The following is a 72,089-nucleotide window of genomic DNA, read 5'->3' as shown; positions in this document are numbered from 1 at the left end:
CTACTTTGTACACTAAAGTGTACTTTACACGCTGCAACATCGCTAGCGATTGCTAGCGATGTCTAGCGCGATTGCACCCGCCCCCGTCGTACATGCGACATTTGGTGCTCACTGCCGTAGCGAACATTATCGCTATGGCAGCGTCACATGCACATACCTTGTCAGTGACGTCGCTGTGACCGCCGAACAATCTCTCCCTCAAGGGAGAGGTGCGTTCGGCGTCATAGCGACATCACTTGCGACGTCACTAAGAGGCCGGCCAATAGAAGCGGAGGGGCGGAGATGAGCGGGACGTAACATCCCGCCCACCTCCTTCCTTCCGCATTGCCAGTGGACGCAGGTAAGGAGATGTTCGTCGCTCCTGAGGTGTCACACATAGCGATGTGTGATGCCGCAGGAACGACAAACAACATCGTACCTGTGGCAGCAGCGATATTAAGAAAATGAGCGATGTGTCAACGATCACCGTTTTTGAACGATTTTGCGATCGTTGCTCATTGGTGTCACACGCTGCGGTGTCGCTACCGGCGCTGAATGTGCGTCACTAACGACGTGACCCCGACGATATATCGGTAGCAATGTCGCAGCGTGTAAAGTACCCTTTAGTTTGTAGTTGACACTCAGTATCATGAGTGTTGGTGGTCCACTCAAAGTATATGGGACTGAAATAGTCACTTTTTTTCTAGCCTCGGTCTAGAGTCAAGAGCTGTCTATGGAAAAAATAGCTGAAATATTTTTAAACAAATGCATTTATTTATAGCCTGTTCACGTTCACATCGTCATATTACAACTCTATAGGGGCAGAGTTATATTCTGACAAATTTGCCAAAAACTTTAAGAATTTTTTTCTGTATTTTGAAATCAGGATCCAACTCTGTTCCCTCGCTGGCCTAGCCTTAGCCTATTTTAGAAATATGCAATTGATTAATTCTTTGAGGTTTTTGCTAGTTGTTGCTTTTCAGTACGCAAAGTACAAAGTATTAGATTTATCATTTTTGTACACAATGAGTAATCTACTAAAGATAGATAACTCTTCTACAATGTACGATGTTCAATCTAGTCCTCCTTGGTAGGCAGCATTCACTTCTGTGCCCAGCATCCTCCATTCTCAGCCCGAGAACATGGGCACCTCTGGCATTCATGATGTTATGACTAGGATCAAGGATGCCGGGAGCAAAAGTGAAGACTGACCTCCATGGAGGATCAGACTGGACACCGGACCAGGGCAAAGTAAATCAAAATGCTCATCTCTCTAATCTAGATGTCATATCTATAGAGTTACACTGCCTATGACCTATCTATACTTTATTTCCTCATGTTATGTAGAAATTAAAATGGTATGCATTGTAAATGGACTAAGAAAATATTGCTAAGATCTGTATCCCAATCCACATTTTCAAGTATTGCCTTTCTTAATAAAATTTTCATATGCAATTGTGAAACACAAAAACAGCACCCTGAATCAAAGCCAATAGCCCAATCTGTTTGCATAAAAATGTAACTCATACCTAGTATCCCACCAAAGAGTCTGAAATATTCTCATTACAAATATTCTCACATTACATTAAAGGCAAATATAGTAATATATATAAATAAAAATGGTGATATGAGTTGTATTGAGTACTAAGTTGTTTAGAAACTAAGTATTATATTTTTTGCAGATGTTGCCATAACTCTGGACCTTTTTTTTGTAATGAATGTTGATGAATAAAAATGACATTTTTAATATTTAAATGGAAAAAAATATGATTTATTTATATTTCACTTTATTTTACCTGTATTGTCAATGTTTGAATGTGCACCTTTGAATTCTATTTGAAATTGTGCATCAATTCTTCTATATTTTATTTTTTATTATTATTTTTTTTGTATTTGATTGCATAAAATAAAACCATACCTGGAATGTGACAAGTGTCATACCTGCATTCCCAGTTGTGATTTTAAAAGTGTTTTGCTTAATTCCAATAAGTTCTAAAAATTGAAAGCATTTTGATAGATGTGAAAGAGCATTTGTATGCTTTTATGGACTCGAACTTTCCTCAAGTCACCTTCCAAGTTTGGTGCGTGGACTGAAAAATTGTAAATAAATTAATGTTTCCCATAATGTAAAAAAAAAAAAAAAAAAGAAAAAAAGGAGAAAAAAAAGATGAAATGGAATAAAATTATTAATGCATTTATTGTAATGGTTGTGGATGTTTTTAATAAAGCAAGAGAAATCACATATAAGCCGGTAACCTAGCCTACCTGAAGAAGATAACATGGGACAACATGTGACAATGATTAATATACGCGTTACACAAAATGAGACAATATAAAGAACACATCACACGTGGATCAAACTCAATCTGAAGATTACCTTAGTCACTCATATATGCACAGGTATTCAGTATGCAACTACAAATGTCCCAATAGTCCATCTCCATCTTGACTTCTTTGTCCTCCCATCAGCTGGATGACAAAACCACTTTGGCTATGTTCACACTTCTATAGAGGGCTCAAAAATATCAAGACAAATGAACGTCTCCTGCCGAGTTCAGACTAAAACATTACCGTTCGATTGTCATGATTGCTCTACGAGCCAAGCAGGACCTTTTTCTTCCGTGCCTAGGACTAACAATAGCCAACTCTAATGAGCTGGTGGGTCTCTTGCTTTGTGTATGTAAAAAATATAAATATGATACCTGATAGGACATTATTCGTGTAAGAATCAAGTGACATATACTGCATGATGCTTTTGCGCTGCTGTGGAAAAACCTAAGGTCCAGTCCGTGAAGTGGATGAAAAGGTGCTTTATTAAAGCGTTTTGGATTCATTGCCTATTCTGAAGGAGGAGTAGGGTTTCACTCCGAAATGCATGAATAAAGCACAGACTGGACCTTGGGTTTATCCACAGCAGCACAGATTGATCCACGCTTCTACAAGTTCCTATCTGTTACTTCCAACCTTAGGTCTTGTGGACCTTATGGAAGCTGTTATCACTTGTATACTGGTTATGTGAAGGTGAGTGACCTGCTCTCTATTTCATTTTCCTTTTATTGGGTAAGACTCTATTGCGCTGTTTTCTCCACAGTATTGTGCATGACGCTTTTGAAACATGAGGCAAAAATAGCATCACATGTTCCAATAGAGAGCCACTGACTGTCCGAGACGGATTTTGTAACTACACTGACCCAAACCAGAAAATGCTGTCCTACCATCACTTTTTGGTACTTTAGGATGACAGTACCCATTGTTGCAACTCCATCCTTACTAATTTCACACTAATGTCCTTATTTTAACACATCTGTGATAGACAGGTTCTCTTTATTGTGCAGTTGGGAATATCCCTTTTATTGTGAAATACAACATAAGGAAATAATAACTGCACACTACACAGAGGCCTGAATAGCACATTGCAACCATCTACTCTCTCACTTGGCCTTGGATAAGGGGTACTGTGAAGGAAGTATCTGTGCTATAGAGATGCACTAAATCAGTGAACAGATGGAAGTAACATGAAAGCTCCTTAAAAGGTTATCCAACTTTTTAAAAATCAGCAGCAAATTTTAGAAAACCAAAAAATAAACAGTACTCACGTCAACCTTTCCTCGTAGGAGTGGTCCTCATAGATTACATACGACCAAAGGCCCCTCAGTCACGCCATACTTTACATCAGTGGTCAGTGCATTAGCACTGGATTGACAGGGGCAATAATAGATTAGTAGTGATTATTTTTGATGTTACATTAGTTTTACCTATGGAAGGCAGAAAATAATATCTTACGAGTCCCTTCTTTGCCTCTATTTGTAAGAAAGGGTATAAAGCTATCAGGTAAGTAAAATTTAAAAACATGATCCTATACATTCCACGTGTCATGTACTAATTGGGCACTTAACTGGACCAAGACTTTTGCTGCCACTTAAATGCATTTCATAAAGTTAGTATGTCTCTGCAAGTGATTTTGAAATCCATCGAATGTAAAAAATATTAATTTAAAGTGGATAATATGCAAATGTTTTACTTTATGTACAAGGACAAGATGTGACAATATCAAATTCACATAAAAATTAAATATTTTTCTGACAAAATTCCAAAATATATATCTGTTATACTGTAATATATATGCAATCTGTCCCTATCATGCAAACATTAAAGTACCACTCTGGCGGGAAGAATGGGGGGTGGGGGGTTCATCACTCTTGTGGTGCTTTAAATCAAAATCCCCCGCCTCCAGTCTTATACTCAGCCTCCAGCCTGTTCATTCTTTTTTAGCATCACTCCGGGCACGGTGCCATCTTGTGCCTGTAATTTCTGACTGTCCGGAAGTCAGAAGTTATGTTACAAATGCGCAATAAAAGTCTATGAGAGCCAGAACCATGCTCTCATAGAGTTGCATTGAAGAGTGACTTCCGGGGCGCTCCATGAAACACTAGAGTTACAGACTGCCGGAGACCGACCGGAGCGAAGCTGAACACAGATGAAGACGCCAGAGGGAGAGTTTAAGAATACGGGCAGGAGACTAAGGGGTACTTTGCACGCTGCGACATCGCTAGCCAATTGTAGCAATGCCGAGCGCGATAGTCCCCGCCTCCGTCGCAGATGCGATATCTTGTGATAGCTGCCGTAGCGAACATTATCACTGCAGCAGCTTCACATGCACTTAACTGCCCTGTGACGTCGCTCTGGCCGGCGATCCGCCTCCTTCCTAAGGGGGCGGGTCGTGCGGCGTCACAGCGACCTCACACGGCAGGCGGCCAATAGAAGTGGAGGGGCGGAGATGAGCGGGACGTAAACTTCCCGCCCGCCTCCTTCCTTCCTCATTGCAGGTGGTACGCAGGTAAGAAGATGTTCCTCGCTCCTGCGGCTTCATACAAAGCGATGTGTGCTGCCGCAGAAACGAGGAACAACATCATACCTGTCGCTGCAGTGAAATTATGGAAATGACCGACACTACACAGATCACCAATTTTCGACGCTTTTGCAATCGTTTATCGGTGCTTCTAGGCTTTACACGTTGCAACGTCGTTACCGGCGCCGGATGTGCGTCACTTTCGATTTGACCCCGACGATATCGCAGTAGCGATGTCGCAACATGCAAAGTACCCCTTGGATTTACAGCAGTATTCCAGCAGTGAAATGAAAAACAAAAACAAAAACCGCTAGAGTGGTGTTTTAAGTATTGTAACGATTTTAACAGGTCAGATATTTTTGGTTGAAGTTGATGAAACGTTATTTTAGTATTAGATTATATGGTGTATATACTAACACGTATGAAGGGGAAGATTTGGCAGTTTTACTCCTCTCCAAGTGAATACAGCGCTATGATTATCCACTGATTATTTTGTTAACTGCCTTCCAAGTGCATTTTGTAGAATGATAAAATAAAATATTTCAATTAGTTCAATTAGGAATCATTCATCATTGGCAAACTAATTTAATGTGGTTATATTTAGCTATGCAAGAGTAAAGGAACATCTTACAATAAGACGTAGTACCTCAACTCCCACAATTTTAACATCTTAAAAGTATTACCGCATTCTGTACAAAATCATTTCTCCTGCTCTTGTTGTGGAAAGCCGCACTAAGTACACAAAACCATTATTTTACACTTACATTGTTATTTTTCAGCACCTCCTGCCATGCTAATATTAAAAGGATTGTCCAGGACTTCAATAGATGACATAACCTTAATCTAGGTCATCAATATCAAATTATGGGTGTCCATTTGCCGTCACCCGCACATATCGGCTATTAGTAGTAGAGATCAATGAATAAATTCCAGCGGAATTGAATTTTACAAAAATCCACATTCGCAAAAAATGTAACTTTTTGTTCTTCACTTTAACATGGATTCAACAAAATAGCGGCCACTGGCTGACATTTTTCTTAACCATAAAATTCCATCAAAAACCCCACATTTAATATTTAGGATTGCCTTAGATTTTCCATATAAATGTTTGATTTTGTACAAAATCAGACGTTAGGAAATTTTTTTCAATTCCAATTTCATATTTATTAACAAATATATTCTCTCCCATCCAAAAGTATCCGGTCTGTGACAAGAGTAAGATTTCAGGTGTCAATTTGAATTTATTACATCAATTCCCACTACAGTTTGTCCAAAATACAGGACATATGTGACATGGCCACAGTAGGGACAATCATGGGCACAACAGGAAAGTCTCTGCAATTGTCCTATACATAGCACAGACAATGTATTCTAGTGAGTAGAATAAAGTGGTATAGTACCCAGGCAAGTGCCAATAGTGGACCTCAATCTGTTTTATCACAGCCTCAGACCATCCCAGTAAAACACCATGCAGTACTGAGAAAGATATGGGTATGGCAGGTTACTGATATCGCCAATAATTAGGATGTTGGATATCTCCTTAACTAACAAATATACCCTCATAGCTGTTGCAGCATTAGCTGCGACATGTGATTAAGAGAGGTAAGCACAAAAATATGGAAAAAGAAACCGCAAAACTTCAGAATCTTGTACCTGTAGAATGCTTGCAGCGTTGGTTACACAAAAATGGTGTACGACAGAGCACAAGGTCACTATGTCTGCACCATTATAGTCAATGGCCCCGTTGGTGCATGCGTCCGAAACCCGTTTATTCTGTGCCCCGCTGTATAGCGTGCTGTGTTGTATACTGTGCCGCACTGTATACCGTGCTCCTCAGTATACTGCGCTCCGCTGTATTCCGTGCTCCTCAGTATACTGTGCTCTGCTGTAATATGTGCTCCGCTGTATACCGCACCCCACTGTATTCCGTGCTCCGCTGTATACCGCGCTCCTCAGTATACTGTGTTCTGCTGTATTCCGTGCTCTTCAGTATACCGTGCTCTGCTGTATACTGCGCCCCACTATATACTGCACTCTTCAGTATACTGTGCCCCACTGAGCTGCTAGGAGCAGAGGCCCGTGGTGAGCACACTAGAGTAGGGGGGGACGGGGAGTGGCGGCAGCAGGAAGAGCAGCGGCAAGGGGGAGTGGCAACGGCAAGGAAAGTTGCAAGGGCAGAGGGGGGAGTGTTTGCAGCGGGAAGAGTGGCGGCGGGGTCAGAGAGGGTAGTGGCGGTGGGAGGTGCGAGGGGAAAGGGGTAACGACGGTGGCCTGGCGCCAGTACATTCCGAGCGGGTGACAGGGGGAAAGTGCAGCACACAGCATACGCTGTGAGCTCCACAAAGATGGCAATGATCTCCTCCCTCTGCTGTGAGCTGGACAACCCAGGGGGCATGTCCAGATCACTGCAGACGCTGTCTCTGTATTAAGTATACAGTCGCAGCCCGATAACTGTCTCTTATGCACAGGGGCTGCCGTATTTGAGGTGAGTAACTGTCATTACACACAGCAAAACCAAAATGGCAGCCCCCAGTGTTTCAGTAAAACTAGAATTAAATGAAAACTAGATAAACCGTGAATTTAATTTTGTATTAAAAATACTTGATTTCATAATCACTATTATTAATACAAAAATAAAAAAAGCAACACCTTACCTTTAAATAATTATAAAATATGAACACAAAGGGAATGATTTGCCCAAGTGTTTCCGTCAGTTTTGTGGCTTAAAACATTTCGAAAAGCTGAATCATTTTTGTGTAGCATTAAGTTGTGCAAAAATTTGGTGACTCTTAGGCTATGTGCGCACGTTGCGTAATTACATGCAGTTACGCTGCGCTTTGTAGCACAGCGTAACTGCATTCGTCCTGCGTCCTCAGCATAATCTATGGAGATTATGCAGGAGCCGTGCACACGTGGCATCTTAGAGCGCAGCACTTCGGCTGCTGCCCGAAGCACGCGTTCTAAGAAGTGACATGTCACTTCTTCCGTGCGCTTTGCCTGCATCCCCCGCTCTGTCTATGGGAGGAGCTGCGGGCAGAGCGCATGGAATCGGCTTTTTTTTTTCACTACGGACATTTTCTGCAGCGATTTGAAGCGCACGTGTGCTCTTCAGATCGCTGCAGAAATTTCTGCAGTGACTGTACGCAATGTGCGCACATAGCCTTAATGTTTTCACACCAGTCAAGGCCAGCTCCACCAACATGGGCGGTGCATGGGCAGGACGGGGCATGACATAGCCCGGCCTTCTAATTCATGTTCAGTTGTCGCATACTTTATGCTTGAAATCTTACTCTTCTCACAGGCTGGACTAAGATTTCTGGTTAGGAGCATGCAGGCTGCAAAATGTGCCTGATTCAGTATATGGCCTGTACCTCTTAATGAATCAGGTGCCCTTTACGCTACCATGCCCCTTCATTAAGACTGATGTGTACAATAGCAGTCTTAGGTCTTATTCACACACGAGTATTTCACCAGTATTTGCCAAAACCAGGAGTGTCTCCGAAACAGAACAGGTGTCAATCTCTCAATTATAGTTTCTCTATAAATAGGCCTAAATATGAAAGCACTACAATTAATGGACATGGCTATGAATTAGGTAAGTTCATTTTCATTGGACTGGGGGTGCCCATTTTCTTTCATAGATCAATATCAGATGCTGTAAAATTCATATTAAAACCCTCAACTGGTGAGGTCGGATTTTTGTCACGCAACTGGTGACGTGGGGCTTCCTATAACCCAGTGTTTAGAAATCTCTAATTTTTACAGAAAATGCAAAGATCACGTTGGTTTTAATCGTTTTCTTATTGCAGATTGATTATACATGAGTATACCAAATGTTTGACACCCAAAGGTATCGAAAAATGTAATACATTGATGATTCATACCAGCATTTGCCAATGAATGCCAGCTGAACAAAATTTCCCTGGGGTGTTGCAAACCCCACCTCACCAGTTGAGGGTTACATGTTCAACACCAATGTCCAGACTACCAGTATCATTAAAACAATTGCTCTCTATGTTCCCTACTTATATGTAGGTCACAAAGATTCATCCTGTACAGGTAACCTGGAAAGCAAATACTTCTATTACACTCAAACACCCCATACATAAGGCGAAGCCAGCTCAGCACTCGTTTCATGAGTGCTCATAGTTTAACTGCAGCCGGGCAGCCCATGTTTATGATGTTTGAGCTGAGCATGAGCCAAATGGAAACATATTCATTCCAAAAGCCAAGAAGTGGCTGAAGAAAAGCAGAGTGGTCAGCCCGGGACAATTTTACAGACATGTAGAAACTTCTTTCTAGGGAAGAACCAGGCACTGTTGACGTGAAGACTACTGAGGTAATTGGGTAATTTATCCCAAGAGGTTTTGAAGAACACGGAAGATTAATCGCATGCCAAAATCCTGCTGCTACTGCAGCTACCAGCTGTGAAAGAATGGATGCCAAAGAGTGAGCACATTAATGAATGCCTAAGAAAGACTGGATGTTTATGACTGAGCGTGCCTACAAGGGAATGCCAAAAGTCTCCAGTGGAGGAATAGCAATATCTAGGAAATCTACAAAAAGACCATTTACAAAAATATACACCTTTACTACTAGGGGTCTTAAATTACAGAAAGAAGGGAATTTTGTTACTTACCGTAAATTCCTTTTCTTCTAGCTCTTATTGGGAGACCCAGACGATTGGGTGTATAGCACTGCCTCCGGAGGCCACACAAAGCAATTACACTAAAAAGTGTAAGGCCCCTCCCCTTCTGGCTATACACCCCCAGTGGGATCACTGGCTCACCAGTTTTAGTGCAAAAGCAAGAAGGAGGAAAGCCAATAACTGTTTTAAACAAATTCACTCCGAGTAACATCGGAGAACTGAAAACCGTTCAACATGAACAACATGTGTACCCGCAAACAAACCAAAAATCCCGAAGGACAACAGGGCGGGTGCTGGGTCTCCCAATAAGAGCTAGAAGAAAAGGAATTTACGGTAAGTAACAAAATTCCCTTCTTCTTCGGCGCTCTATTGGGAGACCCAGACGATTGGGACGTCCAAAAGCTGTCCCTGGGTGGGTAAAGAAATACCTCATGTTAGAGCTGCAAGACAGCCCTCCCCTACGGGGAGGCAACTGCCGCCTGCAGGACTCTTCTACCTAGCCTGGCGTCCACCGAAGCATAGGTATGCACCTGATAATGTTTGGTGAAAGTGTGCAGACTCGACCAGGTAGCTGCCTGGCACACCTGTTGAGCCGTAGCCTGGTGTCGCAATGCCCAGGACGCACCCACGGCTCTGGTAGAATGGGCCTTCAGCCCTGATGGAACCGGAAGCCCAGCAGAACGGTAGGCTTCAAGAATTGGTTCTTTGATCCATCGAGCCAGGGTGGCCTTAGAAGCCTGCGACCCTTTGCGCTTACCAGCGACAAGGACAAAGAGTGCATCCGAACGGCGCAGGGGCGCCGTGCGGGAAATGTAGATTCTGAGTGCTCTCACCAGATCTAACAAATGTAAATCCTTCTCATACCGATGAACTGCATGAGGACAAAACGAAGGCAAAGAGATATCCTGATTAAGATGAAAAGAGGATACCACCTTCGGGAGAAACTCCTGAATGGGGCGCAGCACTACCTTGTCCTGGTGGAAGACCAGGAAGGGAGCCTTGGACGACAGCGCTGCTAGCTCAGACACTTTCCGAAGAGATGTGATCGCTACTAGAAAAGCCACTTTCTGTGATAGTCTAGAGAGTGAAACCTCCCTCAGAGGCTCGAAGGGCGGCTTCTGGAGGGCAACTAGTACCCTGTTCAGATCCCATGGATCTAACGGCCGCTTGTACGGGGGTACGATATGGCAAACCCCCTGTAGGAACGTGCGCACCTTAGGAAGGCGTGCCAAACGCCTCTGAAAAAAGACGGATAGCGCCGAGACCTGACCTTTAAGGGAGCCGAGCGACAAACCCTTTTCTAACCCAGATTGCAGGAAAGAAAGAAAGGTAGGCAATGCAAATGGCCAGGGAGACACTCCCTGAGCAGAGCACCAGGATAAAAATATCCTCCACGTTCTGTGGTAGATCTTAGCGGACGTGGGCTTCCTAGCCTGTCTCATGGTGGCAACGACCCCTTGGGACAATCCTGAAGACGTTAGGATCCAGGACTCAATGGCCACACAGTCAGGTTCAGGGCCGCAGAATTCCGATGGAAAAACGGCCCTTGGGACAGTAAGTCTGGTCGGTCTGGGAGTGCCCACGGTTGGCCGACCGTGAGCTGCCACAGATCCGGATACCACGCCCTCCTCGGCCAGTCTGGGGCGACAAGTATGACGCGGCTGCAATCGGATCTGATCTTGCGTAGCACTCTGGGCAAGAGTGCCAGAGGTGGAAACACATAAGGGAGCCGGAACTGCGACCAATCTTGCACTAGGGCGTCTGCCGCCAGCGCTCTTTGATCGCGAGACCGTGCCATGAAGGTTGGGACCTTGTTGTTGTGCCGTGACGCCATTAGGTCGACGTCCGGCACCCCCCAGCGGCGACAGATTTCCTGAAACACGTCTGGGTGAAGGGACCATTCCCCTGCGTCCATGCCCTGGCGACTGAGGAAGTCTGCTTCCCAGTTTTCTACGCCGGGGATGTGAACCGCGGATATGGTGGAGGCTGTGGCTTCCACCCACATCAGAATCCGCCGGACTTCCTGGAAGGCTTGCCGACTGCGTGTCCCCCCTTGGTGGTTGATGTATGCCACCGCTGTGGAGTTGTCCGACTGAATTCGGATCTGCCTTCCTTCCAGCCACTGCTGGAAGGCTAGTAGGGCAAGATACACTGCTCTGATTTCCAGAACATTGATCTGAAGGGTGGACTCCTGCTGAGACCACGTACCCTGAGCCCTGTGGTGGAGAAAGACTGCTCCCCACCCTGACAGACTCGCGTCTGTCGTGACCACCGCCCAAGACGGTGGCAGGAAGGATCTTCCCTGTGATAATGAGGTGGGAAGAAGCCACCACTGCAGAGAGTCTTTGGCCGTCTGGGAAAGGGAGACTTTCCTGTCCAGGGATGTTGACTTCCCGTCCCATTGGCGGAGAATGTCCCATTGAAGTGGACGCAGATGAAACTGCGCAAACGGAACCGCCTCTATTGCCGCCACCATCTTCCCGAGGAAGTGCATGAGGCGTCTTAAGGAGTGCGGCTGACTTTGAAGGAGAGCCTGCACCCCAGTCTGTAGAGACCGCTGCTTGTCCAGCGGAAGCTTCACTATCGCTGAGAGAGTATGAAACTCCATGCCAAGATACGTTAGTGATTGGGTCGGTGACAGATTTGACTTTGGGAAGTTGATGATCCACCCGAACGCCTGGAGAGTCTCCAGTGCAACATTCAGGCTGAGTTGGCATGCCTCTTGAGAGGGTGCCTTGACCAGTAGATCGTCCAAGTAAGGGATCACAGAGTGTCCGTGAGAGTGCAAGACTGCTACCACTGCCGCCATGATCTTGGTGAACACCCGAGGGGCTGTCGCCAGACCAAATGGCAGAGCTACGAACTGAAGATGGTCGTCTCCTATCACGAAGCGTAGAAAGCATTGGTGCTCTGTAGCAATCGGCACGTGGAGATAAGCATCTTTGATGTCTATTGATGCTAGGAAATCTCCTTGAGACATTGAGGCAATGACTGAGCGGAGGGATTCCATCCGGAACCGCCTGGCGTTCACATGCTTGTTGAGCAGTTTTAGGTCCAGAACAGGACGGAAGGAGCCGTCCTTTTTTGGAACCACAAAGAGATTGGAGTAAAATCCTCGCCCCCGTTCCTGAGGGGGGACAGGGATCACGACTCCTTCTGCTCTTAGAGAGTCCACCGCCTGCAGCAGGGCATCTGCTCGGTTGGGGTGTGGGGAGGTTCTGAAGAACCGAAGTGGAGGCCGAGAATTGAACTCGATTCTGTACCCGCGAGACAGAATGTCTGTTACCCACCGGTCTTTGACCTGTGACAGCCAAATGTCGCAAAAGCGGGAGAGCCTGCCACCGACCGAGGATGCGGAGGGAGGAGGCCGAAAGTCATGAGGTAGCCGCTTTGGAAGCGGTTCCTCCATTTGCTTTCCTGGGGCGGGAGTGAGCCCGCCAGGAATCTGAGCTCCCTTGTTCTTTCTGAGTCCTTTTGGACGAGGAGAATTGGGCCTTGCCCGAGCCTCGAAAGGACCGAAACCTCGACTGCCACTTTTTCTGTTGAGGTTTACTTGCTCTGGGCTGTGGTAAGGAAGAGTCCTTACCCTTGGACTGTTTTATGATTTCAGCCAATGGCTCACCAAACAGTCTGTCTCTAGATAATGGCAAGCTGGTTAAGCATTTTTTGGAACCAGCATCTGCTTTCCAGTCCTTTAACCATAAGGCTCTGCGCAAAACCACAGAATTGGCGGCCGCCATAGAGGTACGGCTCGTAGATTCTAGGACAGCATTGATAGCATAGGTCGCAAACGCAGACATTTGCGAAGTTAGGGACGCCACCTGCGGTACTGCTGGATGCATGATAGCATCCACCTGTGCCAGACCAGCTGAAATAGCTTGGAGTGCCCACACGGCCGCGAATGCTGGAGCAAACGACGCGCCGATAGCTTCATAGACAGATTTCAACCAAAGGTCCATCTGTCTGTCGTTGGCATCTTTAAGTGAAGCGCCATCCTCTACTGCGACTATGGATCTAGCCGCAAGCTTGGAAATTGGGGGATCCACCTTTGGACACTGGGTCCAGCGTTTGGCCACTTCAGAGGGAAAAGGATAACGGGTATCCTTAGAACGTTTAGAGAAACGCTTGTCTGGATGAGCGTCGTGCTTCTGGATTGATTCTCTGAAGTCAGAGTGGTCCAAAAAAGCACTTAATTTACGCTTGGGATACAGGAAATGGAACTTCTCCTGCTGTGCAGCTGCCCCCTCTGCTGAAGGAGCTGGGGGAGAAATATCCAACAGTCTATTAATCGCCGATATAAGGCCATTAACCATGGCGTCACCATCAGGGGCATCCAGATTGAGAGGGGCCTCAGGATTAGAATCCTGATCACCGTCCTCAGTCTCATCACAGAGAGACTCTTCTCGCTGAGACCCTGAGCAGTGTGATGACGTCGAGGGTCTTTCCCAGCGAGCTCGCTTAGGCTGCCTGGGACTGTCATCTGAGTCAGAGACCTCAGCTTGTGATGCTTGAGACCCCCTTGAAGTACGGATTAGTTCCAACTGAGGGGGACCGGAGAGCATAGACACAGCAGTGTCCATGGTCTGAGGAACTGGCCTGGCCTGCAAGGTCTCCAGGATTTTTGTCATAGTCACAGACATTTTATCAGCAAACACTGCAAAGTCTGTCCCCGTCACCGGGGCAGGGTTCACAGGCGTCTCTGCCTGGGCTACCACCACAATAGGCTCTGGCTGACGAAGTGCCACTGGGACTGAACATTGCACACAATGTGAGTCATTGGAGCCTGCCGGTAGATCAGCCCCACATGCAGTACAAACAGTGTACACAGCCCGTGCCTTGGCAGCCTTGCGTTTTGCGGATGACATGTTGCTGCCTCCTCAGAGCAGTACAGGGTGTCCAGCCAAGAAGCGACCTTACAGTGCACTATATAAATAAATATATATATATATATATGGTACCAGGACAAAAGTACACTAATATATCACTGAGGCACTAGAGGGGCCAGCCTACTGTGCTGCTTACCGCCCGCTTAGGAGCGGTGTGTGGTCGCTAGAAATCCCTCTAGTCTGGGTCTCCCAGAGCCTGCTGCCTTTCCCCAGCCAGACCGCATGTGTAATGGCTGCCGGCGTCCTTGTGGAGAGGGGGGGCGGGCCCTGGGCGTACACCGACGAAGAGCGGGAAGTCTGCTTCCCTCTGTGCCTAGTGAGAGGGCTGGAGCATGTAAATAAAGCTCCAGCCCTCGGCGCTGCCAATTGAGCAGCGTCTCTCCCCTACCCTGATTGACAGGGTGGGGGCGGGAGCGAAGCGGCGCTAGGCCGCAGAAGCCGGGGGCTAAAGTTAGAAGCGCCGCCGCCGTAAAAGCGCGGTCGGCGCAAAGTCCCCGGCGCACTACAAGTCGCAGGTGCGCCGCCGCTCCAGGAGCGGTCGGCGCAGTAGTTCCCAACATGTAACGTCACTCAGCAAAGCTGCAGTGACCTAACCCCAGCGCACAGCGCTACTGTCCCCGGCGCACTATAACGCTCAGCAAGCCTTGAGAGTGTCCGTGCCTGCCGGGGACACAGAGTACCTGAAAGTTGCAGGGCCTTGTCCCTGAACGGCACTCCCGCTCCAAATCCAGCAGGTTCTCTGGGTCTGTGGATGGAGCCCGGCCCCAGGGCTTGGGGGCCGGCAAGATCCCACTTCCACAGAGCCCTCCAGGGGATGTGGAAGGAAAACAGCATGTGGGCTCCAGCCTCTGTACCAGCAATAGGTACCTCAACCTTACAAGCACCACCACGGGTGAGAAGGGAGCATGCTGGGGGCCCCATATGGGCCCTCTTTTCTTCCATCCGATATAGCCAGCAGCTACTGCTGACTACAAACAGTGGAGCTATGCGTGGATGTCTGACCTCCTTCGCACAAAGCAGAAAACTGGTGAGCCAGTGATCCCACTGGGGGTGTATAGCCAGAAGGGGAGGGGCCTTACACTTTTTAGTGTAATTGCTTTGTGTGGCCTCCGGAGGCAGTGCTATACACCCAATCGTCTGGGTCTCCCAATAGAGCGCCGAAGAAAACTCAATATTGCTAATTTTCATGTCAAACGTTTTTTAGCACACATATTTAGGGAATCCTTTAACAAGTGTTAGAATAATATTTGTGTTTTATTTATCACATTAATGTATAAGCATTCAGGAATGTACTAAAAAAATCAAACAAATTTCTGGCGTTATCCAGTAAACTGGGAAAAAATATTCAGCCAATTCGTAGGTATATATGTCTACAAGAGCGCTATCAATCGATCTGGAGACTTTGACAAGTGATTGTCACACAACTTTGTTTCAGATCCCTCATTGGCAAATCTGCCTGGTTATACAAATATATGATGGCTCTTATCATTCAGGGGTCTGGGCAAACTGCAGGAAATATTACTAACAGCAAAACGGAATATTCTCAACTCCACCGGACAATTCAAGGACAAATATTTCTAGGGTGTTTTTTGTAACTTTAAAGGGAACCTGTCATGTTGTTTTGTGATATTACACCGCCCCCCAATGTGTTTTACATAATGCAATGTGTATCACCAACATGGTTTTCTAAGAAAAAAAAAATCCACATATTTATCTTAAAAAAAAAAAAAAGACTTTATATTATTATTTATTATTATTATTTATTATTATTATAGCGCCATCAATTCCATTGCGCTTTACATGTGAAAGGGGTGTACATAATAGGGACAAGTACAATAATCATAAACAATACAAGACACAAACAGGTACAGGAGGGGAGAGGTCCCTGCCCGCGAGGGCTCACAGTCTACAAGAGATAGGTGAGGATACAGTAGGTGAGGTATATATGCTTATATGGATACAGTACAGACCTCAGGGTTCAGTCATAGGGGCGGTCTTTTTGCTTGGTTCAGCCACTGTCAGTCATGATCTTTTTTGCACTTAGTCATGCCCCCAGCTTTGTAATTGATTACACCATAGGTCCTTCACCACCACCTCTTCTGCAATGCTGAGCTCCGCCCATTACAGTCACATGGTTGTGACATCATCGCAGATCCTTCACCATCACTTCTCCAATGATGAGCTTCACCCATTATGGTCACATTGTCACTGCAGCAGGGTGTTACATGTCTTCTTGTGAGCGTTGTGACCACGTGACCATAATGGGCGCAGATCAGCATTGTAGAAGTGGTAGTTGGGATGTATCTGTGGGTGATGTCACAACCATGTGACTGTAATGGGCGGAGCTCAGCATTGCAGAAGTGGTGGTTGTGAAGGATCTGTGGTGTCATCAATTACAATGCAGGGGAGGGGGTGACCAAGTTAAAAAAAACATAGTAACTGACAGTGGCTGAAACAAGCAAAAAGACCACCCCTATGACTGAACCACTAATACCTGTACTGTATTCATCTAAGCATATAAAGTATTTTTTTAAGATAAATATGTTAAATGATTTTTTAGAAAACCATGTTGGTGATGCACATTGCATCATTTAAAACACACTGGGGGTGGCTTTAATATCACAAAACAACATGACAGGTTCCCTTTAAAGGGAAATGCACGTTAACATCTCACTTTATCTCTGTAATGACAATTGAAATAGTTGTCATCTGTATTTTGTCTACCAGCGTTTCCTTCCCATTCCACCATAAATAGGCGCACTCAGGATGGTACGTGTACGTCACTACGGAATGAGCCCACGTTATTGTAGCATAGTCATTTGGAAACACCTTCTTCACAATAAATCAATCATTGGGTGAAACACGTGACAGCTGCTTATGCAATAAACAGTCTAGATGGTCAAAATCAGATTTCTATTAAATGTGTACTTTATAATGAACTTACATTTAGTTTCTTTGTATTTTTCCTATTCAAAAGCAAAATAACCAAAAGGTTCTGTGTGTAGAATAGATGTTTATAAAATTGTTAAAATGCAAAACTATGGTGTGTTTTTGTCCAGTTGTTAATTTGTTTGCTAAAGCTAAGGTAAGCCCTAAATTATAATTGTCTGTGAGTGTCGCGGGCGGGGAAGGACACCGCTGCGCTGCGCTCGCTAACGCTCGGGTCCGGCGCTGCTGCGACAGCTGCTCGGTGGCTCGAGCGGTGGGCCAGATCTGGGGACTCGAGCGGCGCTCCTCGCCTGTGAGTGAAAGGGGGTAGTTTGGTTTGGGGATTTGGTCCGTGACGCCACCCACGGGTTGTGGTGCGGTTGGGCTCCACCGCTGCTGGTGACGGGGATCCCGGGAGCGATGGCAGGGAGCAGCTGGGATGTTGTTTTCCCCCTCCGCGGGTAGGGGTTGGTGGTCCCGGGCCCGGTGAGATGACGGGGAGGCAGGGTCGGGAAGGTGCAGGGTCGCTTGGACTGTGCAGCGCGGTGCCGGACGGCACGGTAGTACTCACTCAGCCACAAATGTACGCAAAGTCTCTCGTAAACCAAACAGCTGGATGGACGGGTCCCGCAGCCGGCTGCTGTGGCTTCTCCTGGACGGTTAGTGGTGGCTGCCTTTCCCTGCACCTTTGTGTATGTTCGGTCCAGATGGATTCCCACTGGTAACCCGCTCCCCAGCGTGTATATGTGCCGGAGGAGCCCTTTTGCCCGCAGGCTCTGGCCCTTGGAACTCTAGCTGTGGCGGTAGCTGTATTTCCTTTTGCTGGTCGGACGGTTGCCTTCAATCGGGTCTTGGCTGTTAGGAAATCCCTGGGGTTCCGGTCACTGATGGATTTGACCTCTAATGGCGACTCCAAGCCTGGTCGGGGTCCGCAGGCCCTGCCTGAGTGTGCTGGCCTCACTTCGCTCCCCGGTTCGGTACCGGCGGGCCACCGCCCATCCTCGGTCCTACGGTTCCGCGTTGATCTGCCTCTCCTGCAGACGGCCACCACCGTCTGCCAACCTTGCTCTTGGTGCCCGGGCCACACACCCAGACACGGTCAGTCTGCTCCTCTACTCCTACTTCACTCCTTCACTTCCCTAACTGAACTCTTACTGACTTCCTTTTCCCACCTCCAGGACTGTGAACTCCTCAGTGGGTGGGGTCAACTGCCTGGCTCCACCCCACCTGGTGTGGACATCAGCCCCTGGAGGGAGGCAACAAGGATTTTGTGTCTGGCTGATGTGCCTGTCTCAGGGTGGGGGTGTATGTTGTAGTACCTGTGACGACCTGGCTAGTCCAGGGAGCCACATGAGTATTAATAATAATTTTATTTCTACAGCCCCAACATATGGCACAACACTTTACAAATCTTTCCTTCCCCACACCATAAAATTGTAAAAGCAATTGTCAGACATAACTCCAATCCAGGCTAGTTAATCCCTTAAGTGCCACGGTCAATAGCAACCACTGCATCTAAAGGGTGTCACACATAGCGACGCAGCAGCGATCATGACCAGCGATCTGACCTTATCAGGATCGCTGCTGCGTCATTACATGGTCGCTGGTAAGCTGTCACACAGGCAGATCTCACCAGCGACCAGGGACCAGCCCCCAGCCAGCAGCGACGCGTGGTAGCGTAACTAAGGTAAATATCGGGTAACCAAGGAAAGCACTTCTCTTGGTTACCCGATATTTACCTTAGTTACTAGCGTCTGCAACTCTCACGCTGAGTGCTGGCTCCCTGTTCCCTGCACTCCTAGCCAGAGTACACATCGGGTTAATTACCCGATGTGTACTCCAGCTACGTGTGCAGGGAGCAGGGAGCCAGCACTGGCAGCATGAGAGTGGCGGACGCTAGTAACTGAGGTAAATATCGGGTAACCAAGGAAAGGGCTTCTTGGTTACCCGATGTTTACCGTGGTTACAGCTTACCGCAGGCTGCCAGACGCCGGCTCCCTGCTCGCTTTAGTTCATCGCTCTCTCGCTGTCACACACAGCGATGTGTGCTTCACAGCGGGAGAGCAACGTCCAAAAAATGAAGCAGGACATTCAGCAACGACCGGCGACCTCACAGCAGGGGCTAGGTCGTTGCTGGATGTCACACACAGCGACAGCGATGGGACGTCGCTGCTACGTCACAGAAAATGGTGACTTAGCAGCGACGTCGTTGTTGTCGTCGCAATGTGTGACACCACCTTAAGACGTTTAGCAGAGGGAGGTCCTGTCCTCATTACCTTCAGCACTGCAGCAATACACACAGGGTGACAATAATTCTCTTAGTAACCCTAACAAATGTATTATTCCAATTAGACTTGGCCACAGGTGTAGTAAAATACCTAAGAATAGTAATATAGTACTGTATAGTAGTAGTATAGTAATGCACAACACTATGAATGTGCACTATAACACAAAAACGTATGAATATATACTCATATAACAAACAACTCCCCAATTGATTACAATCATTGTTGCCAATAATGTACAGATGCCTTTTACTTTCTTAAAAATGTAGGTCTATTAACCTTTTGGATTAACTGACAGCATTGTAGTTGTTCAATAAAAAAATGAATCATCAAATATACAAATTGCCTAATAATTGTGCTCACAGTATATACATTCTGTCACCCCAAACCATAATTCTTGGAGTTGGACAGGTATGACATTCATTCATGAAGACCTCTACATACTTAGTTATGCCCACATGATCTCCAGGAAAATATCTAGCTATCATTGCAACCAAGACAGGATTCATCGCTGAACAGGATAGACCCTCCATTCCAGCCTTCATTGCGTCTTGATCTGCATCATGTGAGGCTTTGCGAGTGGTGGCATGAGGTTAAATGAACACCTGTAGCTGGATGTCTGACTCGTAGCCCAATGCCTTTTAATGGTTTCTGTAGACATGTTTGGACACTTTAGGTTTGGAATGTGAGGTCCAATTTCAGTATTTAAGTACAGAATAGATCAATTGTGGAACCAGTGATACAGCCATTTGTTCAGGAGTTGTTAAACACCGCAGCACAAGCCACATTTAACTTGTGCTACTGTGAGCACTCTACACAGCCTAAAAGTGATACTATGGCAAGCTTTCTATCTCTTCATGTTATCCCGTACAGACTTGATGATGATGATGATGAGATCTTGGCACTGTTGGGGCCATATCATCATTTCCAGGACTCCTTAATCTTCTTTATGAGGAGCATGGTTCCTACTGACATTGGCTATATGTTCAGTGCTTGTCATTCTGCTGCAGAATAAATTTAAAGCCGATCATATGCCTCTGTATACTATTGCATGATGCAGAAGTATCTGTCTATATTTCTTAGTAATGAGGCCAACATTAATCTTGACCAAATCCATTTGCTGAAATTAAGATTCAGACTTGTAAAAAACTTCCACCATGCTTCACTGTTGCCTGCAGACACTCATTATTACACCACTTTCCAGCCCTTTATCGATCAAACTGCCTTTGGTTCTAACCAACTATTTTACACTTTGGCTCATCACTCCAGAGCACCTGTTGCCATTTTTCTGCACCCTAGTTCCCTATGTTTTTGTACATAATTGACTGGCTTGACCTTGTTTCCATGTCAAAGGTATGATTTTTTTTTTTATCAGCACTTTTTCCATGAAAGACAGTTTTGGTCTAGATGTAGTGTAGATGATTATAGCTGAGTCCCACTGGTTGCTGCCAGGTCTAAGCTGATGGCACTGCTGGATATCTGCTGATTTTGAAGGAACGTATTATACACGATGAGACTTACATCTAATGCATTACGTTTTCTTGACTGACCACTGCATCTACAGTCCTCAATGTTGTTGGTGTATACAATCTGGAGAAATACAGACACTTATCCATCATGCAATACCATCAGGGAGGCATCTGACTGGCTCCAAATTTATTTTGCATCAGACTAACCCAATAATCACGAATGCTCAGTTATTGGAGCTGAAATGAATTGGGCGTTTGCCCTTCAATAATGTGGTCATCTTTACATACCTTGGGAATCCATGATCCCTTCAAGGAGCATTGCCGCAAGAAACATAGTCCATCCTCCTTTATTTATTCATGTTCAGAGTGGAGATCGAGTTGAACGATTTTGCTTCTCGCACCTAACTGGCTTGAAGTTCCTTGATTTCACACCCCTGGTACAATGCCTGTAGCTTTCTGAACAACGTTACAAGGTGAGAGACATACCTCACTATATGTTTGATGTTTCTTTATTCGCTCTCTTTTCACGTTGTGCTTTGGTGCACATCTCCAACTTATCCCTCCTGATCCATTAATTAAGGGTTGATAGGAATAGTCGGAGCTCACGAATATTGAGGACTATGTAGCAGGAGCTCATCTCTAGAAGGACTAGCAGAGCTGCAGCAGATAAAATAGAAATAAGGCCAGTTTCGTTTTCTCTCTACACTTGCATGCACAGACAGATTTCTGCACATATTGTTCTTTTAATGCTAATATTCCCACATACCCAGTTTACAGAGTATCAAATACATCTGTACTGTCAATACTAAGAATCTGAAGAATGTGCAAGGAGCAGACATAAAAGTCTCTAGAGAATCAACATCTGAACAGACGAGAATGCATTGCATTGTTGTTGTATTCTTTTTCTCAAAGAATTTGCTAAAATACAAAGGCTGCCATGAGTTGTAGATGTAGAATGACGTACAAATTTGCTGCAGCACATGTGAAAAATATACATATAAAACAAAAAAATCAACAAGCCATGGTTGCTTCTATTTTGGGAGTAACTCAAGTGTTGATGTATCAAATTTGACACAAAGGAAAAATATTTGTCCTTGATAACCAGTTAACTAACTTAATTTTCCTCTGAAAAAGGAGTGATAGAAAATGATTTGTCCCCATTGGCAGTTTCCCTTTGCCCCGTTATGTGTCCATCATGGAACATTGCGGCAGAGTATAACAACGATCAGGACGTGGCCATAGCAGCAAGAATTTCATTGCACAGAAGTCAATGGCGATCCCACATGCTAAACGAACCTTTTCACAAGTAACTTTTTATCGTCATCATTTTAAAATGGTATTTTAGATCCTAATTTTATGGCCCATGCCAAGTAGCAGGGATATGACCATGATGGGTCCTTAGGAACGCAATGATTCCAGCAAAATATCCGTCTCTACATTGAAGTACTTTAGGGGCGGCAGTGCTGACAATTAGCTTACAGAGGCTTTCTTCAAGTCCTACCATCTCTTAACTCCATACCGAGGTCGAGCTACGCCGAAACAGCAGCAGCTTCTACCAGCACAATCCTAGGGGTTGTGTACTCAAAACAAGTAATCCAATCCAGGTGAGCAACACTGAGATGTGGGGGGTGGGACATCATCCTCACCTCCTTACAGATGTATGTACCAACATAGCCCTAGGAGCTCTTTCTGGTTGTTTTTTTTACTTCCCACAAAACTACAACAGTCAAAATTGATTTAAAAGTGTGGAAGAGAATAAGGTAAAGCCCTAAACTGATACTCACGTTCTCATCATTTTGGGAAAACTTAAATGCTAGCTACAGAGTAAAATATGCCAAGAGTAATTTAAGAAGTCATTCCCAACTTCATTATGAATAAATGACATCTTGCTGTTCAGTCCCCATCAATGCTAAGAACAGGGCTTGGAGCACCGGTCAAACTAAGTATTGAATGCGCATGATCATTCTGTTAATTGTCTGCGATTTCCAGGGTAGTCCAAAACAGCACATAGTTATCGCCATAAACAGGGAATAGAGTGGTGCCATGCGTTCACAGTCATTGCTGTTTTACTCAGAGCATTTCGGGGACCTATTCTAAAAATCGGTATAAGGGATCCCCACCAGTGGTACCACAACAAGCAGCAAATTATCTTCAAAGAACCATTCTCAAGATCGGTGTGTGGTGGATTGAGCAAATTATCACTTACCCCTTGGTATAAATTAACCTTTATGGACCAATTTTTCCTTTGTTCCTTACGGTGCCCATAAACATTACCCTAACTTAAGGCCCCGTCACACTAAGCAACATCGCTAGCAACATCGCTGCTAACGAACAACTTTTGTGACGTTGCTAGTGATGTTGCTGTGTGTGACATCCAGCAACAACCTGGCCCCTGCTGTGAGGTCGATGGTTGTTGCTGAATGTCCTGGGCCATTTTTTAGTTGTTGCTGTCCTGCTGTGAAGCACAGATCGCTGTGTGTGACAGCGAGACAGCAACAACTAATGTGCAGGCAGCAGGAGCCGGCTTCTGCGGAGGCTGGTAACCAATGTAAACATCGGGTAACCAAGAAGCCCTGTCCTTGGTTACCCGATATTTACCTTTGTTACCAGCCTCCGCAGCTCTCACTGTCAGTGCCGGCTCCTGCTCTGTGCACATGTAGCTGCAGGACACATCGGGTTAATTAACCCGATGTGTCCTGCAGCTAGGAGAGCAAGGAGCCAGCGCTAAGCATTGTGCGCTGCTCCCTGCTCTGTGCACATTTAGCTGCAGCACACATCAGGTAATTAACCCGATGTGTGCTGTAACTAGGAGAGCAGGGAGCCAGCGCTCAGTGTGCGCTGCTCCCTGCTCTCTGCACATGTAGCTGCGTGCGCTGGTAACCAAGGTAAATATCGGGTTGGTTACCCGATATTTACCTTAGTTACCAAGCGCAGCATCTTCCACGCGGCGCTGGGGGCTGGTCACTGGTTGCTGGTGAGCTCACCAGCAACTCGTGTAGCGACGCTCCAGCGATCCCTGCCAGGTCAGGTTGCTGGTGGGATCGCTGGAGCGTCGCAGTGTGACATCTCACCAGCAACATCCTAGCAACTTACCAGCGATCCCTATCGTTGTTGGGATCGCTGGTAAGTTGCTTAGTGTGACTGGACCTTTAGGCCCAATCTGCCCAACAGTATAATGTGTAAGGGAAAGATCAGACTACTGATCTCTGTGAGAGGAATGGGAAAATTAGCTGCTGTCCAAATCATTGTTCAGCTGATACACATCTATTTTATATAGGGGCCCTTAAAGGGAATCTACCACCAGGTTTTTGCTACTCCATCTGAGAGCAGCATAATGTAGAGACAGAGACCCTGATTCCAGTGATGTGTTAATTACTGAGCTGTTTGCTTCATTTTGATTAAATCAATTGTTTCTCTGCTGCAGATCTAGCAGTTATACAGAGCTCATGAATATGCTGGACTACCTGCAACATGCCAAATAGTCCACTAATGATAAAATTACTGTTTAATCAGCAGATTATCATCAAAACTGCACTAAGCAGCTCATTAAGTAAGTGAAATTGCAGGAATCATGGTCTCTACCCCTACATTATGGTGCTCTCAGATTATGTGCAAGATTCCCTTTAATTACACAGATCTACAAAAAAAATGTTTTTTGTAATCATCGCCGGTGACTTTGTACTTTTCTGAATCATTTTTTGTCCTGATTTAAAAAATGTATATAGTTTTTCTGTAGCACGTATAGTTTCCATGGAGCAGCATCATTATTATAAGGTATAGGAAATATATTGGTGACATTAAGAAAACAGTAATCTACATATCAGAAAAAAATGCTTCACCTTATAAAACAGTTTTTATTGAACCAAAATAATTTCACATGCAAAATAGAAACCAAAATATGAGCAGAAATTCAAAGCGTTTGACATTAGACTGTCGTTGATATGATTTTTCAGTGATGTCCCTATATAATATTCAACAGTAATCTGCCATCATTGAGTCATTCCAAAAACCTTGGTAGCGGTGTTCCATTACTTTAACCCCTTCAGCCCCCGGGCGCTTTCCGTTTTTGTTTTTTTGCTTCCCTTCATCCGAGAGACGTAACTTTTTTATTTTTCCGTCAATCTTGCCATATGAGGGCTTGTTTTTTGCGGGACAAGTTGTACTTTTAAATGAAACCATAGGTTTTACCATATGGTGTACTGGAAAACAGCAAAAAAATTCCAAGTGTGGAAAAACTGCAAAGAAAAGTGTGATGTTTTTGGGATGCTGAGCTGTCACTGTGGTTACCCGCGGCCACCGCTGCATCCACCGCTGGATCCAGTGACAGCGGGTAACCTCAGTGACAGCTCAGCTGATCGCGCGGCTGTCTTCATTTGCTGTGTGGAGGTGACAGGAGCGGCTATGTCTGCTGCAGCTCCGGTCATCTCCATGCAGCAGCGCTGGATGCGACGCTGGACCATCCTGGAGTACGCCGGACATGGAGGGCTTTTTGGGGCTGATTAAAGTGGTTAACCAGGGTATATGTTTGTGTTTTTTATTTCTAATAAAGGATTTTTTCGGGCGTGTGTGTTTATTTACTGTAATTTACAGATTAATCATGGAGGGTATCTCGGGGAGACGCCTGACATGATTAATCTAGGACTTATTGGCAGCTATGGGCTGCCAATAACTCCTTATTACCCCGATTTGCCAACGCACCAGGGCAAATCGGGAAGAGCCGGGTACAGTCCCAGAACTGTCGCATCTAATGTATGCGGCAATAATGGGCGGCTGCTGGCTGATATTGTTAGGCTGGGGGGCTCCCCATAACGTGGAGCTCCCCATCCTGAGAATACCAGCCTGCAGCCGTATGGCTTTATTTGGCTGGTTTTAAAATTGGGGGGGACCGCACGCCGTTTTTTTTAATTATTTATTTATTTCACTGCACAGTATAGACACGCCCACCGGCTGCTGTGATTGGGTGCAGTGTGACACCTGTCACTCAGCGTGGGGGCGTGTCTCACTGTAACCAATCATAGGCGCCGGTGGGCGGGGAAAGCAGGGAATACGAGATTGTTTAATGGGCGGCCGGCTTTTTCAAAACAGTAAAAGCCGCCGGAGCAGTGTGTATGCCGTGCAGCGCCAGGGATCGGGGATCGGTGAGTATGAGAGAGGGGGTAAGAGGGATAGACTGACATGGACAGAGAGAGAGGGACAGAGATTAGTGAATGACAGACATTGTGAGGCGCTTCAGAACGCAGCTTTTCAGCTGCGCTCTGAAGCAGACCTTTTTTAAGCTGCGGTGCAGAGCGCACACCTGCGCACATAGCCTCAGACATCAAAATCGTATGAGGGATGTCACACGTTACAATTGACTAGGTTCATACAACAAAACGTCCAATGTATGAGGAATAAACAACGTGTATGCGATCACCGTATTTTCGTTCAGTCTTGATCGCACGTAGGTGTCACACGCAAATACGTCACGAATGATGCCGGATGTGCGTCACTTACAACTTGACCCTGACGACGGATTGAAAGATTTATTGAAGCGTGTAAAGCAGGCGTTACAAATACCCCTTCCTTCAGATTTGCTGGTGAAATGCTGGAGAATTTCTGTAAAATGTACTGGAACCCTTGTGAATTTGTCTTTGCCATGGCTTTCACAAAGTTTTTAATCAATCCCAACTTTATATGTAGTGGAGGAAGAGAGATTTTTGCTAGAGCAACTAAAGGATTATGCTGAACATTGTCTCTACCTGGAGCATAGATGTTTCTCTGTCCCCAATCACGATGAACATAATGCTTTACTGTATTTCTACTGTCCCATAAACACAAGCAACAATATTTTGTGAAACCTCATTGCAGTCCCATTAGCAGACCAATCACTTTCAAATTTCCACAGATATTCCATTGACGATGCTTATATTGTATAGCATCCAAAACAACTGACAGATTTTCATAACTTTCCTTTAGATGACATGAGTGAGCAATAGGGATTGAAGGTTTCATATTTCTATTGTGAAGCAACACTGCTTTCAAACTTCTCTGGCATGAGTCAATAAACAATCTTCAATCTGCAACAAAATACTCTTGATTCAGTTCTTCAAAGAGGCCATTCACATTGTTACAGTACACCATTGGTCCATCAACTGTGAAAAATTGTGCTAAAGTGTTACTTCTGTTTCAGTAATGACACACTTTGACATCATCATGAAAAATATTCTTCTGTTTCAGCCTAGATGCAGGAAGTTCAGCTTTATCATTATTTGACAATGAAACATCTCTGATAAGATCATTTAATTCATGTTGAGTAAAGCGTTTTGGCTGCTCGGCTGCTCCATGAGGTACATACTCATCTTGACTTGATGTCTCCATGTCTTTGCCAGTAGCTTCAGCTCCATATTCTTCATATTCTACTCCATTTTTATCCAATCCAGATAACGGTGGTACAGGAACTGGCAAGGTACCATCATGTGGGACTGGCCTAATCGCAGATTCAAGATCAGGGTAATTAATCTTATGTTTCTTCTTAGTAGAAAAGCCCCTCAGTTTGACAAAACAAAAGCAGCAGTCATCACTATGATTTTTAGGTTTTCTCCAAATCATGGGAACAGTAAATGGCATAGCCATTTTCCGAATATTCAACCAGTCATGAAGACCATGGAACAACTTGAGCATATCACGAGGGGCCCAGCATACATTGAAAATGCAGAAATAACATAATAACAAAAACACTTCTATCTCAGAAACTGTATGTGATAGAGCAAAACTAAGCATATTTTTGGAATCAGCACATCAAACTCCATAAAACATACATATTTGCAGATTTTTTTGTGTTGACCAGTGTTATCGGTCATTCATCCTTGAAGAGTAAAAACAACAAACAGAAGCAGCTACTGGGTTGTAAAAATTTCCTCACCCTCTTAGAAGATCTCTAGGTATGTAAAGGTATCAGAAGTAATAATAAAATCACAGTAGTATATGTTATATATGCTATAGGAGTCTGGGAAGGCTGGTAAAATCCAATCTTATAGCATTAAATGTTGGCTTCTGAGCATAGATGTTTTATGGAACATGCCGATTTGGGACTTTATAATCAGTCATTTTACTTACAAAAGTACATGATGACAAATTTGAAAAACTGGAACATCGATGTAAATTGGGAAGAAATGCCTAATATAATTCCATAATGTTGTACGGGATATTATGGGATGGTCTGATAAAAGCCATAAGCATAGGGAAGAAGCCACTTAATTTTTATGGTATAAAAGGATTCAAGCTTTAGAGCACATGGATTATTTAGCAGAAGGGGCGACAGTTTTCTGGCAATATATCTGTAATATGATCCACTGAATAGACATATGGCTTCTTGAAAGAAAAAAAAAAATAAGGAGTCCAATGACAGCAGAAAGAGCCAAAGGAACTCTTGACGTTTTGTCTGGATAAAATGATATATAGGCACCAAATAACACTTTCTCAAACTAGGATGCTAGCGTTTCACACATCATATGACCTATAGAAGATATGCAGAAGGAAACCACTTTGGGTTACTTGAAGGCTGTAACCAGTTACGGGGCGTCACCTGTAAATCACTTTCTTGAATTTATGAAAGGCTCAGTTCTGACATCCAAGTTTTGGTAAGTCCTTGTGAGGCAGTGCTATGTTCATGGCCCATGGATAAGCGACTTAGGGCGCTTTCACACATCCGGATTTTCACCGGTTCCGGCGCATACACAGTGTATTCAGTACAGTGGCAGCGCGACAAGCTCCGGTCACATGCTGTCATGTGACCGGAGCATGTGACCTGGAAGTTACAGCGCTGCCACTGTACTGTATACACTGTACTGAAATGCGCCGGAACCGGCGAAAAGCTGGATGTGTGAAAGCACCCTTAGAGGGTTAATCTTCACGATAAGTGTAAAATGCTATAATCCTTAAAATGTCAATATAATTCAAGTGGGGAGAAATAGTGCAGAAACGTTCTACTGATCACATTGTTAATAAAAGGTATTCACCATAGCAAACATCTGGCATTTTTACAGTCGGAATATATATTTACACATAGCAGATTTGTTACAGAAATATGTTTAAATGTCTTATTCACCAGAATGGAGTGTGCAGAAATGTATCCACACGCTGCAGATATAAAGCCTATCCAGCTTCAAGAAACGGATTTACAGTTGTAGACATTTATGCAACAAATCTGATAAATGAGCTAAGGACACTAACAGAAGATTTTAAAGGGAATCGGTCACAAGGTTTTTGCTACCTCATTTAAGAGCAGCATTCAGTAGAGACAGTGACCCTGATTCCAGTGATGTGTCACTTACAGAGCTGCTTGCTATCATTTTGATAAAATTAATGTTTTCTCTGCTGCAGATCTAGCAGTTATACAGAGCTGATGAATGTGCTGGACTACCTTGCAGCACACCATGTAGTCCACTAATGATAACACTACTGTGTAATTAGCAGATTATCAGAACTACACTAAGCAGCCCAATAAGTGACACACCACTGAAATCAGGGTATCTGCCCCTACGTTCTGCTGCTCTCAGATTAAGTGTCAAAAACCTGGTGACAAATTCCCTTTAAGGCCCTGTGCGCACTTGCCGTTTTTTGCCGCAGATTTCCTGCGGTTTTGCTGCATGTTATGTTCATAACATCTCTGCAGTGATTCCCCAGCAAATCCTATGGGGGAAAAAAATGCTGTGCGCACTATGCGGATTTTGACAGCTGCATGTTAAAAACAATTGCATGTCACTTCTTTTCCACACGTCGCTGCGGGATTTCACTCCAATGACTGCAATGTAACCAGGAAATAACGCAGGTAGCAAATTCTGTGCGGTTCATTGCGTTTTCCTGCGTGATTCCCTGCGGTATTTCACGTTTTCGGGACATAATGTTCATCACTGCCCTGTGTCTTGCAAGGAAGTGATGTCATTATGACAGGAAGAGGAAGCGGAGCAGAAAGTAAACACACACATCACACACACACAGACACACACATATCAGACACACACACAGATCGCACTCACACAGACATATAGAATACACATAGAAATGAAACGGACATATAAAAATAAAAAAATGTGGGCTCCGCCGTATTTTTACCGTCCAGCCAAGGTACACACTCAGCGGCGGCCCGGTATTCACAGGTTGGGGAGGGCGAGGGCCAGGGTTAATGTCCCCCCTCCCGCAGCCAAGAATATCAGCCCGCAGATGCCCCGGGACTGTCGCATGCATTATGCGGCAGTCCCGGAGTGTCCCCGGCTCTAACCCGATTGCCGTGATACGGTGGCAATCAGGGTAATAATGAGTTAATGGCAGCACATCGCCGCCACTAAGTCCAGGCTTTAATCATAGCAGCGTCTATGAGACAGCTTTCATGATTAACCTGTAAGTGAATAAACACACACCATGAAAAATCCTTTATTTTAAATAAAACACAAAAAAGGCCCTCTTTCACCATTTTATTAAAAAAAAACCACAGTTCCGACATAATCCACAGAGGTCCCACGTCGCTTGCATCCAGCTGCGACTGGCACACTATACTGAATGCAGTGTCGCAACGAGCCTGCAGAGGTAACCACAGGTCATTTCCCACGACCGGTAATGTGAACACACTACCGCTCGGGAGAACTGCAGTGTGTCAATTGATCTGTCCTCTATCTATTCTTCTGTCTATTTATCTCAGAAGTAAATTACTTTTTTTTTTCTTTTCAATGTGCTTTATTGCATTGAATGCATTAAAACACATGTACTAACCCGCGGTAAAAATACCGCGGCAATACAGCGGTAAAACCGCGGCAAACCGAATGCGGTTTTCGGGTGCGGTAATCTTTCAGACCCTGCGGAATTTTCTTAAGAAAACTCCGTTTTCCAGTGCGCACAGGGCCTAAGGCCGGAGTCACCCCTGCAAGTGACTCACATCGTATCACCCGACACAGCTGCACACTCTCCTGACAGAAGCAGGGCAGCAGCATGTATTTCTATGCAGCTGAGATGCTCGTGTCCGGTGTGTGTGTGTGTGTGTGTGTGTGTGTGTGTGTGTGTGTGTGTGTGTGTGTGTGTGTGTGTGTGTGTTACGATGTGAGTCACTCAAGTGTGGCTCCTGGCTTAAGGTTGGATTTTTTTGTTTTCTTTTGCATTAAAAAAAAACCCTACCAGCTTTAGAATTGCATTTTTCTGATTGTACAGTGCCTAGTTTGTAGTGGTTTCTTTACAGATCCACTTCAAAGAATTGACAAGCATCCTATTTTTCCCACTAGGTGCTTTTCAAGAAAACAAACAAAAAGTCCCCTCAAAACAAAACTGGATTTACCATAGAAACTAATAAGACCATTACGTTTGTCCTGCTTAGTTCCTGGTTTTTTGCGCACCTACTGACAAGACTATATTTTCAACGTCTTTTGTGTAGGATCAGATGGCACACGGAAGCACTTCCAATAAAAAACACATCGGATAACGTATGTCCATTCTGTTATTATGGAACATGTCCTATCCTGTTCCGTAACTGCACTCTATGACACAATACAAGTCAATGGGTCCGCAAAATTCCCGTAAGTCACATGGAAGTACTGCTGTGTGGCTTGTCGGGTACCCCTGCAGTCTCTGTCCCACTTCCCCGCCAGCCCCGCAGCTGCTCGGAGAGAAGTGTCAGCAACTGCCTGCACAGCAGTGTGCAAGGAGCAGCAGGGATGAGGAGCACTGCTGTGATTAGGTTAGCTAAGTTCTTTACCTGCGTTGATGGTCTCCGCTGCACTCCCGACTTCAGCGCTCGTCACGGCGTTCCATTGCCTGCAGCGATATCACCAAGTCTCGTGGGAGCTTGTCACGTCACAGCTATCAGTCTTGGGCCGCCCGTGAGACTTGCGGTGGTCATTGAACTCAGTAACAAACGCTGATGTCACGAGTTTAGCGGCGTTCATCACCGCAGGTAATGTACTGTGCCTAGCTAACCTCATGACGTCCGCGCTTGTCATGCCCTGCGGTGACCTGGCCTGACGTAATGATGTTCGCTCAGGTCACTGCACTGCTCTCCCAGCCAATGGGGAGCATTCTGTTCTTCATTGACTGGGAAAGAGAGTATGGTATGGATCATCGTGAGACCACTTAATGGATTACGCCGGCCCCGGATTTGTTTTTACTTTACAATAATTGGTGAAATAGGGAATGTGATGAGTGTTTTTCCAAATAAAAATTTGTTTGTAGTTTTTTGGGGTTTTTTTTTTATTACTGACTGGATTAGTAGTGTTGGGTATCTGATAGACGCCGTAACATCACAAATCCCAGTGCTTGATGACATTACACAGCTGGTATCAACCCTATATATTACCGCATTTGCCACTGCACCAAGGCAACGGGATAAGCTGAGGCGAAGCACCAGGATTGGCGCATCTAATGGATGAGCCACTTCTGGGGTGGCTACGGCCTGCTATTTTTGGCTGGAGAGGGAGGTCCAATAACCCCCCCCCCCAGTCTGAGAATACCAGACCATAGCTGTCCGCTCTACCTTGGCTGGTGATCGAATTTGGGGGGGGGGGGGGGGGGGGGGGGGGGGGGGACACCCCACTTTTTTTCTTTTAAATTATTTAAAATAACAGCGCGAGATGCCCTCTGTTTTCGATTACCAGCCAAGGTGAAGGTGCCAGCTGTGATCTGCAGGTTGCAGCCATCTGCTTTACCCTAAGCTGGCTACAAAAAGAGGGGAGACCCCACCTTGTTTTTTTTGTTTGTTTTTTTTTTTAATTATTTATTTTTTGGGCTAAATACAAGGCTAAGCGCTTTTTAGTGCCACATGAAAGGCACCAAAGGATGCAAGATTACAAAATGCTGGGGAGACTGACATTATAAATGTCTCATCTCTCTAGTTGCTTCCGTTTTTGTTTTTTTGCGGTCCACGAAAAAAAAAAAAAAAAAAAAAAATCGTATGTCACACAGATGCATCCATGGAAAAACAGGTCCTTTTATTGCAAAGCACAAAAAACGGGACATTCGTGTGAATGTAGTTTGTAGGGCGAATTCACTCCTAAAAAACCCACATCTTTCATGTTTTCAAAATGTTCTGCTTTCAGGAGTCACATGCTGCGGTATAATGAATGTTGTACACCTAAATCGGACTTCTATCGTTCTTTTGAATATTATTTATATATCTTACTAAAAATAAAAAAAAAAAAAAATGGTTGCTTTTAGATATTGCCCCTCAGCAGCTGGTATCCAGCCCTGTTCATGTGTAAAGGACGCTACCAAATGATGTGATCTGAGAGCTGACCGGTTTATCAAATGACCACCCATGTATAGTGAATGGGTTACGATGGGCTATACTGCTGCTCCATTTTGACCAGAATTATGATAGCGCACTGTGTGAGGTATATGAGACCTCTCCACCATGTCTTAAAATACCTGAAAAGACGTACCCCAAATTTAGAGCTAAAAAAATAAAAATCTGGGGTGGTTCATAATTCGGTGGTGTCTTACCGGAAAGGGGCAGCAGTGGTGGTGGAGCATGGCTCACAGAAGGCAGCGGAGGAGCAGGTCGATTTTGCGGGCAGTGCAGAAGGGGGCCCAGATGCTCACTGCGGAGCTGTGCTGCGGGAGCTGCTCAGTGCTGGGGTGGCCGGCAGAGAGGCACTAGCCATTCTGAAGATGTCGGCAGGTGCGGGCTTCAAAGAAATAGCAGTCATAATCGGCACTTGCGCAGATGAGCGCTTGAGCCGAGAGCACCATCTGCGCATGAGCTGACTCTGGGCACCATTATTTGAAGAACTTACCGCTGACATCTTCAGAATGGCCAGTGCCTCTCTGCCCGCAACAAGCACCAGCATACAGCAGTGGCGGCCGCACAGGGCCTCGCTGCCCACACCGCAGAGAGCAGCGCCCGCAGCACAGCATTGTCTGCCTCCTGTGATCCCTCTCACCAGCTCCCAGTAAGCTACATTTGGATTTTAAGACGCACCCCTCAATTTCCTCCCAAATTTTTGTGAGAAAAAGTGCGTCATATAATCCAAAAAATATTGTAATTCCTAAAAAAAAACAAAAAACGCTCAATAGGACTTTGAAATGAATAAAAGGTCATTTAATAAAAATGTTCCCATATGAATAAATAGAGAATGCTAAACATTTTAGAATTTCAATGCTGGCCAATTTCCCATAATTTTTCTTTTACAGATTAGTTTTTGTTTTTTTTTTAAATAGGGAAAAGGAGGTTTATTTAAAAGCTTTATTTTTAGCATTCTAAGGAACTTGTTCCCGCCACGATCATAGCGCAAAATGGAAGCGTGCACAATGGGAGCTATTACAAGAACACCCGCAACTGGTTCATCTACATGTGGCAATCAGTTACTAATTGCAGCATCTAAATGTTACACAGCAGCAATTGAAGCTAGCTCAGGTAGCTGCTGTTATGCAACTGCTTGGTATGGATCGGGTTCAGCTCATGACCTGGCTCCATACATCCTGCCTGAGACTCCTCATAAGAGAGAGAGATTATATTATATAACACAAAAAGTTGTTAATGGGTTAAACCTAGTCTACAGTGACTTTTTTTTTCACTTGGATGTCACAAGTTAAAAATACTAAGTGTTTATGGAGGATTTGATTCATAGCAATGGTTGTTCTTTTAATTTGATAGGCTGTGTAATGCGCAAATAAAAAACTAAAAAAAAAAAAAAAAATAAAGTTATAAATGCCTCAATGCCGTAAAAATTAAAAACAAAAAAAAAAAAAAAAGAAAAACACAACTGCACTGTGATTTGTTATTTTCTATATTACAAAAACAAACATACAAAAAATTAAAAAGAAAATACATGTCAAAAGAAACAAACTTTACATAGCAGTTAATATTCCAGATGGGAAAAATATCCAGTTACATGGCATTCTCATTCCATCCCCAGGTAACAAAAACACATTTTTACATTACCTCAAAACAATAATTTTATTATATATTGAAATAAAAAAAAAATGAAAAACTAAAAAGTGGTAGACAGTAAGTGAGCATTTTCTGCTGCTCTGGAATGATGAAAAGGTCTGTTTCATTCTAAATATTGCACAGTTTGAAAGGTACCAAAAATTATAAAAAAAAAAAAAAAAAAAAAAAGTCACAATCTTGGGAAACATCTCACATTTAAGCAAAATCTACCAAGAAACGTAAAGCATGTTGTTTCTACAGTAGCTCTATCTTAAAGAAGATTGGAATGAAATACAGTATAGTTAGGATGCATGTATACTTGTATAATATATACAATCACACAACACTTGATATCTGCTCTCCATCACCCCTGAGATTTGTTTAAATATTACTGAAGAAAAAAAAAAAAAAACGTGGCAACTTTCTGAATTCAATATCCATGAATGGCAATGGAGAACCTCACTAAAGTCAAAAGCTGTAGTCACAGTCGTAAAGGACCAAGAAAAAAAATATAAAAACAAAAATAGTCATTGAAAAGGGTAAGACCTCTTTATGTCTAGAAAGCTTCACTTTCATAATCCCGTGTGCAAATAACACGAATATATATTTAAAAAAAAAAAAAAAAAAAAGAAAGAAAATTTATCAATTAATGCAAACTGTCTTTGATATCGACTTGGGCAGTTCGAAGGAAATGTTCAGAACACTTGACAAGTGAAGAAGATTTAGGACATGAGTTTTGACTGCAGCTCCATCTCTGCTGCTTGTTTGAGGGCAACATCAACCAACAACTGGAAGCCACTGAAATCCTGATAGTGATCCGGTGGGGTAGGTGGAGGAGTGTTGAATAATCCACTCTGTGTATTTGTGTTTTGTCCTAATTTTATAGTGTCTTCATAGCAGACATATGAGGTTTCTGTTGGTTGTTTTGCCTCAGATTGCTGCTGTTCTGGGATCTGACCAGCATTCAATACATGGGTGAAGTTGAAAGGAGTGTCATTTAGTGATGTGACAGTGGTATGACAGATGACAGAGGGTCGAGCCAGAAGAGACTGCTGAGAAGACAGTTGTGATGCCAGTAACTTCCCTGAGTTCTCGTTTGACCCCGCAGAACTGAAATTAAAAGAGTTCTCATCTATAGTGGGAACGTAGGGTTTTGACCCTGTCGGAGAGTCCATCGGCATCACGTCTGTAAATTTGGCTCCCTTCCTTGAAATGGTGAACTGATTGGGGTCTTTTCCATCTTTTCTCAGCATATCAGGCAAAAGCCTACGCCTTGCATTGATGAACCAGTTACAGACCTAAAAGAAAAAAAAAAAAAAAAAAGAAATCATGATATTCATTCCTCATTACATGGGTGTTAGGCTTCAATGAGCGAATTGACACGACATTCAGGAAGAATGAGAATTCTTTGGCGTTCAGCTGTTGCTGAACAACTCATGGCAGGCTAAGCATCCTTGGAGATTAGGTTCTGCAACAACTGTAGTGGGAAAGCTGCCCAGCCCTGCTGTAATTCTGGGATGGGAAACGCCGAATGAATTCTCATCATCTTGGTATCTGGATTTTTCATCACATCCCATACACTTCTCAAAATTGTTACGCCCATGCAAAAAATATGCACTTGGTTTAAAAAAAAAAAAAAAAAAAGTTAGTGAGGTAGTCAATAAATAAATGCCTACTACAACAACAGCCCAAGTTGGCTGTTCAAGCATTAATTATACTGCTCAACAATTATTATACACATACACACCACTATGCCATCATAAAAGCTTGTGTATAACCTATACTTGACCATACATAGGGTTGACATAAAGCGATGCCTAGAGTGACAGCACTGAGCTGTGGCCACTGTGCCTGCTATCATTGCAGCACATATTTAAGAGGCACTGCCATCAAAGAGAGATATATATATATATATATATATATATATATATATATATATATATATATATACACACACATACATATAGCGCAATTATAAAGCACTGTATTTGCAACTTCTTATTTTGCCTCTCTACCCAGTTAATTCTTCTCCTTTCTCTGCTATATGTGGAAACGGGAAGTCTTTTCCCTGTATAAATCGCCCCTTTCTTAAACACCTGACTCAGATGCTCCCCTCCTCCCCTACCAGTGGCTTTTGCAGGGAAGAGATTGCCCATTTCTACATAGAGCTTAGAAGGATTCAGCTACTCTGTTTTTAATCATGTGATATCATAGACCTAATGGAAAAAGAGAAGAATTAACTGGGTAGAAGGGCAAAATGAGCAATTGTATTTACACAGTGCGATCAAATATGATGATTGCTTCATATGAAGTGGATACAAATTTTGCAGAGTGTTTTTGATTTTTGTGCACTTTTGTTTTGTCGTAAAAGTCCTTTAGAAATTGCTGTTACTGCAGCAGTTGTGCGCTGATGTGTTTTATACCTGCAACTTTGTACAAAAGTCACAACAACAAGATGCCACAGAAAGGACACATGTAGCTACAGCCCAATTTAGAAATATCTGGAAACCGTCGCTTCTGTTAATGATTTAATTATTGACCTCTGACTCAAACTTCCGTGTACAGGTTAGAGATGCTATACATCAGAACCATAAAGTTTCTACTAAAACAATGGTCTACTTGTCTGTCTAACGCCGGAGGAATGTTACTTCTGAGCACTTTCATTCCCCCCCCCTTTTATAATGTTGCTCACATGTTATTTCCCATACCTTAGGCTAATGGTGGGAAGTTTTGCTTTGAAACAAGATGCTGTTTGTCTTTTAGCAGAGACTGAGGTGACTCAAGTGCTGAACTTACTGTGCTACCAGGCATATCTTCAGTTACCTCACAACAACCTCGACGGCTTTAACCCTTGCATTGCAAGCAAAAAACCCTTCCAGTTTCAACATGGGGAACAAATAAAAGACCAGCATACTCTCCATTATGTGTGAGTGCTATGGATTGGAAATTTTAAACATAATAGTTGAGTAAATGTGTAAATCCTTTTATTCCTCCTAAAGCTCCCACAATTGTGGAAACCACACATATGGCATTTTGCGCTTCCTTTTTCATTTCTACCCTGAAAACTGTGCTGCGTTAGTGCAACATTACACAATTTGAAAGAGCAATTTTGTGGTACTTACTCAAAGCATCAAATTTTGCATAGTACACAACCTCAGCATTTTTAAAGCTTCCAGATGACAGAACAAGTGTGAGCTGTCATCAAGAAATATAAAGTAGACTACAATTCACATGGGCATCTCCTCCCCACCCCCACGACTTAATGGTGAGAACTGCCCCTTTCTCACAACTACGTGTTTACTGGTCAGATTCCTTTTAGAGGACGTCAAACAAGGGGCTGTGAGGTTTCCTGGGTAAACTACAGGAAATGAGAAATCTTAAAATCCGGAGCGCATGGACTTAGCATTTTCAGCCACGCGGAGATTTGGCAATTATTTGCATCGCGTTCTGCAGAACAAAAACCACCAACACAGAAGAAACACTAACCCACTTCATGTTCCCCGGTCTGCTTACATGAAAGAAGCTCCCAATGCCACAACGTATTTACATCATAAAGCTACAAACTACAGAACAATCCATCTCAGCCTCACATGATTAGAAGCAGCAACATCTCAGTACGATGTTCCTCAAACATACCTGTAGTGTGGAGAGCTGCGTCTGCCGAGACAGGTGGGCTTTCTCTTGTTCTGAGGGGTAGGCATTAAAGCGATGCTCATATAACCAGTCTCGCAGAATCTGGACTGAATCTTTAGGCAAGTTTCCACGCCTCCTTCTCTTCACTGAGCCAGAAGTGGAGGAGAGATCCAGGGGGACATCCGTACCATCATCATCCTCAGTCTCACTGGATGATGGCGGAGGTGAGCCTAAGGAAAAGACATGTCAACATTAACCTGATGTCAAATGCCATAAGATTGCATCAAGGGGTGGGAAATATGTCCCAGCAAACGGCAGTTAATATGCCAAGACTATAGCAGGAGTGACATCACATGAGCAGAACGCTGCATTTTACATATTCCATCCTCCTCTGATATCATTGACTTCACAGCTGAATGCATCACTCCAATATTTCCATGTAGAGGGAAGTCAGACAATGGCACAAAGTAGCTAATAAAAGTATGTTCATAAAACTGGAGATTTTTAATTTAAAGCTGATCATTGTTCTCATGGTTTGGGACTCATGGTTCACAGATTTGTAGCCACAGATCCATTTCATAGTGGGGCGCAGAGCTCTTTACCCTTATAATAAAACCTTCAATGACATTGCTTTGTTTACCTCATCTATCCAATGCGAGATGAGCGGTGTTTAAGGGCACCACCATTAATCAATCACTGAGGATTGTTGGAAGTGTATTGTGGCGCAGGATGAATGTGACAGACGCCGTCTCGAACACAATGTGGAATGTGAATGAGCTGGGAGACTCAAACGGATATTTTCAGTAGATGGCTGTGTTGTAAAAGCCAGAAATACCTCTATTGCTACGGCAAACACCACAAGCCAAAGGCAGAAAACGCATCATGAGAAAAAAAAAAAAAAGTGTAAATTGCTATGTTATATTCTAATAAAGCCATCATATGCATTCAGTGCCAGTACTGCAGTGTATCAGATGGGTGCTACCGCGCTATCAAATCACTGCATTACTGCGAATAGTTATTAGCATTGTACTTTCCCTTTCTGAGCAACGATTATGTCATTTCATACTGACACAGACCTGACAGATGACTCAAGAATGTTGCAAAACAGAAACCTGAGGGTGGCTGACTTCACCGCTTCATCCAATGCAACGGGGAAAGTTTAGTCATTTACAGAGAGAACATTGAGTCAGGTCTGGTGAAGAAGGGCTGTAAGGCATTTACACAAAGAGGACTGCTCATACCCATGCCGCTACAGTACAAACTGTACTCAGTGATATATTTACTCAAAGGAGTAGCGATTAAAAAATATATATATCACGTAAAAATCAAAACATCAAACTTGCTAAAAACAGAATAGAGATTACTACAGCTTGTTAGAGAATAAATAAAAAACCCTACACACATTAAAGTGACCTTCATGAGGTAAGAGACCGCTTCAGACAGCCTGCGAAACAGTAAAGACAGTGCCGGGATATGTAAACAGATATAAAACCTGCATCAATCCCAACAGGAAACGGCTCAGACGGAAAACACAAGTAGTCAGGGTTCTTATCGGTTGCTTAAGTAAATAGAGTCGTTAAAACTGCTTCACTTGAGGAACCTGTCATTCCTAATTGTTACTTGTTCTGGTGAAAAAACACTCATAAATGTCTGTGTGAATTGTGGCTGGTGGAAGAAGAGTTTAACGAGACAAAGCCGGAGCTCCATACACTTTAGATCACGTCACACATGGTGGGCTTCCAATATTTATACTTAATATATACTGTATATTTTTACACACACTTAAAGCACATGAAGAGGTGTGATTTACTGGACAGATTGTGCCTAAGATGGGGCAGCTCCTGCTCACTTTCCTTTCTGTTTACAAATAAACCACTTTATAAAATCAAGGCCATGTGTAAAATAAGATTTTATTTTTTTTTTTTAAGTTGAAAAATCAGAAAATAAAAACACAAAACTCAAAATTGAGGGGGGGGGGGGCGCAGTGCTGGCATCCTAGGACTACTGCTGATGGAAAGCAAAGAAAAGAAAAGGAGACGGGTGTCTATTGGTTAGTCCAGTGCATTATCTGGCTGCACAGAGGAGAAAGCCACAGGTCATCTGCCAATACAACTGCAAAGAGTACAAGTTTTTAAGAAGCAGTTGTCTCACCAGGCTCAATGTTATATATACATATATATGTATAATACATACATACATACATACATACATACATATATATATATATATATATATAAAATATAAATATATAATATATATATATGTTATATATTCACACATATTACATACAAACATATACAGTATAGAAATATTTTTAAGTAATTTATATGTATAAAGTTGACACTGACAGGTGTCACTACGTTACGTTTCTGAGAGTGGAAGTGGTTAGAAAACATAGCACGTGATGATTGTGGGAACACACATAGGTTATGAGTTTATGGAACTGATTGACGTAGAACAAGTTCAAACATTTGGTACACAGCCCTCCTCCAAAAAACAAAAACAAACGCTATTTGTCATTTATGCCCAACACATTCAAAGTAACCATCCACTTTCCAGAGAATGTTTTCCTGGCTTTAATAGCTCTGCTATATCTGGGCTATAGTAACTGCCCAGCAGCAGCACATGCTTTCCCTCCTTCCTGGGACACCACAGATCAGGCTGAATAGCAGACGTGTGAGCTTTGTACTTGGATGACTTTTCACCAACAGGAATCTAAGGGACTTTCCAAAAAGACTCATTTCTCAAGTTCCTCTTCAAGGAGCTTTACCAACAACTTGATAAATAACTCAGTGGATTCATTCAGCAACCATATAATGTCAGTGGTTGGGTTCTGCATGGCTCGGTTGTCTGATGGTGGAAGAAGTGAGGCAGCACTACTAGCCTTTCTTCCTTGCAGCCAACTGAACAAAAGCTCCAAACATGTCCCATGGCAGGGGGATGGGAGCAGCCTTTTGTTTCAACTGCTTGAAAAAGTTTCAAGCATCTGCAAGCAGTTTCCCCCCTCCTGATCTGTCAGCAGCACTGCCCCCTCCCTGTCACCCTGCTCCTCTCCTTCCAACGTGCCCTGCTGTCTTCTGTGAACAATGCTGAGCACACACAATCCCCTCACATGGCTCATACTCACTGAGTGGCCTCAACTCTGTACTTCCTAAGGACAAATAACACGAAACCACAGGGAAGATAAAGGAGAGTGAGTATTGCTCACACCAAGGAAATGTAAAGTCCTTAGTGCCCTTTAAATGGTCAATGGAGGAGCACAATGTGAAAGGCTGCCCTGACCTCTCCAGGAGTAATGCCCCATAGGCAGCTGGGTCCCTTACTCACTGTGCCAGTACTGACTGGTACAAAAGGTATCACAAGATTAGAATTGTGTTCCTCTCACTGAGAACATTCAATAATTTAAATAAAACTGACTGGAGCATAATGTATAAAGTTTTCTAACTCTGTTGATGCTACCTCAACCCCAGCTGGGTCTCTTATTCACTGTGTCTGGAGTAACTGGAGCACAATGTATGCCCTGGGTTCTTCTCTAGCTCTACGTGTTCTGCCCCATCCCCAGCTTGGACTCTTCCTCACTGTGTCAGTACTGACTGGAGCACAATATAAAAGGCTATGCCCCTTACTCACTGTGTCAGCACTGTCTGGAGCACAATGTATGTCCTGAGCTCTTCTGTAGGTGTGCTGCCCCCTCCCCAGCTGGGTCCCTTACCCACTGTGTCAGCACTGACTGGAGCACATGGTGCTCAGAGGAACAAAGGAATCCCACTTGAGGCTGGCGCTCACAAAGACGCCTCCATCTGGCGTGCAACTCTCCAAACTTTTAGGAAAGTGGAGAACGAGACTGAAAAAGCCCAGAATCAGCGGAATTGTTGTCCTAAAAAGTTGTGCAGCCCTTCCCTCAGGAATGCCGGCCACTCTCCAGACAAAGCCTTTCCCAGGGAGCGGAGGGTGGCTGCCCCGGGGACTGGACCTGTGGAGGGTGAGGCTGGCACGGCCGGGGCACCATGGGGCTGCCGTGTGCCCGCAGGACATGTGCGAGGAGTCACCTCCCTCGTGGAAACTTTCTTTGTTCACTCGTGAGGCTGGCCGCTCCACGCTCCTTTGTGTGCAGCCCGCACTCCGCGCACCAAACTTTTCCCAATCACAACAAACTACCACCAACACGTCCCCTCTGTCCCCAAAGGAAAGCGAAGGGCAGGACAGCGACCAAAACTTCCCGTGCAGCTCCGCAGCCCCGCCGCAGCCCCGCAGGACCCTGTCCGGACAGCCAGACACATGCCACCAAACAAAGGGCAGCGGGCGCCGGGCACAGCCTGACCGCGGCCATCACCCACCTCTCTTCGTCTTCATGGTGTAGCCGGCTGTGGAGGCGCGTGTCCCGGGATGTCCCGCACACAGAGCTGGTGGATGGAGTGTCCCCCCGCTGCTCAGCACTCACTATAATGCCCGAGCTGTGCGCTCCCTCCCCGCCCGCCTGTCAGACACAAGGGGAGGAGACCAGATGGCTTCCCCCCCTTTTCTCCAGACACGGCGGCACACACAGCCGGCGCCAGGGGGCGCTCCACTCCGCCTGCGGCCGCCTCCTATTATGCGCTGATAGCTGCAGACGATTCCTGTGCGTCTAGGTGGCATCAGCAGCAGGTACAGCCTGGCCCCATGGCCGCCTGGGGAAGTGTCCCTCTGCTACACAGGCATTGTCCCAGGGCTGGTCCACCCGGCCACGTCTCCCGCCACAGTCTGCTCCTGTCAGGTGAGCACAGGTCTCGGCTCCTGCAGACTCCAGCAACGTGAAGCCCTCACAGAGCAAGCCGGTCAGATCCCTGCCGCCCCGGCTCCTCAGATCGGGGCATAGCACTGGCCCTGTGTCCCATTCCCTGCCAGGATGTGCAAAGCTCAACAGGCTGCCCACTAACAGCTCACATGGCCGGTAACAAGTCAGCAGGCTGCCCACATGGCCACAAACAGCTTAGCAGGCTGCCCACATGGCCACAAACAGGTCAGCAGGCTGCCCACATGGCCACTAACAGCTCACATGGCCGGTAACAGCTTGGCAGGCTGCCCACATGGCCACTAACAGCTCACATGGCCGGTAACAGCTTGGCAGGCTGCCCACATGGCCACTAACAGCTCACATGGCCAGTAACAGCTTGGCAGGCTGCCCACATGGCTACTAATAGCTCACATGGCCGGTAACAGCTTGGCAGGCTGCCCACATGGCCACTAATAGCTCGGCAGGCTGCCCACATGGCCACTAATAGCTCGGCAGGCTGCCCACATGGCTACTAATAGCTCGGCAGGCTGCCCACATGGCCACTAACAGCTCGGCAGGCTGCCCACATGGCCACTAACAGCTCGGCAGGCTGCCCACATGGCCACTAACAGCTCGGCAGGCTGCCCACATGGCCACTAACAGCTCGGCAGGCTGCCCACATGGCCACTAATAGCTCGGCAGGCTGCCCACATGGCCACTAATAGCTCGGCAGGCTGCCCACATGGCCACTAATAGCTCGGCAGGCTGCCCACATGGCCACTAATAGCTCGGCAGGCTGCCCACATGGATGCTGACAGCCCACTGTCTCCCCCAGGTGAGACTCAAAATGACATCCGCGATCGACACTGGTGAGCCCATGCCTGTCAGTGACAGGGATCCTCGATTAATCAGCCCCGTCCCTTTGACCCTGTGGTCCTGCGTCCCTTTTATTATCCCCAATGATAGCAGGTTAACTTGGCCCTGGATACATTTTGTCCCACAGAGTTTCCTGGACCACCTCCCAGTCCACACTATAGCGGCAATACACATCGCCCCCATAGGGCAGAGAGATGAAAACTCACTCTTGTTCTGCAGAACCAGAGACCACTCATCCAGAGAAGCATCGGTCGTATCAACTGCAAGTTTCTGCCCTGGTTACTTCTGTGGTTTAGTGCTTACAAGTGCAAACACGATAGACGCCAATTCTGTAAAAAACGTACTCTGAAAGAGAACCTCTGCGGTCTATCTGTCACCTTTATGTCCTGCAGGGTTAGGGCATATGCACATTGAGTATTTAGAGAGTTTTTAACCTCCAGAATTTATCAGCCAAAACCAGGAGTTGTATCAGAGGAAAAGTATAAGGCTACGTTCCCACAATAAGCTTTTGGCGAGTTTGTGACGTTGCTTGTTTTCGTAGCATCAAGAAAGCAGGGTCTTATAGTTTCAGGAAAGTAGATGGGATTTATGGAAATCTCCTGCCCCCTGTTTCATTTGTACACTACAAAAACTGCCCTGCTGTGCTTGTTTTAAGTCCGCAACATGTCAATCTCTCCTGCGGGTATGCTGGGTTTTATGTGCAGATTATCACCATAGACTTGCATTAGATACAGAAAAACGCACATACGGATTTCGTGCATTTTCACGGTGGAAACATCAAATGTGCATGTAATCTGCACCTAAGTACAGTATATCAATAAAGTTTTATCAAAGCAAAATCCAGGAAGTATCAAAACAAAGCGGCATTATGTAAAACATGACTACCAACAAGAGACATTAAAACACAATGTCAAAAACGCACTAAATGTAAATAACATAAAAAAACCCATAATGAAAAAACAACTAAGCCTAATTTCCTTAATAGCACCCAAAACTGTAACATCAAAAACTCACCAAATCCCACCTTGGGGCTCAGCCTTACTACTGATCCAATTCCTGAACCTACAGGGAAACGCATTGGCAAGTCCAGTTGCCTTAGGGCATGGAGACAAGGAGAACATTTTGATCATGCACCGTTAGCCACAGTATCGGTCACTGTTGGGTGGGAATACCTCTACCTTCTCTGGAGTGAGTGAGCCGGCCTTGGGTCGAAAATCATTTTCAGAGCTTCCATTTCCACAGCAACACCATCACTTCCCACCTTCGTTGTTGAAAAAGGTGTGGAGAGAAAACCCAATGTAGCAAAGACCTTCAATAACTGGATAAAGGCTTGTACAATTAGTCAAAAATTCCCCGAACGAGCTCCCCAGTTAAGTGCATGTGCCTGGTGGCGCAAGGACAAGGAATTTATGAGGCGTCTGGCACGATGACTTAATATTGGTTGGACTCTTGAGGCTACAGATGTGTGGTTATACCTTGTGATGTCTCAAAGGTCCTTTTCCACCTGTTGCCTCTTTCTGGTCTTTTGTATTGGGTTCATTCATAAGAGTGGTGGCAGAGAGTCGACCTGGAGTCTTTTGGCTCTTTATGGGGACCATTGCAAGTTCTACGGCACTCGTAAAATCAAGCGTGAATTATGCATATGTGGTGGAGTCAACTCCACTCTGCGCCCAACCCAATCCCTTCGCACTCAATAGTAGTGGTCAATCAGGACACCAGTGTGTTCTAGAGATGTTCTACTGATTAAATATACCCCTAGAAATCAGAAGCTGCCCTTCTTAGGACTGGCTTCTCTTTTGGCTTCTTCATCCATTTAGTTTTTCAGCTTTATTCCATTTTTTTATTTAGAACCTTAAAATATTAGCGCATGATAGTTCAAAAGGAAGTGGAATTGGGTTACATGGCTGGTCCCCTTCATGAGTTGCTATTTTCTAACTTGAGGATTTCCTCTCTGGGAGTAGTTTCCCTCCTCCTCACCTCCCCACCAAAAAAGAACCTGGAAAATCTCAACTTATTCAGCATTTATCCCTTCCCACGCGGTATTTTAGCAATGACTGCATTAAGTAAAGAGCAGCTTTCAGGTCCCATGTTTCCTATGCTAGAGCAGTTGTGCAAGGTAGGTCAAGGTTTCCTTTCAGCAAATAGAGATGCGTAGTCAGCCTTTCTCTTGTTACCCGTCTATGACGATGGTTTTCACCTGCTCGGTTGCCAATTAGACTGATTTTTATTATGATATGCTTTTACCAATGGGGTGTTTCATTCCCTATTTAAATATTGAAGTTTATGGGTCCTTTTTTAGACTGGGTATCACACTATGAAACAGACCAGATAGTATGGTCACACACTACCTAGACAATTTCTTGTTTGGTGGGCCAAAGCATTTAAAATAAAATGCCAAAGTTTACTGAACTAGTTCTAGTTTAGATGCCTCACTAACAAATTTGGGGTCTCAGGTGGTAAGACAGGGGCCAACAAATGTACTATCCTGTTTAGGTATCAAATTGACAGTATTGTAATGGTGCTCCATTTACTGGAAGAAAAAAACATCAAGCTGTTGGAAGTATGACACCTTTTTGGGGGTGAAGTAGGGTTAGTTGTAGGGTCTCAGTTTTCGAAAGTAGAGAAATGTGCATGGGTAGGATTTTGTTTATGCCGTTTTGCTCTGGCAACAGTGATTTGCAGTCCCTCCCATTTTGTTCGTATCTAAGTTGGATCTTAGCATTTGACAACTATTCTTCATGGATTGCAATGGTCACATTGGAGAGCCGCTGAAGTTTAGGCAGTTTGAGTAATTTTTGATTCTTTGTGCTGCTATTCTTCCTAGCAAAAAAAATGGATGTCTGGTAACCTATCACTATTAGAGCCATTTCCCATTTTATTAGCAGGATAGCTTTGGGGTGATCAGTTGTCGAACAAGTACATTAATATTTGGTCTGGTAACTTGGGCGTCTTTTATACTGTTAATTATTCAAATTCTACTTTAGAGCCAATTGTTGTTTTGCCCCCACAAATTAGTTCTCCAATGTCTTCAGCTCAAAATTAATTTTAAAGCACGTCATCTCCCTGGTTTTAAAAGCATTGCAGCTAAAGCGCTCTCATTTTCAATGGCAGCTGTAGTGGGAAGTTAAAAATAAAAACAGCCCTGCACCACTAGGTTTACCTTGCGGGGGTCTCACAAGTGAACAGGAAAAGACCTGGGCTCCAGGTACCCACAGCTGAGGAGTGCTCGTCCTACAAATTGACAGGTGTCCAGAGAGTGTCCAAGTAGAACATAGAAGAAAAGGACCGCACAATCCAATTGCCAAGTGAAGTTTCTTTTATTCCAAAAAGTGCAGCATAAAAGGCAGGAAAGGAGCTGCGTGCAGGCTCCTCGTAAGGACGATGGCCGTTTCGCGTTGGTGTATGCTTCGACACCAGTGGACCACTCGAAGCGTACACCAACGCGAAATGGCTGTCGTCCTTACGAGGAGCCTGCACTCAGCTCCTTTACTGCCTTTTATGCTTCACTTTTTGGAATAAAAGAAACTTCACTTGGCGATTGGATTGTGCGGTCCTTTTCTTCTATGTTCTACTTGGACACTGTAGTGGGAAGTTAGCTGCAAAAGATTCCCTCTGGTTCCTACTGGAAACAACTACTCCCACTAGCTAGGGCATCTTTTGCACCCTCTACATGGTTTGCCCGCTGTAAAGCATGGAAGGAATGGTTGAAATTAGCTGCGGTTGGAGTCACTGGAAGAGAAGAACATCTGCGAGCATCGGTGACCGTGGACTATCTAGAAAAATGGTTTTCCAGGCTCCATTTTGAATATATAGTTCAATTCAGCTAATGAAATAAGTATTGAACCAGTCATCAATTTTCTAAGTAAATGTATTTCTAAAAGTGCTATTGACACATATTTCTTACCAGAAGTTGGTAACAACCCATCCAATCTACACAGGCAAAGAAGTCAAACCATAGATGTCCATAAATTTAGTATTGTGTAATAATGAGAAATGACGCGGGCAAAAAAGTAACAAGCACGCTTACTGATATGTAATACTGTTGAGGAGAAGAATTGAGTAAACTGAAATACTTAATTCAGCCATTTCATAGACTCAAATATATAGTTTATTAGATGTAAACTAAGGGGCACTTTGCACACTGCGACATCGCAGGTGCGATGTCGGTGGGGTCAAATTGAAAATGACGCACTTCCGGCATCGCATGCGACATCGCAGTGTGTAAAGCCTGGATGATACGATTAACGAGCGCAAAAGCGTCGTAATCGTATCATCGGTGCAGCGTCGGCGTAATCCATGATTACGCTGACGCGACGGTCCGATGTTGTTCCTCGCTCCTGCGGCAGCACACATCGCTGTGTGTGAAGTCGCAGGAGCGAGGAACGTCTCCTACCGCCCTCACTGCGGCTTCCGTAGGATATGCGGAAGGAAGGAGGTGGGCAGGATGTTTACATCCTGCTCATCTCCGCCCCTCCGCTCTGATTGGCCGGCTGCCGTGTGACGTCGCAGTGACGCCGCACGACCCGCCCCCTTAACAAGGAGGCGGGTCGCCGGCCACAGGGACGTCGCACGGCAGGTGAGTGTGTGTGTGAAGCTGGCGTAGCGATAACTTTCGCTACGCCAGCTATCACCACATATCGCTGCTGCGACGGGGGCGGGGACTATCGCACTCGGCATCGCAGCATCGGCCTGCGATGTCTTAGTGTGCAAACCCCGCCTAACACACATATTTATGAATGCTTTTGTTTCTTACTAACACGTATATATGTATATTGCATATTTAGTGATTTTCCTTAGAGATTATACAAATTCCTATACGTCTTGAAGCCCCGACCTGCGATACTTGATTGGACTATACTTTTGTCTACACCCTTCACTTCTCTAAAGCTATAAAAAGTTTCAAACAATAAAGAGAGCCAGTTGCTCAGCGTCTGTCATGGAGAAGGTTTATAACTGATACAGTGTCCGTTGTTTACTTCTTTGAAGTGCACTCATGACATTATAAATTGGAACAGCAGTCAGATCCCGAGAGACCGCTTGAGTCTCATCCTCAACAATACTTCGCACTAAAATTCTTAGTGACGACAGCTTCAAGGCACTTGCTGTATGGAGAAACTAGTCACGTGCATTGCTCGGGAGTGTTTTGTCCCATTCTTCTACACAAACATTCTTCAAATCCAGAAGGTCCCAATTGCTCCTTCTAAGAACTCTGAGCTTTAGTTAATTACATAAGTTTTCTATTAGATTCAGGTTAGGTGATTGGTTAAGCCATTCAAGCAGCTTTATTTTCTTTCTCTGAAACCGATTGAGTTTCCTTGGCTGTGTGTTTGGGATTATTGTCTTGCTGAAATATCCACCCTCATTTCATTTTCCTGGTAGATGACAGCAGATTTTTATCAAGAATGTCTCAATACAATTGTTTGATCGTCCTTCCTTCAATTATATGAAGTCTGCCAATGACGTATGCTGAAATACAGCCCCAAACTATGATTTTTCCTCCTCCAAAATGTTACTGTTGGTATGGTGTTTTTGGGGTGATATGCCGTTTGGCCTTCAAACATGGTGTGTATTATGGCATCCAAAGAATTCAATTTTAGTTTCATCTCACCAGACTGTATTCTCCCAGTATTTCACAGGTTTATCTAAATACTGTTGAGCAAACTTTAAATGTACTTGAACATGGTTTCTTTATATCCAGTATAAAATTATTGGTTGCTCAGTCGAGTTGGTAACTCACTATCTTGGGTCTTGGCGTGAAGGCATTACATTTTTGACCCATTTAGATGGAAAATCTCTAATATTATTCCAGCTTACTGCGGTTTTCAAAACGCTCCTTGTCATGCACTGGCTTTCCTTCAAATTATTTCGGTTTGCACTCCTTTTAGAATCAAGGCTGCTACCACAGCCAGCGACAAAGTCAGACGACAAAGTGTGATGCATTGGACTGGTGCTCTGAATGGTTTGATGGCAGTATATGTTCTGATCTACTCATTCACAAATTTTTTTTCCAATTCCTGGTTTCGCCCATCTGTCCTCATACCTCTCCTCCTGCTCCCTCTTTGACCGGCTACAATCTGGCTTCCGATCTCAACACTCTACTGAAATTGCCCTAACCAAAGTCACAAATGATCTACTAACTGCCAAAGCCAAGCGACACTACTCTGTCCTCCTCCTCCTGGACCTGTCCTCTGCCTTCGACTCAGTAGACCATTCCCTCCTACTACAGATTCTCTCATCTCTGGGAATCACAGACTTGGCCCTATCTTGGATCTCCTCATACCTAACCGACCGAACTTTCAGCGTCTCCCATTCTCACACCACTTCCTCATCTCGCCCCCTATCTGTCGGTGTCCCCCAAGGCGCAGTTCTTGGACCCCTGCTGTTCTCCATCTACACCTTCGGCCTGGGACAGCTCATAGAGTCCCACGGCTTTCAGTATCATCTCTACGCTGATGATACGCAGATCTACCTCTCTGGACCTGACATTACCTCTCTACTAACCAAAATCCCACAATGTCTGTCTGCTATTTCATCCTTCTTCTCTGCGCGATTCCTAAAGCTTAACATGGACAAAACAGAATTCATTGTCTTTCCTCCTCCTCACTCATCCCCTCCAAGAAGCCTTTCCATCAAACTTGATGGTTGCTCGCTCTCCCCAGTCTCACAAGCTTGTTGCCTTGGAGTAACCCTCGACTCTGCTCTATCCTTCAAGCCACACATCCAAGCCCTCTTCACCTCATCCAGACTACAACTCAAAAATATCTCCCGGATCCGTGCTTTCCTTAACCAAGATTCAGCAAAAACATTAGTGCATGCCCTCATCATCTCCCGCCTCGATTACTGCAACCTCCTGCTCTCTGGTCTCCCTTCCAACACTCTTGCACCCCTCCAATCTATCCTAAACTCTGCGGCCCGCTTAATCCACCTCTCCCCTCGCTATTCCCCAGCCTCGCCACTCTGCCAATCCCTTCATTGGCTTCCCATCGCCCAACGACTCCAGTTCAAAACATTAACCATGACATACAAAGCCATCCACAACCTGTCTCCTCCTTACATCTGTGACCTAGTCTCCCGGTACCTACCCGCACGCAACCTCAGATCCTCACAAGATCTCCTTCTCTACTCCTCTCTTATCTCCTCTTCCCACAATCGCGTACAAGATTTCTCCCATGCCTCCCCCATACTCTGGAACGCTCTACCACTGCATATCAGACTCTCCCCTACCGTGGAAAGCTTCAAGAGGAAACTCAAGACCCACCTCTTCCAACAAGCCTACAACCTACAATAACCCTCAGTCCAGTACACCACTGCGCAACCAGCTCTGTCCTTACCTATTGTACCATCACCCATTCCCTATAGACTGTGAGCCCTCACGGGCAGGGTCCTCTCTCCTCCTATAACAGTCTGTCATGTACTGTTAATGATTGTTGTACGTATTCCCTCTTTCACTGTAAAGTGCCATGGAATAAATGGCGCTATAAAAATAAATAATAATAATAATTATCTGTATGAAACTTATTGCTGTGCCCCAAAAATCCAGTCAGACACAGATGAAGGTCATTAGGTTTCAACAATGCAGACATACATTGGTTTTGTCTCTCAGGTCTATGTTGGTTACAGACTTTGCACAAAGTGGACACTCTCAAATCACTTCTGTTCTGGTCATTTTAGTAGTAACAAGCTATGCCATAGTCGTTTGGAAGAGCTGATTGCCCCGATTAGTCAGACTTGGAGCCTTTCACTTCTTTCTTCCAACAATTAGTTATAAATAAGAAGGACACACAGGAAAAAGAGTTGCATTTTCGTCACAATATATATAATAGCAGGAGTAGAGATCCCTTATATAGTGCAACCCTTGACTACATATCCATACTGGACAAATCGTATAATAATACGTGGAGAAGAAGAGAAAGAACACGATCAACCGTCCATAAGGTGAAAAAGAATTCTTTATTGACCAGTGCTGAGTGGACACACAGATAAAATATTTAAAACAGCAACAAGAACCAACCGGCAAGAGAAGGTCATAATAAGTACCAAACGCCAGACCTTGGAAAAGCATTAGATGGCAGATGATAATAAATACATCGGCATACGTATAGATATGAGGAAAATGTAAACACATATGTATATCTCACACACCACATATGTATCACAAATGTAACTTTATACCACTAGTCCATATTGGAAATATTAATAACATCAACATGCTTGACCCTTTGATGTTATTAATATTTCCAATATGGACTAGTGGTATAAAGTTACATTTGTGATACATATGTGGTGTGTGAGATATACATATGTGTTTACATTTTCCTCATATCTATACGTATGCCGATGTATTTATTATCATCTGCCATCTAATGCTTTTCCAAGGTCTGGCGTTTGGTACTTATTATGACCTTCTCTTGCCGGTTGGTTCTTGTTGGTGTTTTAAATATTTTATCTGTGTGTCCACTCAGCACTGGTCAATAAAGAATTCTTTTTCACCTTATGGACGGTTGATCGTGTTCTTTCTCTTCTTTTCCAACAATTAGTGTAGGTTTAGTCAGAGATCATCCCTAGGGCAGTATGGTATGGAGATACAGACATTGATACGATTGAATGTGGTCGTACATTATTGAATACAAGAGTATCGCCTTTTGGTTAGGAGACATCAGGTGTGCACCATTCCTACATAGGAATGGAAATATTATTTTTTTTTACAAGATGGTTTATAGAGGGCACGCTTCATGTTGACTGGCAGTCAGAGGGTCATGTAATCGTGTCACGTCTTTCTTTACGGCAGTATACATAGGTTGAAAAAGGACTTGGGTCCATCAATTTCAACCTTTCTCCACCATTATGCATTCTTTGTCATTAAATTATGTATAACCCACAATGCCATTTTTGCTGAGGAAAGCATTCCATAGTTTGACTGCTCTAACAGTAAAGACCTTTTTTCCTATTGTTCTGGTAATCTGAAATTTTGGTCTAATGCCTGCATCAAGATGACTGACATTAAAGTTTGTATGTTACACTTGAAAATGTAAGTTAGAATTTAATGACTAAATCATTCTTTATTAGAGCTGCAGCCAACCCTCTTGGTCATCCCACAATAAAATGTTAAATGAAATGCTGGATTCGGGTATCATTTTCATTTACATTATGTGTCATCCATATAGCTGTCTGTATGCAGTCTCCTATGGTTTTGTATCTTTATGCAGCCTCCCAGACAGATGCACTGAATCCAGCCTCCTCTCGGCCACTGCCACTATTGTGTCTCCGGTTACTACGGGATAACCTGTCCTGCACAAGAGTAGCCGCACACATCTCTGCAGCCTGCATAATTGCGGCCGTCGGTGATAAACTTACATGTGACTGTTTACTACCTGGTACAACACGCCACATGAAATATATGAAAATGAATTAATTACATTCCTGGAGAAAAACCCAGAAAAACAGTTATGCTAAAAATATAGTAGTGTCCCCGTAGTGAGAGCATCCGGACCCCCAACCACTGAGCGCTGCTCTGTATGTGGCTGCCTTCTTGGTAGTCACTGTCTCTATAATAGTGACGTCAGGAGGCAAATGACTGCCGCTACAGTGTAACCAGGGGCCTGTGCAGTGTTACAAGTGTCAGCGGCTCCTATCGGGCTTCTACCCACACAAATTAACGTTTCATATTCCATTGGGCCTCCAACCGTCTGTCAGACGCCGTGTGTTGCCAGTGACCTAGCATGGAAGATTAGATCTTGGCAGCTGTATTGTGTGATAAAGTGTCTTTAATAAAAATTCACCAGGTCATAAAATGAATCCCTGTCGTTTATTCGTTGGCTCCTATAACAAACAGTTATTTTGCAGCATTTTTTTTAACAGTCTTGTAAAATAACACTTGAAATTCCTGGTGTTTTACAAGTGTTTTTTTATTTTTTTTATTCATGCTTTTTTTTAAAACTTTTGTTATTTCAAGAGGAAAAGAAATGAAAAAAAAAAAATCTGCTAAAAGTTATAAGAAAAGCCGTAAACAACTAAACCTTGCAAGTGCTGCACTTATTTCACTTGTAATTTTTAACAAACCAAAAACCAGAGCCGCAGCAACAAATAACCACAGGGTGTATACATAAGCAGTGCAGACCTCAGAGAGAAAAACCCGGTTAAAAATTGGGATGATACCAGGTATCGTCCTCATCCCCAGATTTTGGCACACAGCTGTCCTGTCTTTGGAATCTCTGGATTTGGGTCTCCTAAACATCGAGTGTCCTTGTCCCCTAATGGACCCTGGTGTATTGGAAACTGGGGAGAAATGCATCGGGACGCGAAAAATGACTCAGATAAGTTCATTTGACTTGTTTTATTTCTGGTGTTAGGTGCTGCAGTTTGGACAGGGTCACTGTAGGGTTGGTCTAGGGCTTCCCTACGGTGAATGGGGGCGCCCAAAACAGTCACGGTGTCACACCTTCCATTGCTAGGTAGGGACGTCTAGGGCTCATCAGGGTTATTTCTCTTTTAAATACCTAGTAACTGGAAGGGGTAATTAATTCCCCTCAACCTGGGAGTTCCGATTGTATTATATGCGTTATTTGTGTCTCTCTTTGTAACCTACCTAGCGTGTTATCTTATCTATTGTTAACAAAGTAGAAGTATTTCACTGTTGCTGCCCCTTTAATTATTGTGGTACCTTGGTTCAATTTTAATCCTTTTTTGGCCTTTTAACGTAATCATTAAAAATTAATTTTTAACAGGGTTTTTTTCTCTGAGGTCTGCACTGATTTTTAACAAACACCTGCCCGCAGTTTTAAAAAAAAAAAAAAAATGATCTGGAAAAGAAAGTTCACACGTTTCGATTTTGCTTCTCATTTTTTCAGCGTTTCTTGAAAGCAATGAGAGCAAAAAAGCAGCCACTGTGTTCTTGCTGCTGTTGTGGTGAATGACACTAACCCCTTCACCATCCGACAATTTTTCGTTTATTACTCCTCTTTCAAAAGGTATAACTTTACTTTTCCGTCAACGTAGCCGTATGAGGAATTTTTTTTTTTTTGCGAAACTAGTTGTACTTTTGAAAGAAACCTTTAATTTTCCCATATGCAAAAACACTTTACGAAAAAAGTGCAATTTCACAATTGTTTAGCGTTTTTTAATTTACCGTGTTCATTATATGGTAAAACTGACCTCACAGTATGATTCTCCAAGTCAGTATGACTTCGTAGGTACTAAACATGTATAGTATATGTATGTATAGTATATTATAGTTTATTTTTATTTAACTGGTGACAAAAAAATCAGAAATTTGTAAAAAAAAAAAAAGTGTACATGAAAACGCCAAACCGTTCCTGCTGAAAAACAAGTCTTAAGGGTGCTTTACACGCTGCGACATCGTTAGCGATCTCGTTAGCGATGTGACACTCTAGATCGCAGATGCGATCTGCCGAGATCGCACATAGGTCGTTTTTGTAGCGCCGGCCACATGTGCGATCTCTGCAGATCGCATCTGCGATCTGGCATGTCACATTGCTAACGAGATCGCTAGCGATGTCGTAGCGTGTAAAGCACCCTTTAGTGTGGCTGATTCGTCAAAAAATGAGTTACCGTTCTCAGAATATGGTGATGCAAAAACAAATTTCTGCAAAATATTGTTTTTAGTATGTAAAAGCATAAGAAAACCCCATATAAATCTGGTATAGCTATAGTTGTACTGACCCACAGAATAAATCGGTCTTATCACTTTTACCGCACAGTGAACAGCACAAAAACTACCGTATATATGAAAACAATAAGTGTATTGCTGGTTTAGTTCCTTTTTTCTGCGTCTGAAAAATCTGAATAAAAAGCTGTCAAAAATGATATATACCCCCAAAATGGCACCCAAAAAATCTCCAACTCGTACAAAAAATACGCCCTCATACAGCTTTGTTCGCCAAAAATTAAAAAAAATGTCAGCACTCAGAATATGGTGATAACAAATACCTTTCTTTTTTTTTTTACTTAGAAAAGCATTTTTTAGTGCGTGATAACACATTTGTTTTGCTACTATCACTGTAATCGCACTGACAAAAAATAAAGCTATCACTAATACTGCACAAAAATAAGAACTAGTCTTGCACTGCTGTCTCTTTCTTCATTATGCCTCCCAAAAATTGGAATAAGGCTCTGTTGATATTTATCCTGTGCTCTCTATGTAAATCCCAAAATCTGCAATTGAGACAAAACCCCTGATGGAACCACTCACTATAATGAGGCAGTCCTGTTGGACTTCAACTGGTCTCTGTTCCGGTGGTGTCCCATTATTTTAGGCTTTTTTTTATTTTAGCGCACAAGTGTGGACGACCATATTTCTGTGAACATCTAAAAAAAAAATGGACACCCGTGAGAGTGAGTGCTCCATTAGGATTTTCGCCTGAATCACATTTTGTGAAATTTACCTACATAAGTGTTCAACATACGCTACAATTCAAAAGTTTAGTGTCACTTTGATATTTCCTTATTTTTGAAAGAAAACCACATTTTTTTTTCAATGAAGCTAACAATAATTAAACAGAAATACACTTTATACATTGTTAATATGGTAAATGACTATTCTAGCTTCAAACGTCTGGTTTTTAATGCAATATCTACATAGGTGTATAGAGGCCCATTTCCAACAACCACCACTCCAGTTTTCTAATGGTATATTGTGTTTGCTAACTGTGTTAGAAGGCTAATGGATGTTTAGAAATCCCTTGAAATGCCTTGTGCAAGTATGTTAGCACAGATGAAAACAGTTTTGCTGATTAGAGAAGCTATAAAACTGACATTCCTTTGAGCTAGTTGAGAATCTGGAGCATTACATTTGTTGGTTCCATTAAACTCTCAAAATGGCCAGAAAAAGAGAACTTTTATGTGAAACTCAACAGTCTATTCTTGTTCTAAGAAAAGAAAGATATTCCATGCGAGAAATTGCCAAGAAACTGAAGATTTCCTACGATGGTGTGTACTACTCCCTTCAGAGGAGAGCACAAACAGGCTCTAACCAGAGTAGAAAGAGAAGTGGGAGGCCGCGCTGCACAACTGACCAACAACACAAGTACATTGTGTGCAGAATTATTAGGCAAGTTGTATTTTAGAAAAATTTTTTATTATTGATCAACAACTATGTTCTCAATCAACCCAAAAGACTCATGAATATCCAAGCTTAATATTTTTGGAAGTTGGAGTGGTTTTTTTTAGATTTGGCTTTCTTAGGAGGATATCTGTTTGTGCAGGTAACTATTACTGTGCAGAATTATTAGGCAACTTAATAAAAAACAAATATATTCCCATCTCAATTGTTTATTTTTACCAGGTAAACCAATATAACTGCACAAAATTTAGAAATAAACATTTCTGACATGCAAAAACAAAACCCAAACAAATTATTGACCAATATAGCCACTTTTCTTTATGATGACATTCAACAGCCTACCATCCATAGATTCTGTCAGTTGCTTGATCTGTTTACGATCAACATTGCGTGCAGCAGCCACCACAGCCTCTCAGACACTGTTTCGAGAGGTGTACTGTTTTCCCTCCCTGTAGATCTCACATTTTATGAGGGACCACAGGTTCTCTATGGGGTTCAGATCAGGTGAACAAGGGGGCCATGTTATTATTTTTTTGATCTTTTAGACCAGGGTTCCCCAACTCCAGTCCTCAAGGCCCACCAACAGTGCATGTTTTCAGGATTTCCTTAGCATTGCACTGCTTTTGGAACCAGCACCTGGGCAGGTAATTACATTAACACCTGTGCAATACTAAGGAAATTTGGGGACCTCTGTTTTAGACCTTTATTGGCCAGCCACGCTGTGGAGTAGTTGGATGCATGTGATGGAGCATTGTCCTGCATGAAAATCATGTTTTTCTAGAATGATACCGACTTTTGTCTGTATCACTGCTTGAAGAAGTTGTGTTCCAGAAACTGGCAGTAGGTCTGGGAGTTGACCTTCACTCCATCCTCAACCCGAAAAGGTACCACAAGTTTATCTTTGATGATACCAGCCCATACCAGTACCCCACCTCCACCTTGCTGGCGTCTGAGTCGGAGTGGAGCTCTCTGCCCTTTACTGATCCAGCCTCTGGCCCATCCATCTGGCTCATCAAGAGTCACTCTCATTTCATCACTCCATAAAACCTTTGAAAAATCAGTTTTAAGATATTTCTTGGCCCAGTCTTGACATTTTATCTTATGTTTCTTGTTCAAAGGTGGTAGTTTTTCACCCTTCCTTACCTTGGCCATGTCCCTGAGTATGGCACACCTTGTGCTTTTTGATATTTCAGTAACGTTGCAGCTCTGAAATATGGCCAAACTGGTGGCAAATGGCATCTTGGCAGCTTCACGCTTGATTTTCAATTCATGGGCAGTTATTTTGCGCCTTTTTTGTCCAACATGCTTCTTACAACCCTGTTGGCTATTTGCCATGAAACGCTTGATTGTTCGGTGATCACGCTTCAAAAGTTCGGCAATTTCAAAACTGCTGCATCCCTCTGCAAGACATCTCACAATTTTAGAGTTTTCAGAGCCCGTCAAATCTCTCTTCTGACCCATTTTGCCAAAGGAAAGGAAGTTGCCTAACAATTAACCCCATAGCGACGGCCTAACGTCTCAAGACGTCGGAAAAACAGGGTACTTATTCTGTTCCGACGTCTTGAGACGTCAGGCCGGAAAAAGCTTGTAGCGCCCCCCAGTGACGAAAAATCTCGGGGGTTTCAGCTACCGGAGGTAGCTGAGACCCCCAAGATTATGAATCGGGGTGTTTTTTTTGGACCCCGTTAATGCGATCGCCGGTATACACCGTATACCGGCGACAACATTAAAAAAAAAAAAATGGCCGGTAAAATTGATTTATTTCTCATCTGACATGATCAAACATGTCAGATGAGAAATAAATATAATCCTCTAGTGCCCCCAAAGCCCCCGGTACCGGAGAGTCCCCCCACCACCCCTACCCCCCCTCCGGAAAATCCAAGATGGCGCCGACGCGCGCTGAAAACTGCCGCCGCCGCCGGCTCTGTATTCATTTCCCTCCGATCTGAAATGATCAAACATTTCAGATCGGAGGGAAATGTCCTCCCCCTGACCCCTCCTCCGGTACACCGGAGATCTCTGGTCCCCGGAGCCCCCTCCGGTTCTCCAGAGCCGCCTCCCCCCTCCCCCCTCCGGAGCGTGGAAAATGGCGGCCGCATTCATCCTACTCTTTCTGCCGCATGTGACACGTCACATGCGGCAGAAAGTTGTCCCCAGGTCCCCCCCGTCACCCTCCGTCACCCCCCCCCCCAGCCCCCGGTCATACGTTACCTGTCTGCTGGTGCTCCGGCCCCGCGATCACGCCGCCTCCTTCTCTTGAATGCTGGCGGCGCATGCGCAGACAGCGGCTGTCAGCTGGATCCCTGCAAGCAGGGATCCTGCTGACGTCGCTGATGCACAGGCTCCACTGTGGACCGGGGGAGGGTGAGTGCAGTGATCTGCAGCCACACTCCTCACATGGAGAGGCTGCTGTTCCAGAAAATGGGGGGTACGTTCTGTGAGCGTGCCCCTCATATTCTGGAATGAGGTTACTGCAGGTCACTCTGCCCTAGGTTGGACCGGGGCAGTGTGAGTGCAGTATTCTCAGATTACTGCACCCACACTGCTCATGGAGAGCTTGCTCTTCCAGAAAATGGGGGATACGTTCCCTGAACGTGCCCCCCATATTCTAGAAGATCCAGAGACGGCGTGGGACCTCAAAAATGGATTACAGCGACCGAAATTTATTTATTTACAATAAATTGGTAAAAGAGGAATGTTTCGAGGAGTTTTTTTTCAAATAAATTTTTTTTTTGTCTTTATTTTTTTCTATTTCTTGACTGGGTTAGTGATGTCGGGTATCTGTTCAGATGCCGTGACATCACTAACCCCAGGGCTTGATGCCAGGTGACATTACAGCTGGTATCAACCCCATATATTACCCCGTCTGCCACCGCACCAGGGCGCGGGATGAGCTGGAGCGAAGCGCCAGGATTGGCGCATCTAATGGATGCGCCACTTCTGGGGCGGCTGCGGCCTGCTATTTTTAGGCTGGGAAGAGTCCAATAACCATGGCTCTTCCCACCCTGAGAATACCAGACCCCAGCTGTCTGCTTCACCTTGGCTGGTGATCTAATTTGGGGGGACCCCACGTTTTTTTTTTTTTTTTAAAAAACGCCTGGGGAGCCCTCCAAATTGATCACCAGCCAAGGTGAAGCTGTCAGCTGTGGTTTGCAGGCTACAGCTGTCTGCTTTACCCTAGCTGGCTATCAAAAATAGGGGGGACCCCACGTCGTTTATTTTAATTAATTTTTTGGGGGGCTAAATACAAGGCTAGGCACCCTTTAGTGCCACATGAAAGGCACTAAAGGGCGCCAGCTTAGAATATGCAGGGGGTGGGACGTTATATTTGTTTGACATCTATCCATTCATCCATTGTAGCATTTTAGGCTGTGCGCCCACAATCGGGATTTGCAGCGTTTTGGGCGCAGAGTGTTTTCCCTGCGTCCATAACGCTGCATTGTGCAGTAGAAGCACAGTGGAAGGATTTTTAGAAATCCCATGCCCAATGTGCTTGCCCAATGTACTTCTCTTCTCCGCAGCATAAACCGACCTGTGGCGCAGCTTCCCGAGCCTCAGCATGTCAATTTATGCTGCGGAGATGAGTGTTCTCTGCAGGTAGCATAGAGCTCCACAGCGGCCTGAACCCAAATCGTGGGCATGGGCAGCTGCGTTCTCCCGTGGACAACACTCACATCTCTGCAGGAGGCTGACACTGTGTACTAGACGCCGTGTCGCTGGATCATGGCCACATAGCCTAAAAGTGAGACATTTGTTGCTACAGCAACATTTTTGTGAAGTACCTGTGGATTCAAAATGCTACTATACTCCTGAATAAAATCCAGTTTCCAAAATGGAGTCACTTGTGGGGGGTTTCGAATGTATAGGTACCCAAGGGGCCCTGCAAATGTGACATGGTGCCCGCAATTTATCTCAACTTTTCCAGAATTCAAATGGTGCTCCTTCCATTCCAAGCCCTCCCATTTATCCAAACAGAGGTTTTTGGCCACATGTGGGGTATCCCTGTGCTCATAAGACATTGGATAACAACCTGTTGGGTCCACGGTTTGTTGTTGTCTCTTGAAAAAGTGAGAAATTTGATGCTGAAGCAACATTTTTGTGAAAAAAATGAAAATTTTCAATATGGCAACCTAAGCTTATCAAAATCTGTGAAGTATTCGTGGATTCAAACTGCTCACTATACACCTAGATAAAAGCCTTGAGGTGTCTTGTTTCCAGAATGGAGTCACTTGTGGGGGACAGCCACTGTTTAGGCACCTCAGGGGCTCTCCAAATGCAACCTGGCGTCCGCTATTGATTCCAGCCAATTTTGCAGTCAAATGGCACTCCTTCCCTTCCGAGCCCTGCTGTGCACCCAAACAGTTGATTTCCACCACATATAAGGTATCGCCAAACTCAGGAGAAATTGCACAATAAATGTTATGCTGAATATTTTCCTTTTACTCTTGTAAAAAAAAAAGCTACCTGGTTGAAATAACAATTTTGTGGTAAAATTTTATTTTTTTTTTTTCATGGCTCAACGTTATAAAATTCTGTGAAGCACCTGGGGGTTCAGGGTACTCACCAAACATCTAGATAAATTCCTTGAGGGGCCTAGTTTCCAAAATGGGGTCACTTGTGCGGGGTTTCTGCTGTTTAGGTACCTTAGGGGTCCTCCAAATGTGACATGGTGCCCGCAATCTTTTTCAGCCAAATTTCCTTTCCAAAATTCAAATATTGCCCCTTTCGTTCCAAGCCCTCCCATTTGTCCAAACAAAGGTTTCAGACCACATGTGAGGTATCACCGCGCTCATAAAAAAGTGGTTAACAAACCTTGAGGTCAAATTTTTGGAATTACCTCTTGAAAAAGTGAGAAAATTGATGCTAAAGCAACATTTCTGAGAAAATTATTAAAATTTTCAATATGACAACGTAACGTTAACAAAATCTGTGAAGTACCTGTGGATCTAAAATGCTCACTATACCCCTAGATAGAATCCTTGAGGGGTCTAGTTTCCAAAATGGTGTCACTTGTGAGGGATTTCTTCTGTTTAGGTACCTTAGCGGACCTGTAAATGCAACATGGTGCCCGCAATCTATTTCAGCCAAATTTGCTTTCCAAAATTCAAATATTGCTCCTTCTGTTCCGAGCCCTCCCATTTGTCCAAACAGAGGTTTCTGACCACATATGGGGTATCGGCGCACTCATAATAAAGTGGGGAACAAGTTTTGGGGTCCATTTTGTTGTGTTATTTCTTCTAAAAGTGAATAAATTTGGGTTAGAGCAACATTTTTAGGTAAAATTTAATTTTTGCTTTTTTTTCATTCCACATTGCTTTTGTTCATGTGAAGCACCTGAAGGGTTAATAAACTTCTTGAACGTGGTTTTGAGTACTTTGGGGGGTGCAGTTTTTAGAATGGTGTCACTTTTGGGTATTTTCTATCATCTAGGCCTCTCAAAGTCACTTCAAATGTGATGTGGTCCCTAAAAAAATGGTTTTGTAAATTTTGATGTAAAAATGAGAAATCGCTGATAAACTTTGAACCCCTCTAACTTCCTAACAAAAAAAAATTTTGTTTCCAAAATTGGTCTGATGTAAAGTAGATAAGTGGGAAATGTTATTTATTAACTATTTTGTGTCACAGAAATCTCTGGTTTAACGGTATAAAAATTCAAAAGTTGAAAATTGCAAAATTTTCAAAATTTTTGCCAATATTCAATTTTTTTCATAAATAAACGCAAAAAATATTGTCCTAAATTTGGTACTAACACGAAGTCCAATATGTGACGAAAAAACAATCTCAGAATCACCGGGATCCGTTGAAGCGTTCTAGAGTTATAACCTCATAAAGTGACACTGGTCAGAATTGCAAAATTTGGTCTGGTCATTAAGGTGAAAATTAGCTCCGTCACTAAGGGGTTAAGCACACTTTATATAGGGTGTTGATGTCATTACACCCCTCCTCATTACAGAGATGCACATCACCTGATTTACTTAATTGGTAGTTGGCTCTCATTGAATAGTACACACAAAACACCAGTGTCAATGTATACAGTGAAGAGGCGACTCCGGGATGCTGGCCTGCAAGGCAGAGTGGCAAAGAAGAAGACATATCTGAGATTGGCTAATAAAATTAAAAGATTAATATGGGCAAAAGAACACAGACATTGGACAGAGGAAGTTGGGAAAAAGTGTTATGGACAGACGAATCAAAGTTTGAGGTGTTTGGATCACACAGAAGAACATTAGTGAGACGCAGAACAACTGTAAAGATGCTGGAAGAGTGCCTGACACCATCTGTCAAGCATGGCGGAGGTAATGTGATGGTCTGGGGTTGTTTTGATGCTGGTAAAGTGGGAGATTTGTACAATGTAAAAGGGATTTTGAATAAAGAAGGCTATCACTCCATTTTGCAACGCCATGCCATACTCTGTGGACAGCGCTTGATTGGAGCCAATTTCATGCTACAACAGGACAATGACCCAAAGCACACCTCCAAATTATGCATGAACTATTTAGGGAAGAAGCAGGCAGCTGGTATTCTATCTATAATGGAGTGGCCAGCCCAGTCACCAGATCTCAACCCTATTGAGCTGTTGTGGGAGCAGCTTGACTGTATGGTACGCAAAAAGTGCCCATCAAGCCAATCCAACTTGTGGGGGATAAATAGAGGGCGGCACGGTGGCTCAGTGGTTAGCACTGCAGCCTTGCAGCGCTGGAGTCCTAGGTTCAATTCCCACCAAAGGACAACATCTGCAAGGAGTTTGTATGTTCTCCCCGTGTTTGCATGGGTTTCCTCCAGGCACTCTGGTTTCCTCCCAGTGTGTATATAATAAAAAAAAATGTCAAATGTATTTTAAAATCCTAGAAAATTTTGTATGGCAACACCAAAATATTGATTCATAAAACAAAGTTTATTGAAATTTCAGCCATAAAATATTTAGACATAAAAAGTGGAAGACCAGCAGGTGGCACCACACTATATGAATGCTTAGCAGGCGGTATATGTTACCAGCACCGTAATAAACCAAGACCCAAAAATGGCAGAGATATCCATCAAAAAATAATTTATAAGTGTATATAATGGTCTACATATGCATGGTAGAAAAAGAGTAGATTAATTACCTCCTGCAGAGTGCAGTGCCAGGCCCTGACGTACGTTTCGGTGTACTTGCCTTTTTTTGGGGCTGGTCAATGTATTTTTGCACATTGAGTTGTTTGGTTGTTATTCTCACAAGTTGCTAACTACCGGTCTATTCTGCCCAGAAACGATCTCATCCTGTTCACACCGGGCATGGACCACTCTGGCCACTGATTCTGCTGCTTCTATTGACGTCATGCTGACAGAGCAGCTGCTTCTTTTCCACTCTGCTCTTTCGACTGGGCGTCACTTTTGAAGTTGTGCTGATAGGCAGTTGTGAGCCGGCTGTCACTCAATAGAAAAAAGTCCATTACTGTATTATAAGCTAAGCAGAAAAACGCAATAAAGTTGGCAATCCTGTTACTATAAAAATATTATACTATCACAACACATCTGCTAGATGAATTATATCTCTGATCATTCGATGGAGCCCGGGGCTTGATCCAAATAAATAAACCTTGGTGTGATCCTAGCCTTACATTATGGCTTCATGTACATCTATAGGTGAAAAATAGTATGTCCGAGGGCTGTCTAATATTTTTCACAGACCCAGACTTGCATTGCAAAATTTGATCCATCCCTATGGATCAAAATTGTTCATGTCTCCGATTTTAATCAGAAAGGAAAAAAAAACAAAAAAAACACTTACACTTGGGGCTGTGCATATCCCCAGAGGATATCATAGGTAGGAGGAAAAACAAACACTGAAATAGACGGAAACAGCACTGAAATGGAATGGGAACAGCACGAGGAAGATGTGTGGATGCATCTGACTCCCTCCCAGGTTGCTGCCTGGAACTAAATAAATAAAAATGACTTTGGGTCCCCTCTACTTGTGATAACCAGCCAAGGTAGAGCAGACAGCTGGGAGCTAATTATTTGGGCCATCCCAGCCTAAACATACCAGCCCGCAATCGCCCCAGAATTGGCACATCTATCAGATGCACCAATTCTGGCCTTTTTCCCTCCTCTTCCAATTGTCCTGGTGCCTTGGCAATCGGGGTAATATGTTGTTGATGTCAATGGCCACTAAATATGTGGGGCAGGGACTAGAGTATGGCGCTTGAGCACCTATGATAATCGAGTAATGAACATACCCGAGCACCCTGATGCTCGATTGAGTATCGGCCAGTGCCACGTATGCTCACCCATCGCTAAATATCACTCCAAGGTAGAGAAAAATGTTAATACATCTGTCAGCAGTTTTTGCTACCTAATCTGAGAACAGCATAATGTGGAGACAGAGACCCTGATTCCAGCGATGTGTCACTGAGAGAAGATGGTGTAGGAGCAGCGATCCTGATACCAACAATGTGTCACTTACTGGGCTGCTTAGTGTAGTTTTGATGATAAAATCACTTGTTAATCAGCAGTAGATTATCATTAGAGGACTACTTGCCGAGCTGTCAGGTAGTCCAGTATATTCATAAGCTCTGTATAACTGCTAGATCTGCAGTGGCAAAAACATTGATTTTATCAAAATGACAGCAAGCAGCTCAGAAAATGACGCATCGCTGGTATCGGGACCGCTGTCCCTACACTATCTGCTCTCAGATGGAGTAGCAAAAACCTGGTGACAGATTCCCTTTAAGGGGGGGAGTGATCTTCATTGTCACGATAAGCTTTTGATGTTGTGGAATTTCTGCAACTATTATGTATATAATGCACAATTTCTCCCGAACGCGGTGATGCCCTATATGTCATATGAACTTACTGTTTGGCCACACGGCAGGGCTGAGCACAAATTTTGCTAAAATAGTTAAGGTGCCAGAATAGTAGAAAAAAAACCCCAAAGTGACTCCATTGTAGAAATTGCACCTCTCGATTCATTTATCTATGGCTACAGTGACTATTTTGTCACTTTTTTCCTGGAGAATTACAAATATGCCAATTTAGTGCTCATACTGTACATTGTACCCCCTTATATTGCATCACCCCCATACATTGTGCCCAGCTTCTCCTTCTGGAAATATGCAGTGTGCAAATTAAGTGCGTTCTCCCTTCTACGGTAATGCCATACACATGGTCACTTACTGCAGTTTAGGCAAGTGGAGTCAGGAGGCGGCATTTGAATTTGGCAGTGCAGACATCACTGGATTTTATTTTGGGAGTGGGAGCCATATCGTTTTTCCAGAGTCTTTGTTCTATCTGTAACTTGGGAGACCCTGATATTCCCAGTGAAAGATGATGGACTTGAGTGGGGGCTGGGTTTGTGTGGGATAAGTTATTGATCTTGTTGGTAACATTTTGGGGTACAGAACATTTTTTTATTGCTTTTAGTTTAAGGCTGGAATCACATTCTTCAGTTCTGCGCTGAGCATTTACGTCAGAGTGTCCATGTAAATCCCCCAAAAAGGTAATTCAGCGGGAAGATGCTGACACTGCAGTGCGGGCAGATGCTGACATACTGCTGTATGGGGAGATGCTGACACACTGCGGTGCGGGCAGATGCTGACATACTGTTGTTTGGGCAGATGCTGACAGACTGCGGTGCGGGCAGATGATGACACACTGCGGTGCGGGCAGATGCTGACACATTGCAGTGCGGGCAGATGCTGACACATTGCAGTGCGGGCAGATGCTGACACATTGCAGTGCGGGCAGATGCTGACACACTGCTGTTTGGGCAGATGCTGACACACTGCGGTGCGAGCAGATGCTGACACCCTGCGGTGCGGGCAGATGCTGACACACTGCGGTGCGGGCAGATGCTGACACACTGCGGTGCGGGCAGATGCTGACACACTGCGGTGCGGGCAGATGCTGACACACTGCGGTGCGGACAGATGCTGACACACTGCGGTGCGGACAGATGCTGACACACTGCGGTGCGGACAGATGTTGACACACTGCTGTGCGGGCAGATGGTGACACACTGCAGTGCGGGCTGGCACGGGAGCGGGACAAAGACTGCAGGGGCACCCGACGGAAGTCACACGGAAGTGCTGCCTTGTGCCATCCGTTCCTACACAAAAGACATTGAAAAGATGGTCCTGTCAGTAGGTCTGCAAAAAAAACAGGAACTGACCAGGACAAACGGAACAGTCATCTGAATGAGCCCTTAGAATGACTGGTTCCAATCGGAATTTTATCTGAATCGCACTTGTTTGGGATTACACAGAAATCTCGATATAAATGCTCAGTGGGATCATGCGCACTGAGCCGAAATTCAGCATCGGGCGCAATGGCGGCACAGAGGTGAGTGAGTTCATCCTGTAACGCTACACATTAGCATGATAGCACACCCACAGGGACGTACTAACATGCTAATGGAGACGACTAGCTGGGGGACGTAACGCCCAGGGGATTAGTCCCTCGCTCATTAGCATACGGTAAAAGATCTTTAGAAATACTTTTTCTAAAGATCTCTTTATCTATGCTAGTGTATACAGGGACGGTTAGGCAGGGATTAGCAATATACACCCAGAACTGCTCGTGGTTCTTGGTGTATATTGGACCTGATAGGTTCACTTTAATTTGTTTTTGCTTTGCCATATTCTGAGAGCTGTAACTTTTTTATTTATTTTTTTTCCAAATGAGCCATATTAGGGCTTGTTGTTTGTGGGACGGTCTGTCGTTTTCATCTCTACAATATATTTTTACATATGACTTTTTTGATTGCTTTTCATACACTTTTTTTGTGTGTCAGTATGAGGAGAAAATGCCGTTTTTGCCAGTTTGTTTGGTTTTTTTTACGTTATTTGCCATACGAAATAGTTAATGTGGCATTTTTATATGGTATGGTATGGTATATTTATATGGTAACGATCGGATCGTTCTGGACTCGTCAATACTAACTATGTGTATGTTTCTTTATTTTTGCTTGAACAAAAAAAGCTGTGTTTTTAGTGGTGAAATGGCTTTTCATGATTTGTTTGTAGGTTTTTGCTTTTTTGTAATTTTTTTTTATTTTTTCACTTAGTCCTCACACTGGGACATGATTTTTCTCACTTTGATCACTGGTTTCATGTGCTGCTGTACTCGTGCACAGCCCTATGAGATCTGTTAGTGTTTTACTGCGTTTGCCTGTAAGGCCGGAGTTCCACTTGCGCAGGACTCGTGAGTCTTGCATCGGTATCACCCGGTCTCTGACAGGAGTGGGTCGGCGGCATGTATTTCCTTGCAGCTGAGACACTCCTGTCAGGAGAGTGTGCGGCCGTGCTACAATACGGGTAATACGATATGAGACGCACACAAGTCATATGCAAGTGGAACGCTGGCCTTAGGCGGGCTTTGTACATTATGACATCGCAAGCCGATGCTGCGATGTCGAGTGCGATAGTCCCCGCCCCCGTTGCAGATACGATATCTTGTGATAGCTGCCGTAGCGAACATTATCGCTACGCCAGCTTCACATGCACTCACCTGTCCTGCGACGTTGCTGTGGCCGGCGACCCGCCTCCTTCCTAAGGGGGCGGGTCGCGCAACGTTACAGCGACGTCACATAGCAGGCGGCCAATCAAAGCGGAGAGGCGGAGATGAGCAGGATGTAAACATCCCGCCCACCTTCTTCCTTCCGCATAGCCGCTGGTGGCAGGTAAGGAGATGTTCCTCGCTCCTGCGGCTTCATACACAGCGATGTGTGCTGCCGCAGGAACGAGGAACAACATTGTACCTGTCGCGGCAGCGTAATTCTGAAAAAGTCGGAGCCTACACCGATGATACGATAACGACGCTTTTGCGCTCGTTAATCGTATCATCTAGGATTTACACACTACGATGTCGAAAGTGACGCCAGATGTGCGTCACTTTCGATTTGACCCCACCGACATCGCACGTGTGATGTTGAAACGTGCAAAGCCGCCCTAAGACCCAGGTTATAGCAGGATCTTACAGATCAGATGATCCCACAGTATTATGGCAACGATCGGCACCCATGATTATCAATCCTGCCGAAGGTTTTTTTTTTTTAACCATGTAGATACCGCTGTTGTGATTGACAGCAGTATTTAAGAGATGTTGGTGGATGTCAGCTGTCATGTACAGCTGACACCCTTAGGATTTTCACATGTGGTGCGGCGCTATTTAGGTTGAAAAGTGGCACTGAGGAATAAGGCCCCTTAACAACTGTTGTTAAAAGGCGTATCAGTGGTCGTTAAGGGGTTAATGTGTTATCGCGTTTTTGATGCTGCACTTTTCCAGAAAATAAAGCTGCTTTGATGTTTATCCTTCCTGATATTTGGCTTTCACAAAATTTTCATATTCAGGCTGTGTCCGCACTTTGCGTTTTCACCTGCGTTTCCGCAGCGTTTTGAACTGCAGCGTTTTCATGCCAAAAGGCATGCGTTTTGATTTCCCATAATAGCCTACGGAAAAGGAAGATTTCCTGTCCGCACTTTGCATTTCAAAACACTGCGTTTAATTTGCATATTTTGTGTCAAAAAACATGCGTTCAAAGAAGCAGCATGTCAGTTGTTTTTGCCATTTCTGCAGCGTTTTGCTAACATTGAAGTCAATGAGAAGTGTCAAAAAGCAGCAAACATCAAAATTCCAGCGTTTTACCTGCTTTTTAGCTGCAGAAACACTGTGTTTTGGAATGCCAAAACGCATGCTTTTCTGACATTAAAATAATGGAATCATATGTCCCTTTACACACACAGTCCAACAATTAAATTAATGAAAAATATAAATTTATTGCTATTTTACCGCTAAATAGTATAAAACCGCTAAAAATATATGAAATAACTATTTTCTTTATTATTTCAATAATTGTGTTCCTTTTTTTCTCTTTTTTCATTGTGTTTGACTGTTTAAACTTTATTTAGCAGTGTCTTTATGTTCAAAACGCAATGGAAAGGCATGTAAAAAGCGCTAAAACGCGGTAAATACGCATGCGTTTGTAGCGCTATTTTGTGGTCAAAAGCAACTTTGGCAAAATCAATTACTGCCAGAGGGTGCGTTTTGAACTGCAACTAGGGCGACACAAAGTGCGGACACAGCCTCAGTTGCAGATTACATGAGTTTTTGGTGCGTTTCTGCCATAGAAATACGTACGCAAGTACGGACGTGTATTTTTTACAGGTGGATTTTCCACATCTAATGCAAGTCTATAGGGAAAAGCACCCAGAACCAGATCCCATCCACTCTGCTGGGGCTGGAAGACGCTGCGTTTTTGATGCAACAACGGTCCGCAGCGCCAAAAACTCACCAAAAACTAATTGTGGGAACCTAGCGTCAGGCCGTGTGCAGTCAGTGTTTGGTGAGATTTTACCTCAGTATTTGTAAGTTAAAGCCAGGAGTGGGTGATACAGACATGGCGCCCGTGCTTCTATTATAGCTTTCCTCTGACTGTTCCACTCCTGGTTTTGGCTACAAATACTGAGGTAAAAGCTCCCCTATACTCGTGTGCACGTGGCCTTAAACAATGGATGAATCAGCTGAAAACATCTGGACACCCAAGACTCCGCACACAGTGGGGGAGGGGGCTCAGAAAGTGGAATTTACCAAAGGGTCGTGTTGGTTTTAGGAAATAAGTGACTGGGAGGAATGTTAGGGAAGGCCCCATCCCATGTGCGCTGTGCTATGTTCACTGCGGTTGTAAACAATCTGCTGCTCTGTGAAGCTGAGGCGGAGTGTGTATGGCATCACTGACAGGACTGCCCGACAGGTGTCACTGTGACATGAGCTGCCTGCGCCTCCTATCGGCAGTGCAGGGGCACGGAGGGGCGCTGGGTACAGCTGCCGCCCCCCTGTCAGCGGGGTGCACGGAGGCGGCGGCCTGGCTGTGCCCGCTGGTGACGTCACACACTGGCTGTGATGGGAGACGTGGCCGCTGTGGGCTTCACATGACTCGTGTTGGTGGCTCATATCCGGCTATGGAGGGGCAGACAGCCTGAGTCACAGCAGCTCCCGCCGGGGGAGGGGAGCGCTGGTCTCCCGGTCCCGCCTCCGCCCTCCCCCACTCATTTACTGCTCTCTGGCAGCTGAAAAACAGAAACTGCTTTTGTGTAACCGCCGAGCTGCAGCTGAGCCATTCCTCCCGGGCAGCCAGCCTCCTCCAGCTGAGCACATGACATGCCTGCCCCATGTATGCACCACATGTGCGGCCCCCGGGCTTTCTCCATGTCACTGCACTGGTTCTACAGCTTTTCCTCCGTGTGGCACCAGTATCTCCGACACTGACTATAAGCGCTCCCTCTAGCCCTGCTCCGTGCAGCTCTCCAGGAGCCTCCGCTGCTCTGAACCCGTCTTGTCAGTTGTCTGTGCCCTGCTCCGTGCAGCTTATAGCGGAAAACTTCCAGCTTTATTTTAGATTAGCAATGGATAAAACCATCGGCACAAAGTCCATATTACTGGGGTCTGTGATACAATTCTGGTTCAGAACATTTGTTTGTAGTCGTATCCTGACTGCAGCAGATGTCTGGAGCCAAGTGTGACTGTACTTGTGTCACGGGGTCCGAAGTGTCACGGGGTCCGAAGTGTCCAGGGGTCCGAAGTGTCACGGGGTCCGAAGTGTCACGGGGTCCGAGGTGTTAAGGGGTCTGATTTGGTAGGGGATCCAACATGTCAGGGAGTATATGTCAGAGGGTCCTATGTGTCATGGGTTATGATATGTCAGAGGGTCCAATGTGGCAGGGGGTCCGATGTGTTGGGGGTCCAATTTGATAGGGGATCCGACATGTCAGGGAGTATATGTCAGAGGGTCCTATGTGTCATGGGGTATGATATGTCAGAGGGTCCAATGTGGCAGGGGGT

General features: G+C 44.4%; 1 protein-coding gene across 1 annotated transcript; it reads right to left on the bottom strand.

Moving 5' to 3' along the window:
• Positions 1-34,771: 34,771 nt before the first annotated feature.
• Positions 34,772-42,992, bottom strand: TGIF1 (TGFB induced factor homeobox 1). The gene is made up of 3 exons (XM_075316386.1): positions 42,903-42,992; positions 38,569-38,795; positions 34,772-36,230 (listed from the first exon to the last, which is right to left on the bottom strand). Exons 1-3 carry the CDS (start codon positions 42,916-42,918, stop codon positions 35,655-35,657), a joined length of 819 nt encoding a protein of 272 aa, XP_075172501.1. The 5' UTR covers positions 42,919-42,992; the 3' UTR covers positions 34,772-35,654.
• Positions 42,993-72,089: the final 29,097 nt, after the last annotated feature.

Source organism: Anomaloglossus baeobatrachus, chromosome 6 (assembly GCF_048569485.1).
Source record: "Anomaloglossus baeobatrachus isolate aAnoBae1 chromosome 6, aAnoBae1.hap1, whole genome shotgun sequence".
NCBI classification, from domain to species: domain Eukaryota; kingdom Metazoa; phylum Chordata; class Amphibia; order Anura; family Aromobatidae; genus Anomaloglossus; species Anomaloglossus baeobatrachus.
This window is presented reverse-complemented; position numbering and strand designations above follow the sequence as displayed.

Coding starts and splice junctions, on each gene's coding strand:
- TGIF1 (XM_075316386.1), bottom strand. Junction 36,231..38,568: donor CGCAGCTCTCCACACTACAG/GTATGTTTGAGG, acceptor TTTTTCTTTTAG/GTCTGTAACTGGTTCATCAA.